A 72,089-nucleotide genomic window follows, 5' to 3' on the forward strand; every position below is an offset into this window, starting at 1 on the left:
CATGTAAATATATGGAGTTCCCGTCATGGCTCAGTGGTTAGCGAATCTGATTAGGACCCATGAAGTTGCGGGTTGGATCCCTGGCCTTGCTCAGTGGGTTAAGGATCCTGTGTTGCGGTGAGCTGTGGTGTAGGTTGCAGATGGGCCTTGGATCCCACGTTGCTGTGGCTCTGGCGTAGGCCAGTGGCTACGGCTCCGATTCGACCCATAGCCTGGGAACCTCCATATGCTGGGGGAGCGGTCCAAGAAATAGCAGAAAGACAAAAAAAAAAAAAAAGAATAAAAAAATAAAACATGTAAATAGTGCATGAACAGCAAAACATTCAAAAAAAGTACTGAAAGGGAGGTCCCATTGTGGTGCAGCAGAGACAAATGTGACTGGTATCCATGAAGATGAAAGGTTTATCCCTGCTACATTGGAAATCACATTGGGATTCCAATGTTGCTGTGAAGCTAAGATGTAGATTGCAGACATGGCTTGAGATCCTGCATGCTGTGGCTGTGAGATAGGCTGCAGCTTGCAATGATTTAACCCCTAGCCTGGAACTTTCCATATGTCATGGGTGGTGTGGCCCTAAAAAAAAACAAAAAAAAAAAAAAAAAAAAAAAAAAAAAAAAAGTTACCGAAAGATATAAAACTAAAAGTCTTCTTTTTTTCTTGCTCTTGCCTGATACTCTTCTCAAAAGACAACCCACTGTTAATAATGTCTTATTTATATTTCCATTTTAATGAAACCACAATGAGAAAAATTTTTTTTTTTGCAGCAGAACAAGATATACAGCTGCCTCTGCATTATTTTTTCACTTCAGAAAATATTTCCTTGTCAGCCTGTATTTTTTTTTATGGTTGCCATTTTTAATGGATATGCCATAAATTTAAATTTAATTAAGCATTCTTGTGTTGATGGACATTAAATTTTATTTGGATCTATTGCAAAAAATTGCAGTGAATCATATATTTGTTCACAAGCATATCTGGGAGCAGAAAACTCCTAGAATTATAATTTGCAGGTCAATTACAAGCTATGTATTCTTAAATATTGACTGTATAATTCCATATGGCCGTCTGCTGTTATGGGAGTGTTGGGAAACATTTATAGACTTAGAAAATCCTCTTCTGTAGAGGTGCTTTTAGTCTCACTAGGGGCAGAAAATACCAAACTATTGAATGTATTCAGCAACTTAGTGAAAAGACAAAAGCACAGCTTCTGGTTCTGTACTCAGGAGATCATACCCTGAATGTTGCCATCTCAAGACAGACACTGGAAAGTAGTTGACACTCAAAAAATTATTTGTTGAAAATGAAAAAGTCGTTGGCATTAGTAAGTAAACAAATAAAAAACACAATTTAAAATTTATTTGATTTTTTGCTAATAAGAAGATACTAGTTTAGATAAGTAAAAAAATGTTCGTTTCTCACTAGATATTCTAAATGGCCATTATTAATTTCTTTCCTTTTTTTTGGATGTATTTGCCTATTGTGATTTACCATATTTATTAATTATTTATTTCTTTACATGTTTAAATGCTTTTTATTTTATGACTTTCCTTGTTTACACTTTCTTTTTAGATTTTGGCAAAGATACTTCAGTATCCTCATCTGTGAAATGAAGTGTTCGGCTTAGAGGTTCATCAGGGTTCTTTCTGGTTCTAAGAGTCGGGGAAATCCATTAGTATCAGGTTCAAGGGAATAATCTGCACCTTTGGCATTATAGGGGTTTTGTATTTCAGTGCATATCTTCCAAATGAGGATGTCTGGTTGCCCTGAACATAACTAAAGGGCAAATATAAATAATTAGACTTTAGCAGAAGGGGTCTGTTCTTCAATCAGTTCTATTTCTCTGCATCCTCACAGCAAAGATTTTTTTTTTTTGCTCAAGTTTATATCTATTCAAATAGTTTTATTTGTAGCAAAAATTGCCAATCTGGAAAAGATATTACTCCTTCGGGAATTCATAAATTTCGTTTACTAATTAACTTACTCTGAAAGCATACTAGAATGTCCTTTAAATAAATATCAAGTTAATCAAATAACATTTATATAAACCTTGATTTTGTGTAAGGCTCAATCACTTATGTCATTTAATGAGGGGCTAGATAATGATTAGGAGTATAAACCAAAACAAAAGATAATTCTACAATTTACTTTCCCAAGTCCTATGTTATTTAGTCAAGTAAAAACCCCAAATTATAGATTAATTCTCAAGACCTTCAGCTTTCTAAGATGCCTCCTTGATTCTGGCACCCATAATAAATGTTTCCTTGGCACTAAGTTGTCCATTAATCAATATGAGGTATGTTCTGTATTTTATTTAATCTCAAGAGAGACTTTCTCAGTGAGATCAAAAACTGATTTATGTTTTTTCATACTAACTTGAAATGCATGCATAACCAACATGCAGAAATCAGAGATGGAAAAACTCTATTGGTCTAACCCTATTCCCAGACTAGTGCAAAGTGGGGTGTTCAAAGGGAGGGAAAAATGAGTCCAAATGGCCACCAAAGACACATGTATAAGAAATGAGTGTCAACTCCCAGCACCAGGTATAAGCTGATCCCGCACCTGACAACACCAAGATGAATACACTGTACCTTAAAGATGAATTTCCAGGTGAGGTGGTATCCTGCTGAGGTGCAAAGGAAGACAAGTCTCAGTCCCACTCCTGGATCCTCAGTTCTGATTTGTGAAGGCCAACAGGTGCTGCCCTGAAATTCATTATCACAGCCTTTTATATATGGAGTGAAGGAGTTACAGAAATCCCTCAACCTTTCAAGGTCATTTAAACCAAATTAGTAGCAGAATTAGACCATATCTTTCCAGGGACATTGTAGATTTCCTTTGTGGTGAGAGATGACTCTAAGCAAATTCCACCTATTGCTACCCCACCCACCCCAGGGGAGGAGAGCTTCTGTTTTGGCAGATCTCATGGGTGCCATGACTTGGCCTGAACCAAAAGAGGTGGATAATCCTGTACTGGATTATCCATGTCCCCTGTTCCTCTGAGACTTGTGAAAAGCCATCCTCTGCCCCTCAATGTGCAAAAGGGACTGGAATGGTGGAACGAGTCACTATTGGGTGTAACATTACAGGAAGACTTAAAGAGGCATCTTGTTCTTTGGAGCCATTAATCCTTGAATAGAATCTGGTGATGACATATCACGGTCTGCTTAGTTCTCTACCAGCTGAAGCAGGAATTGACCCCTGGTGAGTGTTTTCCAATAAAATGCATCCAAGTGAGATGACTTCTCATTTTAGAGTGGCTCTTATCCCATTTTAGAGGAGCACATTTTGTCCTTAGGAAAAACACTTAGAGAATACCCACTCATCTGATAACAAAAATAGCTCTGGTTTTCAACAAATCTTTCTGCTATGCTACTAATTGCATACTCATTACTTGGTTCAGTGAATTATAAATATACAACTTACATTACATGTGATGACCTTGTCTAATATTGATGTTCAAATTTTATCTGGTTGAAGTGGTAATATTTAATATTGAATCTATGAACGTACTTCAATGAGTCCACTTACTTTAAACTGGCTGAACAAAATTTTACAGAGGAAAGTGGTTTTCATAAGGAAAGAGAGGAGTTAATTCTGAAACCACTTGTAGAGTACCACCTATACAAAAGCAACAATTTAAAGAAAGAAAATCTCAATGAAAAATGTATCCAAGGAGGACATTGAAACCACAGATGTCTATCATTTATACTTCAGAAAATGCAGTGAAACTAAATACTAGCAGGTGACAGATTATTAAATGACAATTTCTGTCTTTAACTCCTGATGAAATAAAATTCATATTTTATGGGAAGAGGAGAAGAATTTAAATATAAAATTTTTCTTTGATCATTTGGGTCTCTTTCCTCCCCTTTAGTGTATGTTGTGTGTCTGCATTAACCAGACCTCCTTAGGAGAAGACATGGCTTCTTAATCTCATCCAGGGTCACAGCTCATAGGTAATAGAAGGAGACTGGGGTTCCCGTCATGGCTCAGTGGTTAACAAATCTGACTAGGAACCATGAGGTTGCAGGTTCTATCCCTGGCCTTGCTTAGTGGGTTAAGGATCTGGTGTTGCTGTGAGCTGTGGTGTGGGTCACAGATGCAGCTGAGATCCTGCATTGCTGTGGCTGTGGTGTAGGCCGGCAGCTATAGCTCCAATTGGACTCCTAGCCTGGGAGTCCAATTGGAGCAGGCCTACATAAGGCAAAAAGTCAAAAAAAAAAAAAAAAAAAAAAAAAAAAAAGAAGGAGATAACCTTCCTTCTTCATCTTGTAAGGGGCCATGGCACCCATTGATAGGGATAGAGTAGGATAATTACCAAGTAGTTGTAGGAGTCCCAATAAGGGACCACAGATAGAAAGGGACATCTGGGGAAATTTGGGAGATCACTATTAAGTTAATAATTGCTCAAGAGGGCCATCAGAAGGAACAAAGCAGACTTGCTTGACTAGTGGAGGCATGAGATATGCCTCAGGTCACTGGGTGGGGGATGGGGTGAGGGCTGCATTCAAGTTCATACCAAGGACAGGAGTTTAAGGACCACCATTCTACTGATATGAATAAGCACCATGACAGTCCTTATAGGGTCAAATACTCTCTTACTGGATACCAAGGAAGAGCTACTACTCTACTTGAAGAAAGAGGAAGAGGCAGTCCTTTCCCACCCCCACTCCCCTTGGATTATAAAAATGTAGCCCACCTAATCCTTGGGGCAGAGCATCCTTGTCTGCCTGCTTGCATCTCTTACAAGTGTCGTATCTAAATAAATCTATTTCTTGCTTGCCACTTTGTCTCTCACTGAATTCCTTCTATTCTGAGACAGAAAGAAGCTGAACCTCAGTAAGTCCAGACTCTGGGTGAGTGATTTTAATTTAAAATCCATGGGTTCAAACCCCACTCTGGGTTTAGGCTGGGTTTGAGTCCTGGCATATGGGTTCAAGTCCCAATCTGGGTTCTGGCTAGGTTCAAACCATAAGTGCTATCAGTTTCACCATGACCCTCTATATTTGTTTTGTATGCGTAGATATGGATTGTGTAAACCATCAATAATATATAATTTAATATACAGTCCTCTGTCTCAAAAATTTACATAACTGTGCTTTGAATTCTAACTGGCAGAACAGTTCTTGGAACTTTCTGAGAGGCTGTTTTCTGGTTATAATCCTCAGTTTGGCTCAAATAAAATTTTCCATTTCTTACATCAACTGATTAATTTTTTTTTTCAAATATGTATGGTGTAGCCAACAGGAAATCAGAGATAACCCACTGGGAGTTTATCCTGAACTGGTTCTTGGTATGAAGCATAGGCCCATTGAGCCCCACTGGTTCCTTAGAAGTTCTGGTGAGTTCCCCTGACATCCAGATCTCATTGTGAAACCAAGCAGGGCCCTGTGCGCTCCTGGGCACACAAGGCTTTCTTTCTGTGGCCCCCATTTCTTGCTTTTAGGGAATAAACTTCAGCCTCCATGACCTTCCCTGAGTTCCAAAGGGCAGGCTCAAACAGTTGCTCATCAGGGAAGGGAGTGGATTCAGAGACCCCAGGGAGGAGCAGTCAAGAAACAATAGTGCAGCCTTGGGGCAGGGTCCTGGTTCCTCCTCAAAGTATATAGATAACAATATCTTTGGGTTCTTCTACAGAACTAAACCCCTCAATGAATGGAATACAGTAATGAAGCATTCTTTATGCTGGAAAGAAGACCACCAGACCACTGAACACCAGCTTTGAAAACAACGCAAGCTTGCCTCTACCCTGATCCTTATCCATGGCCCTATTTTTCACTCCCCAGACTGTAAAACCACTTCCCAAACTCTCCTAAGTGGGGAACAGTCTTTGAGGCATAGGCCTGCTGTGACCCTCCTTTGCCTGGCAAAGCAATAAAGCTATTATTTCTCCTTCACCCAAAACTCTGTCTCCATGTTTCTTCTTGGCACCAGTGAGCAGAGGAAGAGTTCTGGCTATAATTGTGTGAGTGATGATCCTTAAAATTTTATTCAAACTATTCTTACTTAAAACTTGGAGTCTTTTTTTTTTTTCTTTCTTTTGTCTATTTAGGACAATCTCCTCAGTATACAGAGATTCCCAGGCTAGAGATCGAGTCAGAGCTGTAGCTGCCAGACTACGCCACAGACACAGTAATGCAGGATCTGAGCCGAGCCTGCAACCTACACCACAGCGCATGGCAATGCTGGATCCTTAACCCACTGAGCAAGGCCAGAGATTGAATTCTCATCCTCATGGATACTAGTCAGGTTTGTTAACCACGGAGCCATGATGGGAACTCCCCCATCTTAAAAAAAAAAGATTTCTATTTTTTCAATTATACTTGGTTTACAGTGTTCTGTCAATTTTCTAAAACTTGTCTTAAGGGGCACTGGTACGTAGACTACCTAGGCAGAATCCAATGAGGATCTGGGCAGGAGGCCTAAGAAAACATAGGTGGCTGGGTTTTGTTAAGTTTGGATTAAATTGAAAAAACAAACAAACAAAAAAAACAAATTGACATGTGGTCTTGAGAGAATTAACACATATCTTTTCTAACAAAGTAAGACTTGGTTGCTCCATTTTGTTCCTGCTTTGTCTGAGACACCTTCCTCTACCCCCCTCTTTCCCTCTTCTCCCAGTAACAATTTGTTTCAAATTAGCCAACTGAGAAGAATGTGTGCCCCAACCCAACAAATGCAAGGGAAGAGATACACTGCCTGTGTTAGAGATAAATAGGGGAGGGGGGGGGTCTTCCTTCTTCATGCACTTTTTGAGCGCTCATGCCCTTCTGCAGAAATAAAGAGCCTTGTCAAGATCTCCCTGTGTTCGTGTGTCTCACTTTCCAACACTGACGATCCCAGCCAAGGTCACCTTTCCCCAACACTCTGAACCGAGAAAAATTGTGCTGGTGAAATTTTGCTAGTGAATTAGAATTAATTCAAATGCCTGAATTATTCAGCTCTGAAGAATAAGGGAGACCCACTACAACTAGCAAGTAAATACTGCATGACCAGAGGCCGATAATCTAGTACTCCAAGCACCCATGGTAATTGTAAACTGTTGAAAGGAGAAATTAAGAAAAAAAAAAAAGAGTTGAACTGTTTCAAGGGTAACGCTTTGGTTAGCTAAACTCAGAAGCAAGGACACATTTGATCCACCATACTGTCCTCAGAAACTTGTTCAGATCATTTCATATCTGAATTAGACTACCAGATTAATAATGGAAAGCCTAAAGGCAAAAGAGCGCCCATGCAGGCAACCACCTATGGGTTTATGTATGCTCGCAAGTACTTAAACGGGAATTAAAGGAAACCCCACCCTGAACTGGCCAAGATTGGCTTCTTGTTTGGGGCACTCCCAAACTGATTTTTTTTATGGACTGTTTTCAAGCCAACGGTCTTCTGGGTCTCTAGCAGTAGGGTCTGCCAGAAACAACAGTGGTAAAAATTTTTCTCTTTCTAAATTAATTAGCAGGGAAAACTATGTTTAGGGCTACCTCCTTGGATCCTTTGAATTGGAAAAACTTCTAAATTGTTAAAATTGAGAGAGCTCTCATCTTAAACTATTGTACCGATTTTTGTTGGTATGCAGAAGCCCCCAAATGCTTTAAAACTCCAAAATAACCTCATTAAAAGATTTATTGCAGAAGGCTAATTAAAGATTAATGATAAAAATGTACCTATAACTTTAACTATTGCTCCCCTCTAAACCTTATTTAAATAGTCATTCTAAAATAATCTTTTGTCTGAATTGCCTTCCCCATCTGAAAACACTAGTACTTGTTACAATGGGACCATCTGAAGTTACAGGCTAGCCTCTTCAGATCAAATGAGAACCAAGGGCCATAGTTAAAAGTGAGGCAGTTATAGGGATGGAGTAGGATAATTACACAGGTAGTTATAGGAATCCCAATAAGTCCCATAGATAGAGAGGGAAACCTAGGAAATTTGAGAGCTTTTTGGAAAGCATCAAATGACTATGTGAAAGTGACCATCTCTTTAAAATATAAATTTCAGGAAGGTAAAACAGAGCAATAGGTAATTTGGAGCTTGACTTAGGTACAAATAGAGATCTTAAATGTCTTCTCCATAAATATTAGTAAAAAGGATTTAGTGATCTGGGCAGGTGATCTGGATTTGTCCCATCTACCAGAAACCCAATTTGAATCCAACCCTTTTTGTTATTGATGGGTTTTATATTATTGTACCTCATTCATGGCTGAAATTTGGGGATGGAAATGATAGGGTGTCTCAAGTCAGCAACTGCAGGACCTGGAGGCCATGTTCCAGAGGAACCACTACCCGGACATGAGTATGTGCATGCAGGAGGAGATCGCTGTGTTGACCAACCTCACTGAGCCACACGTGCAGGTCTGGTTCAAGAACTGGTGAGCCAAGTGGCACAAGTGCGAGGGTAACCAGCTGCTGGACCTGTGCAAGGGTGGCTATGTGCCCCGGTTCAGCGGCCTCTGAGGATGTGTATGCCGCTGGCTACTCCTACAACAACTGGGCCACCAAGAGTCTGGCGCCAGCGCCACTCTCCATCAAGAGCTCCACATTCTTCAACTCCATGAGCCCGCTGTCGTCACAGTCCATGTTCTCCGCCCCCAGCTCCATCTCCTCCATGACCATACCCTCGAGCATGGGCCCCGGTGCCATGCCCAGCATGCCCAACTCGGGCCTCAATATCAACAACCTCTCCGGTCCTCACTTAACACCACCATGTCACCGGGCGCCTGCCCTTATGGCACACCCGCCTTGCTGTACAGCGTCTACCCTGGACACATGCAACTCAAGCCTAGACAGCCTACAGCTCAAGTCCAAGCAGCACTCCTCGTGAGGCTACAGGCAGCCTGCAGGGACCGGCCTCAGGCCTCAAAGCATGCCACTACAACAGCTGACCTCCCAGTAGGGCCAAGAGGACCGGTGGTGGGCCCGGCACCCCTGGAGCGGGCGCTGAGGACCTGACGCCTCCACGGCCCCTTGCTCCCCACCTCCCCACCTCTGGCTTGGTTTTGTGTTTGCTTTCCTGGACCCCACTCAGCCCTCCAAAACAAGATAAAACGAAGCAAAAAGACGTCAGAGAAAAGTGCTGGAGAAAAACAAAAACGGATGAGCTGCAAGTTTCCTCGGGATGGATGGTGCCGGTGGTTCGTGTTCGCCCTCCCAGCAGGACGGGCTGCTCCGCGAAGGGGATGCGGCGCGGGAGGAGCAAGCCGGGACCGGTAGCTCGGAGGGAGCGCTCCCATAACCCGCGTTCCCGCCGAGCTGGACCCGGACTGAGCGGCCCCGCCTGAGAACTGGAGCGCCACGGAGCCGGGGCAAGCCTGGCCCCTGGCAGGGTGTGAACCTAAAGGCCCCCTCTGAGCTGGGCGCGGCCGAGCATACCTGAGCTCTATCCAGATCCAGGTTGGAGCTGGCGTTGGGCCGGGGATCAAGGTACCCATCCCAGGGTCCGGGACTCGCAGTAGACCAGCACTAACGGCCCGGCGCGTCTGGCCTATTTTAAGGCCACAGAGCTGCAGCTGGAGGTGTGGACAAGGATGGAGGGTGGGAAAGATTCGTCTCTGAGCCTCCAGCCCCCGAGCTTCGCCGCCGGCTCAGGTCCTCCACTTGGCTTCCTGGCTAGGAGGTGGCCTCCTGTCCCAGCGAAGAGCCCCTTCCTCACCGGCTGCTGTGCGAAAGTCCAGCCTGGAGAGCTTGGGGGCGCTGCCAGGGCCCCACGCCCGCCTACACTGCATACCCGCTCTCAGACATATACAGCCTCTCTGTGTATGTCGCACTGACTGTATAGAATCATAAATCCATAATTTATATCGACTAGTTCATGTACACCTATTAAAACCATAATACGAGCATGCTTAAAAAAAAAGAGAAATTAGAGGGTGTCTGTATCTGTTTGTGTTTGTATACCTCTGTGTTGTAATGTTTGTTATTCCCAAAGTTAATTTGTAAAAGCTTTATTTATTGAATTGGATTATAGGAAATTAAGCATTTATATTAATACTCAGAAATATAAAAGAAACTGGCCGGAATGAATTTTGGGGTCACATAATCTGGCAAATATGCAGTGTTGAATTAATATCAGGTATTAAAGATGTTATCTCTTTGGTTTAGTTATTATAGGCATGTTTTTAGAGTTATCAACATTAAATATAATACTTTTATAGTACCTAGGTTTATTAGAAAGCAAATAAGATCTTATTTGTTACAAGTTTGTTAGCAAGAAAAATAACTTGGTATGATGAAACTTTTAAGCAAATAAAGTAGAGGTAAATGAATTAAAAGCTTAGGTTAAACTCTATAATTATATTTTGGAAATAGTCTTTCCAGATGTTGGTAACTTGAGTTTTGCTAAATTATGTTAAATGATGAAAAATCATTAAAAATCTAAGTCATTTCCAAATAAGATACTGGAATATTAATTACTGAACATAGACTTTCCTTTTACAGAGAAGCTAAAAATATTTAGGATTATTAATATGTATGCTTGGCACCCATTAAGATATTTTTCATTTTTTTAAAAAAGCACATGTTTTCTAGAAACTATAAATAGTATTTATAAGTTTGCTAATCTATGGAATGCTAATATAAAAGATAGGTCATAATTTCTTACACCTTAGTTTTTGATAGAGACTCGGTTTTGAGGCCTCCTCCTGAATGAACTGCAATTCTTTTTTCTTATTCTAAAACCAACATCACCAGGCCAAGAAGAGAAAAAAAAAAATGACAGCTAAATAGACAGCTAACTCAAGATACTGGACCAGGACTGTATACGAATCACTTTGACAACTCACGCTTTTGCTCATGAGTCAAATTGTATTTCTTCCTTGGTCTCAATCATTTGAAAAAGTTTCTAAAAATCAGTCCAGTTGTTAGGTTTGTGGCAAACTACCTATGTCCAGCACTCTTAGGATCCCTTGGTGAATTTCTCTTTTCTAAGGGTCTAGATGGCCATCAGAATGGGTGAGGAAAGGTAGGTACACCAAGTAACCTAGATTGGCTAGTTCGAATAATTTGGTGTGATTTAGGCTATAAGGATGATCCCTAGTTGTCTAATATCCTTCCTTGGGGTGATTTAGGGAAGAGGGAATATTGTTGGCTTTGCATCTATTTTTTAAAGGAGACAGTTGGGAATGTTGTCTATGGATTTGTTAGTTTTTATATCAAAGGTACACTTGAAGGGTATTGTTTTCTATCTCTAGGAATTAGTTAGCCCCTTGTTGGGTATCTCTCCAGATCAAGGCCTTAAATGCCATAGAATCAAAAAAGAGAGAGAGAGAAATTATATAGCCAATACAGGAGTTCACATGGTGGCACAGCAGAAACAGTTCCGACTAGGAACCATGAGGTTGCAGGTTCGATCCCTGGCCTCGCTCAGTGGGTTAAGGATCCAGCATTGCCATGAGTTGTGGTGTAGGTCACAGATGTGGCTCAGATCCTGCATTGCTGTGGCTGTGGCACGGGCCAGCGGCTACAGCTTTGATTAGACCCCTAGCCTAGGAATTTCCATATGCCACAAGTGTGGCCCTAAGAAAGCGAAAAAAGAAAAAGAAAAAGGAAAATAAATTATAGCCAATACAGCACAAATAACAGCTAGTGGATCCTCCTGAATAACATTTCTATATTCTCTGTTGCCTGCATTGTCATGCCAGCTGTGCCCAAGTGATCAGATGTCTATCCTGCATGCCTATTTTGGCTGTGGCCTTGGCATTGTTGGTGACTGAACTCTCAGAGAACCCTGGCACTGGAGATTCTAGATAAATTGTTACTGGGCAGAGTGGCTCTGGGACCCTCCTGTTTTCTCATGAGAACATCACCCTTTTATTTCCAGTTCTTCCAGCCTTCTCTTGATAGCTGTATATTCCCAGGCTCAGAACCCTTGAGCTAACTTCCTATTCTTAGCCATTGAACTCTACTGAAGATGTCATCAGGAGGCAGCTGGGGGCAGAGGAGTCTAGCAACTCTAGTTAAGCCACTGCCTCTGTGCTTGTGATCTAAGGGAACTTTCATATGTGTTCATGTGAAAAGACAAGATTCATCTCTTTCCTCAAATCCTCAAATGTTCTAAAATTTACTGAGAACAATACTGATAATATTAACACCTAGCATTTATTGAATATTTAATGTATTCCAAGTGTTATCTTAAATGCTAAGTATTAACTCTTTTAACCTTCACACAACCTTCTGAGGAAGAGAGACACTAGACAACTTGCTTGTGATCACACAAATCACCAGGGCTCAGCAGCTCTGGCTTTCAGGTCAAATCTGGCTGACTGATTGCCTCTTTCAAATCTTATTTATGTATCCATTTATCTATTTATTTATTTTGTTGTAAATATAACTAACATGAAACATTATTTTATTAATTTAATTTAAAAAATTTTTGTGGCATTCCCATCGTGGCTCAGTGGTTAACAAATCTGACTAGGAACCATGAGGTCACGGGTTTGATCCCTGGCCTTGCTCCATGGGTTCAGGATCCGGCGTTGCCATGAGCTGTGGTGTAGGTCGCAGACGCAGCTCAGATCTGGTGTTGCTGTGGCTGTGGTGTAGGCCAGTGACTACAGCTCTGATTAGACCCCTAGCATGGGAACCTCCATATGCTGCGGGTGTGGCCCTAGAAAAGACAAAAAGACAAAATAAATAAATAAAAAATGAAAAACTTTTGCAACATTTTAACATTTGAGATATATTTGATTTATAATAGTATATGAGTTTCAGGTGTACAACATAGTGATTCAATTACTTTTATAGATTATATTCCATTTAAAGTTATAAAATACTAGCTATATTCCCTGTGCTATACAATATATACTTATAGCTTATTTATTTTATATGTTGCAGTTTGTACCTCTTGATACTCTACCCCATCTAGCTCCTCCTCTCTTCCCTCTCCCCAGTGGTAACCATTAGGATGTTCTTTATAACTGTGAATATGTTTCTGTTTTGTTATATTCATGACTGTTTTATTTTTTCACCTCCATGTATCAATGATATACAGCGTTTGTCTTTCTCTGCATAACTTATTTCACCAGGCATAATATGTTCCAAGTCCACCAGTATTTTTGCAAACGTCATTCTTTTTTGTGGATGACTAGTATTCTCTTGTATATACATATCATATCTTTATCCATTCATCTGTTGGACATTTAGGTTGCTTCCATATCTTGGCTATAGTACGTAATGTTCCTATGAACATTGGGGTGCATTTATCCTTCCTAATATGTGTTTTCATTTTCTTTGGATATATACCCAGCAATGAAGTTGCTGGATTATACATTATCTCCTTTTTTAATTTTTTTGAGGAATCTTCATACTGCTTTCCATAGTGGCTTTCCAAATTTACACTCCTACCAACAGTGTACAAAATGTTCCTTTTTCATTTTCACCAACATTTTTTTATTTGTGGTCTTTTTGGGGATAGCCATTTTGACAGATGTGAAGCGGTATCTTATATTGTGTTTTAGATTTGCATTTCTTTGGTAATTAGTGAAGTTGAGCTTCACTAGTCACAATTATTAAGAAATTAATCACAAATTTTTAAAGAATTTGGACTTTTTCCTAATGAGCTGGCTAAAAGCTTATTCATTTTTTTAAAGAAAATAGTTTTTTTTTTCCATTTTGGGGGGTCTGTATTTCATTAATTTCCTCTTTATTATTATTTGTTTCTTTCTTATCTGACTTTGGGTTTGTTTGAGTTTTTTTTTTTTTTCTAATTCCTTTATATGGTAGGTATGATTCAGATTTTTCTTGTTTCTTGGGTTAGGCCTGTATTGCTATAAACTTCCCTCTTAGAACTGCTTTTGCTGTGTCCCAAAGATTTTGGAATGTTGTGTTTTAATTTTTACTTTTCCTGAGGTATTTTCAGACCCCTCTCTGTGATTTTTTCATTGACACATTGGTTTTTTTAGCAGCATGTTGTTTACTTCTCATGTGTTTTTCCCATTTTTCTTCCTGTGATTGACCTCTATTTTCATGTTATTGGGGTCAGAAAAAAAAAACTTGATATAGTATCTATCCTCTTAAATTTGTTGAAATTTGTTTTGTGTCTTAGGATGTGATTCATCCTGGAGAATGGTCTGTGTGCACTCGAAAAGAATGTGCTTTCTTGTTTTTAGATGGAATATCCTGTAGGTATTTGTTAAGATCAACTGGTCTAAGGCATCATTTAAGACAAGTGTTTCCTTATTGGTTTTGTCTTGATAAATGAACACATTGATGTTAAGTGGAATGTTGAAATCCTCTGCTATTATTGTATTGTCAGATTTTCCCTTTCTGTCTGTTAATATTTGCTTTGAATATTTAGGTGCTCCTATATTAGGTGCATATATGTTAACGAATGTTATATATTCCCCTCTTGTATTAATGCTTTCATTATTAAATAATGCCCATTCTTTGTCTTTTGTTATGGAGTTGATTTAAAAGTCTAATTTGTCTGAAATGAGTTTTGTTACTCAGCTTTATTTTCATTTCCATTGGCATGAAGTATTTTTTTCATATCCTTTCAGTCTGTCTTTTGCTCTGAAGTGAGTCTCTTGAAAGCAGCATATAGATGGGTCACATTTTTATTCAACCATCCACCCTATGTCTTTTTATTGGAGCATTTAGTCCATTAACATTTAAAGTAATTATTGATAGGTGTGTACTTACTGCCATTTTATTACTTGTTACCTGGTTGTTTTTGTAGTTCTTCTCTATTCTTTTCTCATACTTTTAATTTCTTTGTTCTGACAATTTTCTTTAGTGGTATATTTGTGTTCCTTCCTCTCTTGTGGTTGCTATGGTATTCTTATATGTTGACCCATGACTGTATCTGCTTATTTGATACAGGTGGTCCTTTAAATCCAAGCACATTCTAAAAGATCAACATTTTTCACTCTTCCCCCATACTTTGTGTTTTTTGATGTCATATTTGACAACTTCATGTTCATCATGAAGTTATTTTAATTATTATTGATTTTACAATTTTTTTGACTTTTAATATTTGTAGCATCTTATTTAACTGGCTGATCCTTCAGCCTTTACTATATACTTGGCTACTAGTGGATCTTTTTCCTTCCTTATAGATAGTTGCTTCTTGTTGTACACTTTTATTTTTCATGAAGAGAAGACTCTTTAGCATTTCCTTAAATGTTGGTTTAGTATTGATGAACTGGATTAGTTTTTGCTTGTCTGAGACATTTTTTTATCTCTCTTTTTACTCTAAGTATCATCTTGCTGTATAGGGTACCTTACATTGCAGGTTTTTCCCTTTCAGCTCTTTGAACATATCATGCCACTCCTGACCTGCCAAATTTCTGTAGAAAAATCAGCTGACATCCTTATGGGGGTTCCCTTGTATGGGGTTGTTTTCTTATTGCTTTTACAATTCTCTCTTTATCTTTACTTGTGCCATTTTATTTTTTTATTATATTTTTTTGTCTTTTTTTGGGTCTTTTTCTAGGGCTGCACTGGCAGCATATGGAGGTTCCCAGACTAGGGGTCTAATCAGAGCTGTAGCTGCTGCTGGCCTACGCCAGAGCCACAGCAACACAGGATCTGAGCCACATCTGCGACCTACACCATACTCACAGCAACACTGGATCCTTAACCCACTGGGCAAGGCCAGGGATTGAACCTGCAACCTCATGTTCCTAGTCGGATTCATTAACCACTGAGCCATGACGGGAACTGCCCACTTTAATTATGGTATGTCTTGGTATGGATTTGTTTGGGTTCATATTGTTGGGATCCTCTGTGCTTCCTGTACCTGGATATCTGTTTCCTTCTTTACATTTGGGAAGTTTTCAGCCGTAATTTGATTAAATACATTTTTGACCTTGTTGTCTGTCTTCCCTTTCTGGGACCCCTATAAAGGGAATGTTGATAGGCTTGATGTTGTCTTTGAGATCCATTAAAATGTTCTCATTTCATTTTAAATTTTTTTTCTCTTTTGACTGGGTGTTTTCTGTTATTCTATCCTCCAGATCATTTATTAATTCTTCTCTATCATCTAGTCTGCTGTTAGTTTTTTCTAACATTTTTTATTTTGGTTATTGTATTCTTCAATTCTGACTGGTTCTTTTTTATATTTTCTAGTTTTACTAAAATTCTCCCCATGCTCATTTAATTTTTTCTCTAATTCAGTTAGCATTCTTACTACTAAAGCTTTAAACTCTTTGATAGGCTCCCAGGAGGATGGTGACAGATTCCCCCCCTCTGCCGAATGTGGCTGTTCACCTTGGAGACCTGCTGTGGACATGGGTATGGCCTGGTGCACCTTTTCCCCAGAAAGTGGATGCCCAAGTTGGGCAGCAAGAAACAATGGCCTGTGAAAAACAACTGTAGATTAACACTTACAGGGATTAAATGCCTTGGGACTCGACCCCCTCCCTCTCCCTGACCCTCCACTCCTCCTTCTTCTCTGTTCCCACCATAAACTCCTGCCACAGATCATTTATAAGCCTAGCATCTTCCCATAGTTACTGATGGTATCATATTGAGCTCAGCCCATCTGCTTTGGATGTATTAATAAGTCTTTCTTGCTTTATCAACTTGGCCTAACACATTCCTCCCTCAGCAAACCTAACACTCTTCATTTTGATAATTGTTTAATCTATTTAATTATTTATTTCTAATTATTTAATTAGATATTTAATGAAATATATTTAATTAATTGATTTTCAGGGGTTTACCCTTGCTCTTTTCATTGAAAGACATTCCTCTGCCTTATCAATTTCCTTAATTTTCTGTCTCTATGAAAGTAGGTGCAATTTACCTATTGTGAGCTTGAAGTGGTGTTCTTTTGTGGGAGTGTCCCTATACAATCTGTATGTGCCTAGTTTTTTTTTTTTTTTTTTTTTTTTGTCTTTTTAGGGTAACACCTGCAGCATATGGAGGTTCCCAGGCTAGGAGTCTAGTCAGAGCTGTAGCCACTGGCCTATGCCATAGCCACAGCAATGCTAGATCTGAGCCACGTCTGTGACCTACACCATGGCTCAGGGCAATGCTGATCCTTAACCCACTAAGCAAGGCCAGGGATTGAACCCACAACCTCATGGTTCCTAGTTGGATTTGTTAACCACTGAGCCATGACAGGAACTCCTATGCCTAGTAGTTTTGGTGGGATAGATGGATTTGTCTGTCTTGCACTTAATTCATGTCTTTCCCTAGTGAATGTAGCCAGCCATCAACTTGATAGGTAGTGTAGCTAAAAATGTAGGATCTAGGTCCAGAGCCCAAATGTGAGCCAGGGTGTTCCCTCTGCTTGGTGGCTGTCACAACCTTTTATGGGGTAGAGTTTGGGTCCTAATGTCAAGTTCAAGCTGGCTCCCTTCTAAGTGTATTCTCTCTTCCCACCTAACACTGGTACTCTCACTCCAGAGATGTGCAGTGTTGGAGCAGGAGGGGCTGGTTCAGGTGCTTGGCATGGGTCAAGGCTCTGGCTATGGTGGTCCAGCTGCACTCAGACACCAATATTATTTCTGATGTGGTACCTGTGTAAGCACTAATAATGGCTGCCCCTGCCCTACTCAGATGGTGCTGCAGTTCTGAGCCACATGTTTCCCTGACAGCTGAGCTCTCTCTTCAGCTGAGATAGCCCTTCCCCTGGAGTGGTGATAAATTGTGAAGCAAGGGGGACAGAGTGGTTGCTGGTTCAGGTGCATGTGTGCTGGAGTGGTCATGGACAACTGGACAGTGACTGGTACAGTTTCAATCCACATTTTTTGCCTTGTTTCAGGGGTAAGCAAGCATGTGTGCATTCCTCACAACTGAGTCCAAACTTCCCACAGTCCTTCTGTTAATCCAACCAGCTCTCCAACCAGGCAGACTTATCTTCCCAGTGTTTGATCCCCTGGATCACCCAATATGTAGCTCAAACCACTCACTCCCCAGGAAGGATCTCTGCCTGTGTAATCTCTCTTCGCTTCCTCCTCTCAGGGGCACAAGTCTCACCCTTATCACTTCCCTTCTATTCTTATCCAATTCCAAGTGGATTTTTTTTTTAATGCATTGATGGTACAGCAGTCTTTCTGATAGTTTCCAATTAGTTTTTAGTGAGAATTGTCCCATATGTAGATATATTTTGATGTGTTCATGATGGGAGGTTAAGTTCTATGTCCTCCTACTTTATCATCTTTATCTACCTTTTCTTCATTTTATTTTCTTTCTATCCCTCAGAATAAATAATTCCAATTGTCCTATCTTCAAGTTGGCCAATTCTTTAAACTTCTGCCTGCTGAAATCTGCTAGGCTTTTAAAAAAGATATTTATCTTGATTTTTTTTTGTCAGTTCAGTTACTGTACTTTTCAGAATTTCGTTCTTTTAAAAAACAATTTCTATCTTTTTTGTTGATATTCTCATTTATATTGTTTTCTTGATTTCCTTTTAGTTCTTTTTTCTTGTTGTCCTTTAGTCTTTTAAATATATGTAAAACAATGGTTTTAAAATAGTTGCCTTGGAGTTCCCATTCATGGCACAGTGGAAACAAATCCAACTAGGAACCATGAGGTTGTGGGTTTGATCCCTGGCCTCACTCAGTGGGTTAAAGATCTGGCATTGCCATGAGCTGTGGTTGCAGATGTGACTTGGATCCTGCATTGCTGGGGCTGTGGTGTAGGCTGGCAGTTGTAGCTCTGATTTGACACCTAGACTGGGAACCTCCATATGCCACAGGTGTGGTGCTAAAAAAAGCAATAAATAAATAACCTAAAATATCTGACTTGTAAATCTGATGTTTGGGCTTCGTCAAAGTTGGTTACTGTCAATTATTCACTTCCTCCTAAGAGCCATGTTTTTCTGTTAATTTGCATGCTTCCGATTCTTTTGCTTAAAATTGGGCATTTGGCTATTATAATGTCATAGCTAAGGAAATCAGATTCACCCCATTCCCCAAAGTTTGCTTTTTTTTTATTGTTGAAGGCTGTATTTGTCTGTTTTGAGAATTTTCAAAACTATTTTTTCAAAAGACATTACCTTTGTTTATTACTGAATTCTCTCTTCCTTTAGCTTGTGTTCAGGTAATATTAGAACAGATTTATTTGAATACTAAGGGCCTTCCTAATATTTACAGGTTGGCTCTGCTGAGCACTCCTTCATCACTTATCTAGCCTAGCTCTGAACCTAAAAATCAGCCCAAGGTGAAAGCTTAAATCCTTCTTGGGTCTTTTCTGAGTACGTATCTTGCCTGAGCTTGTGCATACTTTCTAAATTCTCCAGGACACACCACAAATTTTGAATGTCCTAATTTCCCAAATAGTCCCACCCTAGTTTCTCCTCCACTCCTTACATGGTATTTTGTATGTCTTCACCTTGAATCTCTTGCCATAGGCATCTTTGGGTCTGTTTGTAGTCATTGTGTAGCTTTTATAAGTAGTGCCCATCATTTTTGTACTTGAGTCATCAGTTAACCAAGACAGAGATAAACATCTTGCATCAGCAATTGGGTATCCCCTAGATAGGTCAGAATAGATACACACAATAATTTGCAAGTAAAATCTGCTTCCTTCAGTTCACAGGGAAGAATTGGGAACCATTTAGAGACAGGGACTGACACTACACTGGGAAGGTATTGTCATGAGGGTGTGTAAAAATGCCATATAATTTTCCTTCTATTTTGAAGATGATTTTTCTTGTTGGGCCTTTTGTTTTTTGCTGTAAAATCTTACCGTTTTCCAGAATTCTCACAAAGTTGTTTCAGTTTCTGATTTTAAAAAGAAGTTTCTGGAGTTCCCGTCGTGGTGCAGTGGTTAACGAATCCGACTAGGAACCATGAGGTTGCGGGTTCGGTCCCTGCCCTTGCTCAGTGGGTTAACGATCCGGCGTTGCCGTGAGCTGTGGTGTAGGTTGCAGACGCGGCTCGGATCCCGCGTTGCTGTGGCTCTGGCGTAGGCCGGTGGCTACAGCTCCGATTCAACTCCTAGCCTGGGAACCTCCATATGCCGCGGGAGCGGCCCAAGAAATAGCAACAACAACAACAAAAGACAAAAAAAAAAAAAAAAAAAAAAAAAAATAAAAAGAAGTTTCTGTGAAAAAAAATGAAAGCTTAGAGCTTTTGAGTCTGCCATTTTTCTGCCATCCTCTTTGATAATGAAGTTTTGAACAGAACTTATATTACAGGAGGGATCAGGGCAAGAATGTAGGGAAACAATGTGGAATCTGAATCTTACTAAAATGTGATTCGATACTTTTTTTTTTTTAGGTATTGGGGAAAATGGAGAATAAAATGGACATGTTGAGTTCTTTGTTTAAAAGACTGAAATAGAAACTGTTTGCTTTCACCTTTGAAATCGTAATTTTCTCTCAGCCATCTCACAAGTGTTTTTGAGTCATTACACTACTGAAGCCAATCAAATGTCCTTCTCTGAGAAAAGAAATTGATAAGACCCTCATCATCCTTACAGAAGCTGCTGACAGCCCTCATCAGTCTTGTTGGTATTCATCTTACAGTAATCAAAATTAAATACCTTGCTGCTGGCACAGCAAAAAAATTAAATAAGTTGACCTGACAGAGATAGGCTAGTTGCATATATGCTATAAATGGTAGGTAGATATAAACAATCTAGATTTTGGAAGAATAAAGACTAATTTAAATAAAGATGAGGTGGGAAAACACAGGTTTATTTTTATTTTATATTTTTTGCTTTTTTTTTTTTTAGGGCCACACCCATGGCATATGGAGGTTCCCAGGCTAGGGTTCCAATCAGAGCTGTAACTGCCTGCCTATGCCACAGCCACAGCAATACCAGATCCAAGCTGTGTCTTGGACATACACCACAGCTCATGGCGTGGCCAGATCCTTAACCCACTGAGCAAGGCCAGGGATCGAATCTGCAACCTCATGGTTTCTAGTTGGATTCATTTCCACTGCACCACAATGGGAACTTCAAGTTGTACTCTCTTTTTAGTAAACAGGAGCCTTACTGATGGGGTAGTAAGTTATAAGAGGGAAGGGAAGTGGTCTCTAGGCTTTTGCTTAAGTTTTTTAGTGATCCTGTGACCCTGGGCAGTGGACCTTCACAAGTTGATCTTAGCTTTTTCCACCTTTAGGTGGGACAGGTAGACTAGAGGGCCTGGAGTTGGGTATTTTCCTTCTTCCAGGTGGAAGACTCAATGAAGGTGGAGTTGGCTATTTTCTGTCCCCTGTTCAATTAGTCCCCATTGGTTATGGTTTGGCAAAATATTTTCTCTGGATGGAAGACCTTATTGAGAACAGAATGCTGTATGTGCTTTTCAGAATGGCTCCTTTCCCTCTCTTTCTGGAAGCATGAGGGGAATTTTCTCAGATATTCACTCTGAGAGCCTGGCAGGACTCCCAGAGATAAAAAAGTTTTGGGGTCTCCCTTGAGACTGATCTGCCCTGCTGTTTTTAACTCTCAAACTTGTCCACAGTGAGCCTCCAGCAAATTTGACAATTACATTTTAATTTTTTATACCCTGATACTGGTGTCCACAGAGGTTTCTGTTTCCTGGGCATCTATGGTTAGTTGTGTTTCTCTATTCTTCTCTCTATATCTCAATTTTGGGAGCAATGCTTTGTCTTGTGATGGATTTAAGAAGAGAAGTTTTTTTAAGTTTGTTCAGCTCTTTTTTTTTTTTTTTTTGGTTTGAGTATGGGAATTACAGTTTCCAAATTTTGTGCTGAAATGTCATTGATTGATTTTGGTATGCTAAGTCAACCTTGCATTTTTGGGCTAAATTCTTCCCATGATATATGTTGATGGATTGTTTGCTAATACCTTGTTGAGGATTTTATCTGTAGGTTCATGAAGGATATTCCTTTCTTGTGATTTTTTTGTCTGACTTTTATATCTAGATGATATTGATCTCATTGAGTGAATTGGTAGATTTGCTCTTCCTCTATATTCTGAAAGATTTTATGAAGAATGGGTATTATTCGTTCTTTAAATATTTGATAGGATTCAATAAGAAAGTCATCTGGACCTGAGCTTTTCATTATGAGAAAATTTTAAATTACTAATAAAATTTATTTACCTGTCATGGGATTACTCAGATTTTTAATATCTTCTTGTGTCATTTCTGATATTTTGGGTCTTTCTCAGAATTTGTCCACTTGATATAAGATATCTAATATATTGGCCTAAGGTTACTCATAGTATTCTTTTTAATACTTTTAATTTATGTATTGTTGGTAGTGGTGTTACCTCTTTTATATCTGATGCTAATAGGTTTTATCTTTTCTCTTTCTTTTCATAGTCAGTTTAGCTAAAGATTTGGCAATTTATTAATTAATTTATTTATTTTTGTCTTTTTGCCATTTCTTGGGCCGTTCCTGCGTTATATGGAGGTTCCCAGGCTAGGGGTTTAATCGGAGCCGTAGCTGCTAGCCTATGCCAGAGCCACAGCAACGCGGGATCCGAGTGGCATCTATGACCTAAACCACAGCTCACGGCAATGCCAGATCATTAACCCACTGAGCAAGGGCAGGGATCAAACCCGCAACCTCATGGTTTGTAGTCAGATTCGTTAACCACTGCACCACAACGGGAACTCCAGATTTAGCCATTTAATTTATCTCTTCAAACAGCCACCTTTTGGATTGATTGACTTTTGCACTGTTTCTCTGTTTTCTCATTTACTTATTTTCACTCTAATCTTCATTATTTCCTTATTTCTGCTGGCATTTGCTTTGTTTTTCTCTTCTAGGTTTGTGGGGGTATTGTTTGTTTGTTTTTTAGGGCTACATCTGCAGCATTTAGAAGTTTGCAGGCTAGAGGCCCAATCGGAGCTGTAGCTGCCAGCCTAAACCACATACACAGCAAAACCAGGTCTGAGCCACATCTGCTACATACATCACAGCTCATGGCAACACTGGACTCTTAACCCACTGAGTGAGGCCAGGGATCAAACCTGCATCCTCATGCTACTAGTCAGATTCACAACCCACTGAGCCACAACTGGAAATCCTCTCTTCTAGCTTTTTTTAAAACACAAATTTAAGTTATTCACTTGAAACTTTTCTTCCTTTTAAACATGAGCTTTAAAGATATAAATGTCTCTTCAAGCACTATTTTAGTACATCTTGTCAATTTTAATGCATTGTGACTTTATAATCTTTCATTTCAAAATATAGTCTAATATCCCTTGTGATTTGTTTTTGATGTATACTTTTAAAGTATGGACTTTAATATTTAAATATTTGGGTATGTATATGTTTGTGTTTATTTCTAGTTTAATGATTTTGTGGTCAGATGTCATACTAATATGATTTAAACTTTTTAAATTATTTAAGATTTAGTTTATGCACTAGAACTGTTATGTTTAGCATCGGCCTAGCTGTGCTTTTACTGATGTGTACTCTGAATGAGAAGAGTTCTATACATGCTATTTTAAGACAGGATTGTTAATAGTGTTACTAAAACTTAAATGATTTCTAACATTTTGTCTAGTTGTTCTATTAATTACTATGATTTCGGCTGCTCCCTCCCCAATGCCTAACTCCCCAACCCAACCCCTACTCCACCAGCCCTGCTGAGTGGGGGGAGACTGAGAAAATACTGTACCTAGGGCCACAGAGGTTGGCATGGGGCCTCTGGCCCAGCCCCAGATGCAAACCGTCCCCACCCCTCTGTTCTCAATCCCTTGCCTTGTTTGTGGGGGAAGGACATTGGAAAAAAAGCTCTCGGGAATATTCATAAATGTGCCTTTCTCTGGCGGTGGCCATTTTGGGAAAATCTGGCCCCATTCTTCAGTCAGTGCTGAGAAGCCCCAGGGCAAACAACAATCCAGGTGGGATCACAGCCCCACCCCTCAGTAAACAGGCTATGTAAAGACCCCCAGGCACACAGCCACCCCTAATCCCATCCAGAGACAAAGCCCCACCCATGAGAGGGATAAGAATCAGCTCCACCTACCAGTGGGCAGGCATCAGCCCCTCCCATCAGGAAGCCAACAGCAAGCCTCCATACCAACTTCAGCCACAAGAGGGGCAGACACCAGAAGTAAGAGAGGCTACAACTCTAATCTGTAAAAAGGTCACCACACCAAAAATCTATAAAACTGAAAAGACAGAGAACTATACCTCAGATGAGTGAGAAAGAAAAACTCCCAGAAAATCAGCTAAGTGATGAGGAGATTCTCAGCCTCCAGGAAAAAGACTTTAGACTGTTGATGATGAAGATGATGCATGACACTGGAAATAAACTAGAGGCAAAGATGGATAACTTACAGGAAACACTCACCAAAGAGATACAAGATATAAAACTTAAACAAGGAGATGCAAAATACAGTAACTAAAATAAAAAATTCATTAGAAGCAGCTAACAGCAGAATACCAGAGGCAGAAGAACGAGTAAGCGAGGTGGAGGACAGATTAGTAGAAATTACAGATGCAGAACAGAAAAGAGAAAAGAGATTGAAAACAAATGAAGAGAGTCTCAGAGAACTCTGGGACAATGTTAAATGCACCAATATCCACATTATAGTGGTGTCAGAGAGAGAAGAGGACAGAAAAAAAATTCCAAGAGATAATAGCCAAAAACTTCCCTGACATGGAAGAGGAACCACTCACTCAAATTCAGGAAGCACAATGAGTACCATATAAAATAAACTCAAGGAGGAATATGCCAAGACACATATTAATCAGGCTGACCAAAATTAAAGTAAAAAAAAAATCTTGAAAGCAGCTAGGGAAAAGACACAAATAACATACAAGGGAACCCTGATAAGGTTATCAGCAGATTTTTCAGCAGAAACTCTGCAGGCCAGAAGGGAGTGGCATGATATACTCAACGTGATGAAAGGAAAAAACCTCCAACCAAGATTACTCCACCCAGCAAGGCTCTCATTCAGATTTGAAGGAGAAATCAAAACCTTCACAGATAAGCAAAAGCTAAGAGAATTCAGCACCACTAAACCAGCTTTACAACAAATACTAAAGGAACTTCTCTAGGCAGAAAAGAAAAGACAGCAACAGGAAACAAAAATACCACAAATGACAAGGCTCACCAGTAAAGGTATATATACAGTAAAGATAAGAAATATACTGTATATATACAGTAAAGATAAGAAATCATCCATGCACAATTATGCCGCCAAAATCAGAAATCCTGAGAAGAGGTGGGTACAAATGCAGGACACTGGAGATGAACTTGCAATTAAGAGAATAACAACTTCAAACAATCTCAGATATATATATAGACTCATATAAAACTTCAGAATAACTGCAAACCAAAAATCTACAATTGATACACAAACAAATAAGAAAAATCAACTCAAATACGAAACTAAAGATAGTCATCAAACCAGAAGAGGAGAGAGCAAGAGAAGGAGGGAAGAAAAAAGAGCAACAAACACAAATCCAAAGCAATTAATAAAATGGCAATAAGAACATACATATCAATAATTACCTTAAATGTAAATAGACTAAATGCCCCAACCAAAAGACATAGACTGGCTGAATGGATACAAAAACAAGGTCCATATATATGCTGTCTCCAAGAGACCCACTTCACTTCTAGGGACCCATACAAATTGAAAGTGAGAGGATGGAAGAAAATATTTCATGCAAACAGGGATCAAAAGAAAGCTGGAGTAGCAATATTCATAACAGACAAAATACACTTTAAAGTGAAGAATATTTTAAGGGACAAAGAAGATCACTACATAGTGATCAAAGGATCAATCCAAGAAGAAGATACAACAATTTTAAATATCTATGCACCCAACATAAGTTCACCACAACATATAAGGCAACTGCTCACAACCTTAAAAGGACAAATAGACAATAACACAATCATAGTGGGGAACTTTATCACCCCACTTACAGCAATGGACAGATCATCCAGACAGAAAATCAATAAGGAAACACAGGCTCTGAATGAAACATTAAACCAGATGGACTTAATAGATATTTATAGGACATTCCATCCAAAAGCAACAGAATACACATTCTTCTCAAGCGCACATGGAACGTTCGCTAAGATTGATTACATCCTGGGCTACAAACCCAACCTCAGTAACTTCATGAAAATTGAAATCATATCAAGCATCTTTTCTGACCCCAATGCTATATGACTGGAAATCAACAACAAGAAGAAAAAACCTGCAAAAAACACAAATACGTGGAGACTCAACAACATGCTACTCAACAACCAATGGGTCACTTAAGAAATCAAAGAGGAAATTAGAAAATACCTAGAAGCAAATGACAACATAGATATAACAATCCAGAATCTATGGGATGCAGCAAAAGCTGTTCTGAGAGGAAAGTTTATAGCAATACAAGCCCACCTCAGGAAACAAGAAAAAGCTCAAATAAACAAGCTAACTTTACATCTGAAGATGCTCCAGAGAGAAGAAAAGACCTAAAGGTAGTAGAAGGAAAGAAATCATAAAGATCAGAGCAGAAATCAATGAAATAGAAACAAAGAAAACCATGGAAAAGATCAATGAAATGAAAAGCTGGCTCTTTGAAAAGATCACCAAAATTGATAAACCCCTAGGCAGACATATCAAGCAAAAAAGAGAGGACTCAAATCAATAAAAGCAGAAATGAAAAAGGAGAAGTAACAATGGACATCACAGAAATACAGAGGATCATAAGAGACTACTATATGCAACTATATGCCAGGAAAATGGAAAACCTAGAAGAAATGGACAAATGCTTAGAAAAGTACAATCTTCCAAGACTAAACCAAGATGAAATAGAAAAGATGAATGGACCCATCATAAGAACTGAAATTGAAACCGTGATTAAAAAACTTCCAACAAACAAAAGTTCAGGACCAGATGGCTTCATAGGCGAATTCTATCAAACATTTAGAGAAGAGCTAACACCTATCCTTCTGAAACTATTTCAAAAAGTTGCAGAGGAAGGGATACTCCCAAACTCATTCTATGAGGCCACCATCACCTTCATACCCAAACCAGACAGAGATACCACAAAAAAAAGAAAAGTACAGGCCAATTTCACTGATGAACATTGATGCAAAATCCTCAACAAAATACTAGCAAACCACATCCAACAATACATTAAAAGGATTGTACATCATGATCAAGTGGGATTTACCCCAGGGATGCAAGGGTTCTTCAATATCCGCAAATCAATCAGTGTGATACACCATATTAACAAACTGAAGAATAAAAACTATATGATCCTCTCAACAGACGTGGGAAAAGCCTTTGACAAAATTCAACACCCAATTCTGGTAAAAACCCTTCAGAAAGTGGGCATAATGGGAACCTACCTCAAAATAATACAGGCCATATATGACAAACCCACAGCAAACATCATTCTCAATGGTGAAAAGCTGGAAGAATTCCTGCTGAGATCAAGGACAAGACAAGGATGTCCACTCTCACCACTGCTATTCAACATAACTTTGGAAGTCCTAGCTACAGCAATCAGAGAAGGAAAAGAGATAAAAGGAATCCAAATTGGAAAGGAAGAAATAAAACTATCCCTATTTGCAGATGACATGATACTATACCTAGAGAGTCCTAAAGACTCTACCAGAAAACTGTTAGAACTCATCCATGAATTTGGCAAAGTCACGGGATACAAAATTAATCCACAGAAATCAACAGCATTTCTATACACTAACAATGAAAGAGAAGAAAGACAAATTAGGGAAGCAATCCCATTTACCACTGCATTCAAAAGAATAAAATACCTAGGAGTAAACCTACCTAAAGAGACAAAAGACCTGTACTCTGAAAACTATAAGACACTGATGAAAGAAATCAAAAATGACACAAATAGATGGAAAGACATACCATGCTCTTGGATTGGAAGAGTTAATATTATCAAAATGACTATACTACCTAAGGCAACCTACAGATTCAATGCAATCCCTATCAAATTACCAAGGACATTTTTCACAGAACTCAAACAAAATATTTTAAAGTTTGTTTGGAAGCACAAAAGACCCAGAATAGCCAAAGACATCCTGAAAAAGAAAAATGGAGCTGGAGGAATCCGGCTCCCAGACCTCAGACTATACTACAAAGCAACAATCATTAAAACCATATATGGTACTGGAACAAAGACAGAAATATAGATCAGTGGAACAGGATAGAAAGCCCAGAATTCAACGCATGCACCTTCAGCCAACTAATCTATGACAAAGGAGGCAAGAATATACAATGGAGAACAGACAGCCTGTTCAATGAATGGTGCTGGGAAAACTAGACAGCTCCATGGAAAAGAATGAACTTAGGACAGTCCCTAACACCATACATAAAAATAAACTCAAAATGGATTAGAGACCTAGATAGAAGACCAGACACTACAAAACTCTTAGAGGAAAACATAGGCCAAACCCTCTCTGACATAAACGACAGCAACATCTTCTCAGATCCACCTCTGAGTAATGACAGTAAAAACAAAAATAATCAAATGGGACCTAATCAAACTTCAACGTTTCTGCACAGCAAAGAAAACCCTAAAGAAAACACAAAGACAACCCACAGAATGGGAGAAAATCTTTGCAAGTGAATCAACTGATAAGGCATTAATCTCCAAAATTTATAAACACCTTCTGAAGCTCCATACCAAAAAAACCAAACCACCCCATCAAAAAATGGGCAGAAGTTCTAAACAGACAATTCTCCAAAGAAGACATACAGATGGCCAAAAAACACATGAAAAGATGTTCAACATCACTCATTATTAGAGCAATGCAAATCAAAACAATTGTGAGGTACCATCTTACACCAGCCAGAATGGCCATCATCAAAAAGTCTACAGACAATAAGTGCTGGAGAGGGTGTGGAGAAAAAGGAACACTAGTACACTGTTGGTGGGATTGTAAATTGGCGCAACCACTGTGGAAAGCAGTATGGAGATTCCTCAGAAAACTAAACATAGAACTACCATTTGATCCAGCAATCCCACTCCTGGGCATCTATCCAGAGAAAACCATGATTCGCAAAGACACATGTACTCTGATGTTCACTGCAGCACTATTTGCAACAGCCAAGACATGGAAACAACCTAAATGTCCATCAACGGAGGAGTGGATAAAGAAGACATGATACATATACATAAGGGAATATTACTCACCCATTAAAAGGAATGAAATACTGGCATTTTAGCAACATGGATGGACCTAGAAATTATCATGCTAAGTGAAGTCAGTCATACAATGAAACACCAACCTCAAATGCTTTCACTGACTATGGAATCTGAAAAAAGGAAACAATGAACTTCTTTGCAGAACAGATACTGACTCACAGACTTTGAAAAACTTATGGTTTCCAAAGGAGACATTTCGGGGTGTGGGGGGATGCACTGAGGTTGTGGGATAGAAATCCTTTATATTGGATTGTGATGATCATTGTACAACTATAAATGTAATAAATTCACTGAGTAATAAAAATTAAAAAACATTTAAACTATATATATCTCTATCATCTATCTATCCATCTATCTATATATCATCTATTTATCTATAAAACATGTAAAGAAAACAATTAAATGGCCAAGAAACATAATAGGATGCTGAAATTCAGGTGTGAACAACAACAGCAAAAAAGAATGGAAGTAACAGCCTCCTTACTACAGAATTAAAAAGTCACTCAGTTAAGTGCTATAGATGCCACATCACCTTCTGGAGTTTATCAGATTAACCAGCACTGCTTAGAGAACATCTCAATTGAACCTATCATGAGATTTAGAAATATCTGCCAAAAATATCCCCCCCAAATTTAGAAATATCTGCAAAAAATAATTTAAAAAAATCCCTAAATTGTTACACTTGAAATTAGTTTCTAAGTATACCTGATGTTAGAGAAGGTAAGTTTACTCCAGATCTTTAAATATGAAAGTATTCAAAAAGAGTATTACATCATAGAGTTGATCTCCACATATCTTGGCCATCACAAACTAACTTGGCTGATCATGAGAGTCAGATGGAGGAACATTTAGAAAACTAAATTCTCACACCACCAATTAACTCCTGCAAAATGAAAAGCCTAGTTCAGAATCTTATGTATAAATACAGTTCCTGGGTTACCTACATAAGGAGACAGTTATCCAAGCCATATTCTGGGTGGTGATGGCTTCTCCCTTGTCCTTCATGCACGGATGTCATCTCAGTCACAAAAGGGCCAGATACATGCGCCCTCATTGGACCATGAACTGTTTCCATACTCGCAGAAAATTTTATTTATGTCATTCTTTCAGAAAAATATGACTTTCCAATTTTTTGAGAATTTTCCAGTTGAGTATGGATGTCCTTTTATCTGAAGAAATTTGAATCTTGATTGTGAACAGAGATTAAGAATATTCATGGCAGGTAGAATTTCTCCTATGAACAAACAAATGTTTAATCAACATTTTGATTGAAGGGAAAGTTGTAAATTTTGGATGAATTGTTTAGATTAAAAAAATGCTATTTGAGTTTTACCAATCAAATTGAAATAGTGAAACAGCCTTTGCCACGTTTTGATTCTCAACTAGTTATAATATCTGGTTTTCATTCCATATTGTTGAACTTTGGGTTTCTTGGAGGACGAAGAATAATTTGGTATACATACTCTATTGTTTTGATTAAATCATTTTAATTTGTGAAAAAGCCAGTCAAGTCATTACTGGTACAGGCAAATACTCTCTGAGGTAAGGGCAAAGGTCTGGAAACACTTTATCTACGTTTAACTGCAGCACATATTATTGAGTCATTCATTTGGGGCATCTACAAGGGTGATCATTATCTAATTAAATTCTTAGGGACCTTAGTCATAATTTTGAAGGTAGACTCTTTATCTCCAGGTAATCACCTTATATAATAGGACTTACAAAAAATTATAAAAGAATAAATAGAGGTCAGATCACCAAAAGGGAAAAAGCCCAGCCTGGGTAGAAATGAAATATGTACAAATTTTCTTATTTAAATCATTACCCCCAAAATAGGCAAAACTGTTTAAAAATTGTCTTTGCAGATGACATCTGACCTCATTTCCAGAAGGTTATGAATGCAAACTTCAGAACAAATCATTTAAAACTTGTTTCTAATGCAGATAAAGTCTGTCACAAAATTTGCCCCAGATTTTCAAGCGGCATGTTGATAAAATTTGTGTTCATGTAAGAGTGGAGATAGAGAAACATTTGTGGGACTAATTGTATTTATCTCAATGTGCTTCTTATGAAGGATTCACCAAAAAAACCTATACACACACACACACACACACACACACACACACACACACACACACACACACACATATGCCACAAAATGTTGCAATACATTTCAAAGGACTTAAATCATACAGACTATCTATCTATAGAGATAGATGTATAGATATGTAATAAAGAAAATGTAATTCAACTAGAAATTGCTAACAAAAATATAATATTTTCCAAATATATGCAAATTAAGCAACACAAGTCTAATTTAACCATGAACATTTTGAAAAATAAAATTTCAAGAGAAATATAATGGTATACATATATAAAAGATATATTAAAGATATTGATGAATTATATGTATAAACTACATACAATTTGTGCTACATATGATGTATGTAATATTAACTAGGTGCAGCTAAAGGAGTGGCTAGAGAGACATTTACAGCTTTAAAATCAAGTATTAGAAAACAAGAAATATTACAAGAAATGACCTAAGCTTCTATGTCAAAAAGCTAGAAAAGGAAAATAAAATAAGTACAGAAAACATTATAGCATAGAAATAGGATATAGGAGAAATAAATCATTGAAATAAATATTGATTGAGGAGTTCCTGTGGTGCCTCAGCAGCAATGAACCCAACTAGTATCCATGAGGACATGGGTTCAATCCCTGGCCTCACTCAGTGGGTTAAGGATTCAGCATTGCTGTGGGCTGTAGTGTAGGTCACAGACGTGGCTCAGATCTGGCATTGCTATAGCTGTGGCAACTACAACTTCGATTTGTCCCCTAGGCCAGGAACTTCCATATGCCACAGGCATGGCCTTAAAAAGACTCTCTCTCTCTCTCTATATATATATATAAAACATATGAAGATATATGTAAAACATATGAATATGTTTATATCCCCATATAAACACACACACGCACACACATATATATAATATGTTTATATTTATAAAACATATGAATCCAGGAATTGGTTCAATGAAAGTTTGATAAAATTGATAAGCTTCTAGCAAAGTGGATTTAGAAGAATACAGAAAAAATAAATTATCAATCAAGAATCAAGAAAATGTCATCACTGCAGATCATACAGAACTTAAAAAGATACTAAAGCATATGATAAATGAATTTATGATAAAATACTTCTCAACTAAGTAAATTGTCACTGCTTTGAAACACACAACCTTCTAAATAAACACACTAATAAAATGATGTAAAGCTAAAATAATCTACTACCCAATACAATCAATTATTTGGAGTCCTTCCTTTCCCTAAACAGAATTCTATCCCCATAGAGCTTTACTAATGAATTCTATACAAAAATTAAACAAGAAATAGTACCAATCCTACCTAAACAATTTTAGAAATGGGAGGAAATTATTATATACCCCAACTCATCTTATGCACCCAGCATAACCTTTATACTAGAATGAAACAAGGGATCAAAACAAAAATAATCAAATTGATATCCCACATCAATATAAACACAAAATTCTAAACACAATACTTATGAGTTTTTTGGATGTTTTATTTTGGGATTTTTTTTTTCTTGTAATGGTTTATGAGGCAGGTCTGGAGCAGTGCTTGGTCAGGGGCTAATTATGTACCACTACTGATGCAAAATCTTTCTAATATTCAGCCCATTGCAATGGTCCTGTGAACCACACATTTTTCTAGCTGGTGAGAATAGGCACCATTCCTGGTCCAATGTGAGCATCAGGGACCCTTCTCTCTAATCCAGCTCAGTAAAACTTTCATCAGCCTCTAGCAGTTTCCTCAAATCCATGAATTGATGGGGATCCTCTCCAGATCTCCAACATCCCCTCCCTCAATCTCTCTTAATCTCTCTTTCAACCCTCCAAGTATAGCCTATGTAATATTCTATCATCAGAATTCTATCTGCCTTGGTTCATTGGTTTCCTCAGACACTCAACACCATCTCAACTCAGAAAGTCTACCAGGATCTTCTGAGGTATCTCTCACTGTATCAAAACTTAGAAACATTTTAAAGGTAATAAAGTGGAAAAATCCTAGAGCCCTACCTGTTTGTTTCCCATTGCTCAATGTTCACTGGAAATTGCTTCTGGCATCCAGTGTTTTGAAAATAATGATTTCATATTATTTGTTTCCTTGGTTTTATAAAAACCTATACATGAATATTTATAGCAGTTTTATTCACAATCTCAAATAGCTAGAAACTATCTCTTAATAGAGAAAAGTATAAACAGTGATACAGGGGATACAGTTTAGACTACTACTCAACAATGAAATTAACTACTGGTAATTATAATAATATGTATAAATTTCAAATGCAGGATACTAGGAACAAGAAGCCAGATTTAAAAGACAAAATACTGGGCATGACCTTACATACAGAAAATGCAAAAAAAAAAAAAAAAAAAAAAAGAAAAAAGAAAAAGAAAAAAGAAAAAAAACCTCACCAAAAATTGTTAGAACTAATAACCAAATTCAACAAAGCTACAAGATACAAAAATCAACAAAAAATAATTTCATTTATATACTTCTATATGAATCATTTGAAAAACAATTTCATTTTAATTTTGTAAATAGTCCCATTTACAATGGAAGCAAAAAAAATAAAATGATTAGGTATTCACATGAGTTGAGGGATATATAAGTTAATTTGACTGTGGTAATCATTTCACAGTATATATATATATATATATGTATGTATATATGTATATATATATGTATGTATATATGTATATATATATGTATGTGTATATATATATGTATATATATATATATATGTATGTATATATATATATATGTAAAGTCATGACATCATACACCTTAAATACATACAATTATTTTAATGGCCACAACCATGGCATATGGAGATTCCCTAGGCAGGTATTGAATCCAAGCCCTAGCTGAGAACTATGCCACAGCTATGGCAAGGCCAGTTTCTTTAACCCACTGTGCCAGGCCTGGAATGGAACCTGTGCCTCTACAGCAACCCAAGTCACTGCAGTTGATTTGTAACCAATCACAACACAGAAGGAACTCCAAATATATGCAATTTTAATTTCTCAATTATACTTCAATAAAGCTGGAAGACAAAAAGACAAAACTGTTAGAATGGAAATGAGTCAGTGTTTTCCAAGACAAGTGTTTTCCAAGGTACAGGCAGGAGGTGACACAAAGAGGCATGGGGAGATACTTGCGGTGATAAAATATTTTGCATATTGATTAATATGGTGAGTACACTACTATATGTATTTGTCAATACTTGCAGAACTTTCACTAAAAATGATGAATGGTATACTGTGATGATTGTGACTTAATACACATGTTACACAGCCACTGACACTGGCCCCAAGTTAATGATGGTCCCTAGTGTTGGTATAAGTGCAAAAGCTCTGCAGTGTCCTGGGGGCAGGAACAGAGCACGACTGTGATACACACCCTTCCAAGGGGTGCTGGACACCTGGGGAGGTGGGCCAAGGGACAGTGGGACAAGGCCAGGCCTCCTGGGGGAGATCAGTTTGGTCACAGGACCCTCCCCCGAAGGCAAGAGCTTCCAGGTAAGGGGCTCAGGGCTGATGCCGACCAATGAGATGGGCCCTCATGGATGGAATGGCAGTGACATCATAGTTCCGATGCTGCCTGGCACCCACTCTGCTTCGTGTCCGAAGGCAGTTGGGAGCCCTTGTGGTCTCTGACCTTCTCTGGAGATTGCCTGTCTATCCTGTTCTGACCCACCATCCCCCTCATCCACCTTGTCACTGTTTCTAGAGGAGAGGCGCACCTCCAACAGCGAGAGCTCAGAAAGGTGAGCAAGAGAGGCACCCTCATCCCTAATGGGCACCTTGGCAGGTGACCCCCTTCCCCATGAGCTGTGGCTGAGCTGACACCAACACTGGAGCACAGAAGGTGAGCCAGGGGGATGCAGCCCCTCAGGGAGCCAAGGGGTGCCAGCTGCAGCCACAGTGCCCAGGCTCATGAAGGTGGCCAAGGTCTGAGCTAAGATTTCTGGAGTGGGGAAGGGGGGTAGGTGAAAGGAAAATGAGGATGAAGAGAAATGGAAGTGGGGGGATGGGGGCAGGAGGAGGTGATGCAGGGGAGAAGGAGGAAAGATGAACAGTGAAGGAACAGGGCAAGAAGGATGAGCAGGAGGAGGACCAGCACAGAAAGGGGGAGCAGGAGGACAGGAGGCCAAGACCAGCCCAAGCCAGTTCCTTGAGAGTCATGTTGGGGTCCCTGTAGATATTTTACTTGAGTGATCCCTTGGTTTGATGCTCAGACGTGGGGAACCTCAAGGTACTGATTGAGGCCTGAGGGGAAATCACTGGCCTGATTCAAGACTAACCACAAGAGCTTACTCTTCACATCAGTATCCTCCTGACACTGCTAACAAGCAGTGGGAGAGGAGGAGTGAAGGAAGATCAGGCTTCAGGGACAGCTGCTTGTGAGAGTCCAGGTGCCCAGGTCCATCCCATCCCAGTCACCCTTGCCTGCATGGAGAGATGACCCTCCCCCTAAGGAAAGTCAAATTTCAGGCCAACGGTTCAGGGCTGCTCCTGGCCAATGGGTGGGCTCCACTGTGGGTGGAATGGCAGTGACCCCAGAGTTCTGTCTGTTGCCTGGCACCCACTCTGCTTCCTGTGCCCAGGCAGTTGGAGGCCCTTGTGGTTGCTGACCTGCTCTGACGCTCGCTCGCCTGCCCGCCCGGCTCTGACACACCTGATTCCCACACCTTCCTGGTTGACTTGTTATCATTTTGAGAGGAGAGGCCCATATCCAACAGCGAGAGTCAGAAAGGTGAGCATAAGCTGCACTCTTGACCCTACCAACACCTCAAGGAAGGAGAGACGACTGGTTGGTGTGTGGACCACTCAGGTCTGGGCCTGAGGTGACAGGGACCTCCAGCACCAAGCCCCTGAGTGTGTAGCCCACTCAGGGCTCTGTGGGGTGTGGGCTGCTGCCAGAGATGCCTGAGCCCCTGTGAAGAGCCTGAGGTGAGAGCTCAGAACCCAGGCCCAGTAAAGGAAGAGAGGGAGAAGGAAGGAGGAGAGATGATGCAGGAAGAGGAAGAGGAGGATGTGGAGGAAGAGAGGTCTAGCCAAGGAGAGATGAAAGTAGGAGGAAGGGTGGATACAGGAGGTGAATTAGGAGGAGTTAAAAAGACAGGAGTGAGAGCAAGAAGAGTAAGGATGAAGGAATTAGAGCAGGTAGATGGAAGAGGAGTAGATGAAGGAGGGGGAGAACTAAGCAGGAGAAGATGGGTGGATGGAAGTGATGGATAGAAGAGGAAGAAGGAGAGATGGAGGAGGGGGAGGAGGAGAAATAGGGGACCCAGGCCAGCCCAGAGCAGGTGGTACTGCAATCCAGATGGGGTTGCTTCAGTGGTGTAGTGAGCCCCAGGTTTGATGCTTGGACCCTGGGTACCACAGGGAGCTGTGTGAGGCCTGGGTGGAAAGTCTCTGGCCTAATTTAAGTCCATTGGCAAGGGATTAGTGTCCACATCACTACTGTCCTGGAACCCCTAATAGGGAGGGGGAGAGGAGGAGTGAAGAAAGGTCATGGTCGGGGGACCAAGTGTTTCTGAGGGGCCCTGTGCCTGGGTTCATTGCCTGCCACTACAGCTGGCCCAGTCACCTTCCACTGCCAGCTGACTGTCCTGTCCCTGGAGGAGATGACCTCCTTGGTTATGGATTCAGTGCTAACACTGACCTCTGACCTTGGTCCTATTTTGGGTGGATTGGCAGCAACCTCCAAGTTCAACCCTCTGCATAGCACCCTCTCTGCTTTGTGTCCCCAGGCAGTTGGAGGCCCTTGTGATCTCTGACCTGCTCTGACACTCGCCTGCCCTCCCTGTTCTGACCCACCGACCTGAACTTGGGTCCATTTATACAGCAGAGACCAGCTCTAACAGCAAGAGGCCAGAAAGGTAAGAAAAACCTGCACTGCATACTGACTCTTGGGGACAGGGGCAAGCGGGTCGGTGACTCAGTCCTCCCTGGTCTCGGCCAAGATGATGCCAAACCCAGCCCTGACCATGAGCCAGCTGCGTGCAGTCCCTTGTGTCTCCAAGGGGTGAAGGCTGCTGCCCACAGTGCCTGATTCCATGTGAGGGGCCCAAGGTCAGAGTTCAGAAAACTGACTCCAGGTGGGGGGCACAGTGGGAAGAAGATTAGACAGAGAGGTTTCAGGAGGAGACGAAGTGGAGAAAAGAGGGAGGGGAAAGGCAGGAAGGAACAAAGGAGCAGGAGGAAAAGTGTAGCAGGAGGAGGACAAAGGAGCATGAGGAGATGGATGGATGGAGGCGCAGCAGGGGGTCCAGGCCAGCCCGAGCCAGCTCTATGGGTTCCAGGAAGGGTCCCTGCAAAAGCCATGCCTGAATGAGCCCCTGGTTTGATGGTTGGACCTCAGGAACCTCAGGGAGCTGGGTGAGGATGAGGTGGGAAATCATTGGCCTGATGCCAGTCCAACTGCAAGGGCTTAGTGTCCACATCCATATCCACTTGGCACTTCTGACAAGCAGCGGGAGAGGAGGAGTTAAAGAAGGTCAGGGTTGGAGGACCAGCTGGTCATGAGAGTCCAGGTGCCTATGACCAGTTCAGCCAGGCTCCACCTGCTCCTGGTCCCACTCCCCTGTGTGGAGAGAGGATCTCATACCAAAGGAAAGTCATTTTATAGGTCAAGAGTTCAGTGCTGCTCCTGGCCAAGGGGATGGCCCATTTCCACTGTGGGTGGAAAGGCAGGGGTCCCAGAGTTCTGCACCCTGCCTTATACCCACTCTGCTTCATGTCACCAGGCTACTGGAGTCCCTCAGAGTTGCTGATCTGCTCTGACACTCACTCGCCTGCCCACCCTGCTCTGACCCACCTGATCCTCACACCCGCCTGGTTACCTTTTCACCATTTTGAGAGGAGAGGCCCAAGTCCAACAGTGAGAGTCAGAAAGGTGAGCTTGAACTTCTCCCTCACCCACTACCAACACCTCAAGGACAGAGGCCACTGGTGGGTGCCTGCACCACTCAGGTCTGGGGCTGAGGTGACAAGGACTGCCGGCACCAACCACTGAGCATGCAGCACCCCTCAGGGCCAGAATGCCCAAGTCCCTTTGAGGAGCCTGAGGTGACAGCTCAGACTCCTGGCCCAGAAGGGAAGAGGGGGAGGAGGAAGGAGGGGAGAGAATCCAGGTGCTGGAGGAGGAAGAGGGGAAGGATGGGGAGGAAGGAAGGTCTAGCTGGACCAGAATTGGATGGAGAAAGGAGGAAGGATGAGGTGATTGAAGAGGAGTATAAAATACAGGAGGGTGAGGTAGTAAAAGACAGATGGTTGGGGGGAGGGGAATAGCAGGAGGAAGGAAGCGGAGGAGAAGTGGGGAGATGGAGGTGGATGGAAGAGAATGAAGGTGAGATGGAGAGGGGAGTGAAAGAGAAGCAGGGTGTTCAGACCAGCCCAGGGTCTGCTGTATCGAGTTCTAAATTGTGTTTCTTAAAAGTTGTACCTGAGGGAGCACCTTGTTTGATGCTGTGACCCAGGGAACCTCAGGCAGCTGGGTGAGGCCTGGGTGGGAAATCTCTGTCCTGATTCAAATCCAAAGGCAAAAACTGAGGGTCCACATCACTATCCTCCCAGAAACCTCTAAGATGGAGGAGTGAAGGAAGGTCAGGGTTAGGAGACCAAGTGTTCCTGAGGGTTGATATGCCCAAGTCCATTGCCTGCCAGGCTACAGCTGCCCCAGTCACCTTCTCCTGAGAGCCTTGTACCTGGAGAGGAGGACTTCCCTGGTTATGTGCTCAATGTTGACCCTGATCTCTGCCATCAACTCTACTGTGGGGGGAATGACAGTGAACTCACAATTCTGCCTGCTGTCTGACAGCCACTCTGCTTTGTGTCCCCAGGCAGTTGGAGGCCCTCGTGGTCACTGACCTGCTCTGACGCCTGCTCATCTGTCTGCCCAACCTTCTTTGACCCACTTGATTCCCCCACCTGACTGGTTATCTTGTTACCGTTTTGTGAGGAGAGGCTGATATCCAACTGTGAGAGTGAGAAAGGTGAGCAGGAGCTGCACCCTCATCCCATACCAACACCTCAAGTACAGAGGTCACTGGTGGGTACCCAGACCACTCAGGGCTGGGGGGGGGGAGGTGACAATGACCTCCAGTACCAACCACTGAGCATGCAGCCCCCTCAGGGATCCCTGCAGTGCAGGCTGCTACCAGAGGTGCCTGAGTCCCTGTCAGGAGCCTGAGGTCAGAGCAAAAGACACCTGGCCCAGAAAAGCAAGGTTCAGAGTAGGAGGGAGGGAAGCAGATGCAGGAGAGGAGAAGGATGGGAGGAAGGAAGGTCCAGCTACACCAGAGTTGGATGTAGGTGAGGGAGGAGGTGGTGCGTGAGGACAAGTAATGAAGACAGGAGTGAGAGAAAGAAGAAAAAAGATGGATGAAGTGTTAGGCAATTGATGGAGGAGGAGTTAGAGGAAGGGGAGGACTGAGCAGGAGGAGATGGATGGTGCAAGAAGTGGATGGAAGAGGATGACTCAGAGATGGAAGAGGATGTGGAGGAGAAGCAGGGGGTCCAGGCCAGCCCTGAGAGTTGGTCTTGGGTTCCAAGTTGAGTTGCTAGAGATTATACTTGATTTACATCCTAATGCTGCAAACTCGCTAACCACAGGGAGCTGGGGGAGGCCTGGGTGGGAAATTGCTGGTCTAATTCTAGTCCAATGGCAATGACTTAGGGTTCACCATGGAACCCCTAGGATGGAGGGGAGAGGAGGAGTGAAGGAAGAGCAGGGTTAGGGACTGGGTGTTCCTGAGTTTTCATGTGCCCGAGTCTATCACCTGTCAGGCTACATCTGTCTGTGGTCATCCTCCCCTGCTGGGTTACAGCCCTGTCCCTGAAAAGGATGACCTCCTTCATTTTGGGCTCAGTACTGACCCTTACTTCTGACCTTAGCCCAATATTGTGTGGAATTAGAATGAACCTGCAGCTGCCTGGAACCCACTCTGCATCATGTCCCCAGGCAGGTGGAGGTTCTTGCGGTCACTGACCTGCTCTGAAGCTTGCTCATCTTCTGGCCCTGATCGAACCCACCTGATCTCCACACCCACCTGCTTACCTTCTTACCATCTTGAGAGGAGAGGCCCACATCCAACAGGGAGTGTCAGAAAGGTGGGCTTGAGCTGCACCCTCACCCTCTACCAATATCTCAAGGGAAGAGGACTGTGGTGGGTGCCTGGAGCACATGGGTCTGAGGTCAAGGTGACAAGGACCTCTAGCACCAATCCCTGAGCATGAAGCCCCTTTTGGGTTCCATGAACTACGGGCTGCTGCCAGAGGTGCCCGACGACCTGGAGGAGCCCAAGGTTAGAGGTCAGACTCTTGTCCAGAAAAGGAAGAGAGGGAGAAGGATGGACATGTGAGGCTGAAGGAGGTGCAGGAGGGGAGAGGATGCAGGAGGAGGAGGAGGATGGGAAGAAAGGAAGGAAGGTCTAGCAAGAGGAAAGATGGATTCAGGAGAAAAGGTGGATGCAGCAGGATGGAGGGAGGAGGTGAATGAGGATAAGAAATAGGGACAAGAGTGAGAAGAGGAGAAAACATGAACGGAGGTGAGGAGGAGGATGCAAGGAAGATGGATCAGGAAGAGCATGAAGAGCAGGAGGATGAAGAGGAATAGATAGAGGAGAGGGAGGAAAGGACTGAGGAGGAGGAGATGGATGGATGGAAGAGGTTGAAGGACAGATGGAAGAGGGGGGAGGGGAAGAAGGGGGTCCAGGCCATCCCAGAGCAGGTAGTATGGCGAGCTGTGTGGGGTCTCTTAAAGGGTGTACCTGAGTGAGCTCCTGGTTTGATGCTTGGACCTGGTGAAATCCGGCAGTGTGGTGAGGCCTGGGTGGCACATTGCTGGCCTGAGTCAAGTCAAACTTCAAGGGCTTAGAGTCCACATGAGTACTTTCTTGGAAACCCTAAGTGAGAGGGGAGAGGAGGAATGAATGAAGGTCAGAGTTGGGGTCCAAATGTTAGTGAAGACCTATTTGCCCAGGTCCCTCACCTGCCAGGTGACACCTGCTCCTGTCAACTTCTGCCATGTTACAGCCCTGTCCCTGGAGAGGATAACCTCCTTGGTTATGTGCTTAATACTGACCCGGACATCTGACCTTTGTCCTAGATGGATGAATGGAGCGGGGAGCAGGGGGTCCATGCCAGCCCAGAACCAGCTCTATTGGGATCTGGATGGGGTCCCTGCAATGCTTGTACCCTACTGAGACCCTGGGTTGATGCTAAGTCCCAGGCACCTCAGGAAGCTGGGTGAGGACAAGGTGGTATGAAATAGCTGGCCTGATTCAAGTCCAATGGCAAGGGCTTAGGGTCCACATCAGAATCCTCCTGGCACTACTATCAGGCAGGGGAGAGGAGGAGTGCAAGAAGGGTTGGTGGACCAGCTGGTTGCAAGTTTCCAGAACAGTCAGTCTCCATCTCCCCCTGCTGATGCTCCCCTGTGTGGACAGAGGACCCTCCCAGAAAAGAAAGTCACTTTTCAGGTCAAGGAGTCAGTGATGCTCCTGGCCAGTGGGATGGGCACCATATTGGTTGGAATGGCAGAGACCCCAGAGTTGTATCTGATGCTCTGAACCCATTCTGCTTCGTGTCCCCAGACAGTTGGAGGCCCTCGTGGTCACTGACCTGCTCTGACGCTCACTCACCTGCCTGCCCTGCTCTGACCCACCTGATCCCCACACCCGCCTGGTTACCTTGTTACCATCTTGAGGAGAGGCCCACATCTAACAGCGAGAGTCAGAAAGGTGAGCAAGAGCTGTACCCTCAGCCCCTACTGACACTTCAAGTAAAGAAGCCCATGGTGGGTGCCTGGACCACTCTGGTCTGAGGTTGAGGTGACAAGGACATCCAGCACCAACCACCATGTGTGTAGCCCCCTTAGGCCTCTGTGAAATGTGGGCTGCTGACAGAGGTGCCTCAGTCCCTGTCAGGAGCCTGAGGTCAGAGCTCAGAATCCTGGACCAGAAGTGGAAGAGGCGGAGTAGGAGGGAGGGGAGAGGCTGTCGGAGGAGGAGGAGGGGAGAGGATGCAGGCACAGGAGGAGAAGGAGGATGGGGAGGAAGGAAGGTCAAGTCAGAGGAGAGATGGATGTAGGAGAAAAGGTGGATGCAGGAGGATGGAGAAAGCAGGTGAGTGATGAGGAGCATTAAAGACAGGACTGTGAGGAAGAAAATAAAATTTTGATGGATGGGGAGGGGGATGATGGAGGAAATGTAGATGGAGGAGGGAGAGTGGGAGGACCATGCACGAGGAGATGGAGGAGTGGGAGGTGGATGGAAGAGAATGAAGGTGAGATGGAGAAGGGGCTGAAGTACACTTTCAGGTCCAGGCCAGCCAACAGCCTCATCTACTGGGATCCAGGTGGTGTCACTTAAAAGTGTACCCATGTGAGCCACTGGTTTGATGCTCAGACCCAGAGAAATCTGGGAGCTGCTTTTACCTGGGTGGTCCATAGCTGGCCTGAGTCATGTCAAAGCCAGGAGCTTAGAGTCCACATCATTATCTTCCCTGAATTCCTAAGAGGGATGGAGAAAGAGTGAGGAAGGTGAGGGTTGGGGGACCAAGCCTTCCTGAGTTTCCATGTGCCCGGGTCCATCACCTGACAGGTTAGAGCTTCCCCTGTCATCTTCCCCTGCCATCTTGTCCTGCTGGGTTACAGCCCTTCCCCTGGAGATGATGAGTCTTTAGTTATGGGCTCAGCATGAACTGTGACCTCTGCCCTCAGCCCTATTGTTGTTGGAATAACAGTGACCAAAAGTTCTGTCTTCTGCCTGGCACTCACTTTTATCTTGTCCCCAGGCAGTTGGAGGCCCTGTGGTCTCTGACCTGCTCTGACGCTCCTCCATTTCTCCACCTCTCCCACCCCGTCCCTGGGTGCATTTCCACCAAAGAGGCACAGAACCAGCAGCGAGAGGACACACAGGTAAGTGTGACTTGCTCCCTCACCACATACTGACACTAGGGGACAGGGGCCTCTGGTGGGAGCCTGGACCACTCTGGTCTGTAGCCAATGTGACAAGGATCTACAGCACCAACCACTGAGGATGCAGCCCGCTCAGGGATCTGTGGTGTGTGGGATGCTTCCAGAGGTACCTGAATACCTGTGAGGAACCTGAGGTCTGAGCTCAGACCCCTGGCCCAGAAAAGGAAGGTGGGGAGGAGTAGTGAGGAGAGAGGATGCAGGAGGAGGAGGAAGAGGTGGACTTACAAAGAAGCTGGATCAGGTGGAGAGATGGATGTAGGAGGTAGAAGGATGAATGGCTGGTGGAGGAGCCATGGATGGGGAGGAGGAACGTGGAGGACTGTTGCGGAGGTGGATGAAGGAGACACGGGCCCTGGGGAATGGGCAGAATGTAGCATTGAGACCACTGTGGATGAGTGTGGATGTTGGAGGAATGTGGAAAAGTGGTGGTGGGAGGCGGACATTAGGGAGACAGAAGAGGAAGAGGTCGAGAGGCATGAATGGAAGGACGAGGAGCAACATGGGGCAATTGCAGAGGAGGAGGTCTGAGTTCAGGCAACTCTCCAGGTCCCAATGGTCCCTCCAAGCCTCTTCTTTGGCCTGGATCCTGGAGGTTTCCCATCCAACCCACTGAGATCAGGGACACCAGCTGGGTGAGCATGTGTGGCCTGTGGGCTGGGGACATAAGAGCCTCACCCAGTTCAGCATCCTGTCCCCCATTGCTCCATGTGTCATCTGACCCACAGACTCCAGCTGTGTTCCTCATTGGCTAGACCCTCTTTGTGTTGTCCCAGAACAGATGTGTCCCACCATGTGAACAGGGAAAATGAGGCCCTTCCCCCTGTGACTTGTTCAGAACTGTGAACCTAGGGATGATCTCATAGCACAGAGGCTGCCTATGGTCAAATATATTATCCTTTTACCAATTCCACCCCCCCTCCAATGGGCTGGTGCTCTTCCCTGATTCACCAGAAGAATCAGCTGAGAGTTAAGAGGAATGGAGCAGGAGTTTCTGTCATGGCTCAGAGGTTAAGGAATCCAACTAGAAACCATGAGGTTGAGGGTTCGATCTCTGACCTTGTTCAGTGGGTTAAGGATCCAGCATTGCAGGGAGCTGTGTTGTAGGTCACAGACTTGTCTCAGATCTGGCATTGCTGTGGCTGTGGCATTGGCCGTAGCTACAGCTCCAGCTGGACCTCTGGCCTGGGAACCTCCATATGCCATAGGTGTGGCCCCAAAGACAAAATGACAAAAAAAAAAAAAAAAAAGGAATGGAACCGATGGGAGCCTCTTGTCCTAGAGATCTCTGGTGCCCACATCCCATCCTGCCTCCCTAGTGGACACATCTAGAGTGGGCACATGGTCAGGGAAGAGCTTAGTGGGCTGGAGCAAAGGGCTCTCCTTGGATGGGAGAATACTGGGCCTTATATTCACCTGTGCACCTTCCACTTCCAACTTCAGTGCCTCCTGGGGCCCAGAAGGCAGGGAATCTGGCTCAGAGCTTTTTTCTTAAAATTTACACATCAAATGTAGGTGCTAAATTATACCACTCAGTGGCATTTAGTGTATTAGCAGAGCCATGCCACCATCACCACTATTTCCACCTTCCTCTACCTCATGAAAAAAAATCTATCAGTTCATACCCCCACTGGACCCTGCCCCCAGCACTGGGGGCCACTGACCTTTTTCTGTCTGGGCTTGGCTCTGCTGGACACAGCACCTCCATGGAACTTCACAGCATGTGGTCTCCGTGTCTGCTTTCTTTCCTGAGCATCAAATCCATCCATGTTGCAGCACGTGGCAGTGTTTCCCTCTTTTTCTGGTTGAATGATGTACCACCACATCCTGGTCCTCCAGCCACCTGTCCAGGGCTACTTAGATGGGGCCCTCTTTTTGCTCTTGGGAGTAGCTCTGCTATGAATGTGCATGTACATCTATCTGTGTCCCTGTCTTCCTCTCTCTTGGGTGTATACCTGGGAAAGGACCTGCTGTATCATGTGGCAACTCTTCATTTAACTTTTGGAGAAAGGCCTGGTTTTCCAAAGAAATTGCCCCATTTTACAATCCTGCCAGCCAAACAGGAAGGTGCCAGCTTTTCCACATCCTCATTTGATCAGTAACAGCCACTCCAGTGGGTGAAAAGTTTGGTCCTCTGCTGGCTTTGATTTGCATCCCCCTGATGCTAATGTTGAGATTGGTCTCCTGTGCCCTTTGGCCTTGATTTTGCAGGAATGTCTATTCAGGCCCTCTGCCCAATGTCTACTTGGGCCATTTCTATAGTGGAATAAGGAGTTTGGCCATATTCTGTATACTGGGCTCTTATCTGTCAAGTCAGTCTCACATTTTTATTCATTGTGTGGGTTGTCATTTTCTTGACAGTGTCACTTGTCACTTGAGGCACCGCTGTTTTAAATTTAATCAAGTCCACTTTATCAATGTTTATCTTTTGTTCCCTGGGCTTTTGATGCCTAAGCAAAATATGAGTCCTATGAGCCTGTGAGGCCCTCCACAGCTGGCAGCTTCCCTTCCCTCAGCTCCCCTGGCCCAGGGAGCTCACACCCCGGTGCTGCAGGACAGCTGCTGGCCTTGGCCTCCTGGCCGCCTTCTTTTTCCTCCTCATCTCATTGTGACAAGATCTCCAGGCTGCTGGCAAGGGTCTGTAAGTGGAAGTGTTAGGATGTTTGGGATGTCACCCACCCAGGCAGCACGGTTTTCTCCTGTCTGATCAGATAGAAGGGGAGCTGCCAACAGGGGGCCCGCTTCAACCTGTTGGTTCTCTGAAGCTCTTTCATGCACTGGAATATTTGGATTTTTTCTTTCAGCATCAGACATGGTAAAGCTGGAGACCCTGCTGGCCCTGGAACGAGCAGATATCATTGCCAGCTATGAACAGGTGAGGCACCAGAGGGAGCTTAGCCATTAGGAGCAGCTGCAGCCCTGGAAGGGGTCAGAGCCAAGGGCAGGCAGGGAGGCCTGGTGGGGACAAGACCCAAGTAGAACAAGTGAGGCCCAAAGGTCATTGTCATCAGCAGGAGCAGGTACATCCCCCAATGGGAATCAAAATATTCCAGGTGTGGACCACTCCTTGAGGGGGAAGGTGAGGCCCAAGGTGGGGAATCACAGCCCAAGGGGGCAAGTGTGTCCCTGGGGGATCAGAGCAAAGGCTGACCATGTGAAGCTCAGAGGCAGCAGGAGCAGGTGTGTCCCATGCAGGATCAGAGAAGGTAGGAGCAGATGAGGTGCAGGTGCAGGTGGCTCTCCTTGGGGTAGGTTCTCATGCTGGGCCACCATCAGAGGTTCCTGGGCTCCTGAGGACACTCTGCTTGTAACCCCTCACCTTGGTGCCCCATCTGGGTTTCAGGGGCGCCGGTCAGGGCCTCCAGCGGACCCATGGGATGATGCTGACCTGTTGCTCTACAAGGCCACAGACAGGCTAGGCTTTTTGCCGTGAGTCATCTTGATACCCCCTCCCCCCTCCCCAGGGAGGGTTACCATTTGCAGAAACACCTCTGGAGGCAGAACCCTTCTGTCTAGCTCAGGGCCTCAAATCCTGGTGGCCACTGGGGACCAGGGTCCACACTAGGCTTGGGGTGAGAGAGCTTAAAGAATATACAGGAAAAACTGGAGGCTGAGCCAGCCTGGGCCTTAGCCCTGTGGCCTCTACACCCACACTGGGGACAGCCCAGGGCAGCCATCCAGCAGGGTCAGGGTCAGGGCTCAGCCTGATCTGCAGTGGCTCTACAGAGCCTGGCCACAGGGGGAGGGGCACCTGGCCCACAGGTCTCCAAGGGCAGTGGGCCCAGCCAGGGGGCCATGTGGGGACACTGTGAAGGGCAGTGAGATGCTGCTTCAGATATTGGACAGATGGTTAGGAGATGGTAATGTAGGACCTAAAAGCTCACAGGAAGGTGACAGAGGCAGGGGGAGTTTGACTCCTTGTGTGGTGCCAGGAGGAGATTCAGGGTAGGATGGCTGGCCTGGCCATGATGGGGGAGGGGAGATTGGGATGAAGTTTCTGGGTCTGCTCTGGGAGGGGCCACACACCTGTCAGGTCAGGAGTGGGGGTGCACAGTGCAGAGGGGGTGGCCAGCCTCAGTGGAAGTAGGGGCACTGCCTGGGGTGCTGCAGTCTGCTCCAGAGCTGGCACCCACCTTGGGTCCTCCTCCGTCAGGGTATCCCTGGTTAAGATGGGGGGTGGCAGGGGTTGGGGGCCTCCAGACACCCGGTCCTCACAGCTCTACTTCTCTTGCCTTGTAGTCAGGAGCAGCCTAGCCTCAGCACCCAGGGCCTCAGCATCCACAGCCTCAGCACCCACGAGGCAAGGGTGAGAGCCAGTCCATGCTATACTGGTGGGAGGTGGGAGGTTGCCACGCAGTGGCTGTGGTTCCTTGCTGCCTGACCCCAGAGTTGTTGGGGGTCCTTGGGCTGTGAGGGGTCTGTGCCTTCATGCCTCCTCTAAGATCAGAGCCCTGAGTCAGGGCTACTTTAGGGAAGCAGGAAGCTTGGCTAACACCACCATGTCCCCTTTTCCAGCAAAGAGCCAAGGACATCAGGCGAGCCCCTAAGTGGGTGAAGATGCTGAGGAACTGGGGCAAATACGGGGACAGTCAAAAGGTAGAAACCTGAGCATTCTGACCCTGAAGGAGGCTGGTCTGGGTCTCCTGGGGCTTTCCTGGCCACCCTAGCCCAGGACCCCACAGAGTGGACCAGCCATGCCCACACCACAGCCTATCCTTAGCTGGGGGAGACTGGGCCAGGCCCGGGCAAAGCCAGCCTCTCCTGAGCAACTTCTGCATGAGTCTTGCTTCATGTCACTGGGTGTCACTTGCACCAGTCTTAGGGCCCCTTCTTACCTGCAGATGCGCCGGCGGGTCTACAAGGGGATCCCCCCACAGGTGAGAGGACAGGCATGGTCTCTGCTGTTGGACCTGGAGAAGGTGAAGGCAGAGAACCAAGGGAAATACCAGGTATGGCCCCTCCACCTGTGCCTCAGGGACCCTCACCTGTCCCCAGATTTCCTGGCACCTCCCAGGCTTATAGGCCCAGGGCCCACCTGCCAGGAAAGCCATGCCAACCATGCAGACACTGAGTCCAGGGTTGCACAGGTGCCACCTAGCATGACACTAAGGCCTCCCATACCCCTGAGGGGGACAGAGTCACAGGGCAAGGGACAGAAGCCAAGAGGAAAGAGCAAGGTGACCCCACAGAAACCATGGATAGAGACCACCCGGCCAGATGAACACAGCCCTGACTGACCTGGGTCAAGAAACAGGTCTCAATCCATTAACCAAGAGAGGTCCCTACCCATGGCCAGTTCCTGCCACTCAGCCCCCATCTGCACCGTGGGCACCCTAAGTCCCACAGCCCAGGGTGGGTGCTCTATGCACCCGGCTGAGCGGCATCATCAGGAGAAGTGCAAGGGAGCGGGTGTGATAGTGGCCACAGGTGTCCAAGTTGCTCAATGATGGGTGATCTGAGAGGCCCCCGAGCATGGTGAACACCCACTGACACTGTGGGAAAAGAGCCAGCATCACACTTAGTCCTCAGGCTCTCAAAAGGCCCTGAAAATAAGGCATGGGCTCCCCTTCTGGCCCTCTGCCTCACCCAGCCTGTGTGTGGTGGGACTCAGAGGGGTCAAGGGACAGAGGCCCAGTTGCCCTCTCAGCATCCCACTGCCCTGGGACACACACACCTGGGAGCAGCCTCCCAGGGGACAAGCCCATCGCCAGGGCAGAGGCACTGTCATCCTAGACTGCCTTGTGTGGGGTGGGGGAGGAGGGGATCTGGTGGCCTGGCCAGTGTGTCACCATTGGGTGGGGGTCTGGGACTGGAGAAGCCACAGGCTGATTATCCACAGGGCTTCTGGGCACAGGCTGTGACCTGGTCACCCTTGTGATCCTGCCTGGCTTCCGAAACAAGCAAAAGAAAGGTTTCTCTAGAAACACTCATGTTGAGCTGGCAGTGCCTGCTCTGCTGGTTAGGGTTCCAGGCCTCTGACTTTGCCACCCCCCCACCCCCGGCTCTACCCACAGAGAATGAAAGAGCAGGCCAGGCTCTACTCTCTGGACATCAAATTTATCGACATGGATGTGAGCTACACCTTCCAAAACAATATTATGTTCAGGGAGCGTTACGGCATCAAGTGAGGATGTTGGGCCACTGGTCCTGGGGCAGGAGAGCAGGGGAGCAGGGGTGTGGTGGCCCGGGGATCCTGGGGGAGAGGAGGCATGATGGCGAGGGCTGGACCTGAGGTGGTGAGAGTGGGGCCCGTGCAGAGCACCTGCAGGAGTGGGAGCACACAGGGCTGGGGTGGCCCTGAGGGAGGATGGCTGTGCCCTCAGAAGTCAACAGGCCCCTGCAGGGATGGGAGGGGCACTGGGCAGCAGAGAGCAGGCTGGACCAGGACACAGAAGGATGGAGTGAGAGTCAGATGAGTCAAAATGACACCTCATTTTGATGTCTGTCTACTTTTTTAAACAATTCATATCATTTATAAAAGAAAAGTGGGATGGAACCCGCAATTTTGTCGCTCTGTCCTACATTAGCAATCCTTGCTCCATCCAGTGTCCCACACGCACCACACACTTGACCAGTGGAAGGTGTTTATAGTGAGCCTCATTGTCCCCTTTCCAGGCAGCAAGCCCTCTTCAACGTGCTTGCAGCTTACTCTGTCTACAACACGGTGAGTACCCGCCCCTGGTCAGCCATCCCACAGTGGCCCTGCTTCTTTAGTGGCCTATTGCACCAGTCAGGATGTCAGCTCCCATGGCCACAGAGATGATGCAGGGGGACCTCTGCTCTGAAACTGACATGGATGGCTGGGGTGCAGACCCCAGTTTTAAGGACAGAAATGGCACATGATACCTGGGCTGCATCAGCCCACGAGCTGATAGCAAGTTCACATGGCCCTAAAAAGCATTGCTGTGGTCACAACGCTTAAGTTTGAATCCTGAAATGCCATTTTATGAATCAGAATCCTAGCAGGGATGAGAGGTCCCAGCAAACCAACTCCTGTGTGGCCCATGGGAGGCAGCTCCCGGCCCCATCTGCTCTTTCTGAAACAATCCCTCAAAGAACACAACCTGAGAGGACCCCATAGGCTGCCCACAATAGGGCCTGGGGCCACCCACACACCACCGCCACACAAAAGCCAGGCCCACACAGGCCACAGTCAGCAACCCTCCACCTCCCCTCATAGCAGGACATCCAGACCTTGCTGGTTCCCAGCACCCAGCATGCCTCATCTGGGAAAGGGGGTCTGGGATGGTGCCCAGGCATGAGTGGGAGCCCGTCCAGAAGCTGAGGTGAAAGTGCCAGGGAGGGGATGGTGGAGGCCTCTGAAGTGGTCCTAGCAGCCATGTCTGACTCTTGCAGGAGGTGGGCTACTGCCATGGCATGAACCAGATTGTCGCTGTCCTGCTTATGTTTCTTAATGAAGAGGATGCTTTCTGGGCACTGGCCCAACTGATGGAAAACAAAAGACATGCCATGCATGGTAGGTGACTGCCACAGAGCACTGGATGTTACTCAGAGTCGGGAGTCTCCCTGCAGAGTTCTCCCAGTTGTGGGGCTGCCAGGGACTGACCTGGTCCATCTCCCCATCAGCAAAGGTCACCAGCTCCCCCCTAGCAGTCTGCGTCCTGTAACCACAGCCCTCAGCGCTGGCCTCATCCAGACCACTCCATCCCTTCTGGTCCCTCTGCCTCTCTTCTGCTGCTACCGGGCCACCTCCAACCCCACCCCAAGCCCCTGATCAGAGGAGGCCCAGGTGGCAGCATCTCCCTGCTGTGCCCCCCACCTGACTCCCAGGCCCAGGAAATGTTCATGCACACCCCACCCCCATCCCTTGGGCCACTCCCAGCCACTCAGTACTGGGACCCTTGTCCCCTGCTGTAGCCACAGTTGAGAGAGCCTGTGCCAGAGACAGATGCCTGCCTGATGCTCAGCACTGGGCACCTGCCAAGCTGGGCCTCAGTGAGCAGGTTCTCAACCCTGGGCCACCCCAAGCCTCAAAAGCAACCAGTCCTATCTGGGAAGAGCCATCCAGCCAGGCTGGAGTGGGCCCTGCACACCGGGGACACTGTGCAGGGAGGAGGCCCTGGGTTCCAAGGGCACATAAGCCCCTGCCAGGTACACCTTTGACTTTTTTGGGGTGATTCTTGCGGATTCTCAGGCTTCTTCACTCCGGGGTTCCCGAAACTGCAGAGACTGCAGGCCCATCATGGTAAGATTCTGGAAAGGACACTCCCCAAGCTGAAGCAGCACCTGGTGAGTAGAAGCAGCCCTCACAGGGCCTAGCCTGCCTGCACTTTCATGTTCTTGGCCTTGGTGAGGCCAGGTCTGAGCTGGGGTCCACTGGCCAGGGGGGTGGCTGCATGGGGCCTCTGGGGGGGAGGTTTGAGGCCAAGCAGGCCATCCCCAATCACTTGTGCCTCTGTCAGGACAAGGAATACATGTCCACAGCAATTTATACTACGCCATGGTTTCAGCGCTGCTTTATTGACCATGTAAGTGTGCCCAGGGAGACCAGTTCCCTGAGGGGCATCCCAGGGGAAGCCCAGAACCCTGGGGAGGGGGGAACTGGGGTCCTTGGGCAAACTGTCTTTCCCTGGGCTCCTGGAGGGAAGGCTGGGTCAGCCCAGGAGGAGGGCAAGCCCGTGCCCACCCTGCAGTCAGCCCCAGGCTTCTTGGAGGTGCTCCTGTGGAGCCTGGGGCAGTCTTTTATCTCTAGGTCAGCAGATGTGCAGGCCAGGCCCTTAGGACCCCAGGTGGCCTGGTGGGGACCTCTTCAGTCCACTCAGCTAAGAGCTGTAGGGCCTGTTTGGAGGCAGCCTGTGGGACCACAGGACGCAGAGGCAGTGGGGGGCTCCTACCCTGTTCTAGGACACTCCCTCAACACACACCTTGTGCCCTGCTCAATCTGCCCCTCCTGGGCCTGCTGTCCCCACAGACACCATTCTCACTCACACTGAGACTACTGGACGCATACATCCTGGAGGGTGAGCGAATGCTCACAGCCATGGCCTATACAATCGTCAAGATTCACCAAAGTGAGTAAGCCTGAGCCTGGGATGCTCAGGCCACAGAGGTGGGCCAGCTGACACACAGGCTGGGTAGGGGCCCTGGGAGAGGTGGCAAGAATGGGGCCAGCTGCTGGATGTGACACTGCCTTGGTTCTCCTGGGGCCAGCAGAGCGTGTCTGCTGCCCCCAGGGAAAGGCCCCAGGGTGGGGGCTGAACCTTCCCAGTGGGGCCCCTGTTGGCCTGATGGCATCCTTATCCTCAGAACGCCTCCTGAAGCTGCCCCTGGAGGGATTGCATGAGTTTTTCCAGTACTCGATCTCCAAGCCATGGACCCTGGATGATGACACAGTGATCAAAAGGTTACAAGCCACAATGACTGAGCTGCAAAAGAAGAAATATGGCCTACTCCCTCCAGGTGGGCTCAGCAGGGGTCCCCTCCTGATACCCCTTCCAGGGCAGTGACCCATGGATCATCCAGGGCCTTCCTGCTCCCCCCGTCCACCTGCTCATCTGCTCTAAGGCTCAGCCTGCATGGGTTGGGCCCCAGGGCAGCCTCCACAGATACTGACCATAACCTTCCCAGGCACAAAGGATGTTCTCAGGGTGGGGCCAGGGTGGCCATTTGGGCCACCAGCAGCCCCACCCTGCACAGATCACAGAGCCTGGGGGAGACACTGACCTGGTGTGCTCACTTCCAGCAGAACCTGAGGAGTTCCCCACGAGGCCCCTGGGTCTGGAGCGACCATCCCTGGAACCCAGGCCTTGCCCTATCACTACAAGCACCAGGGAACTCCCTGGAGAGGACGGGCCAGCTCTCCATGGCCCACCTGCCCAGCACCAGCAGCAAAGACCCTCACCCAGCCAGGCCTGCTTACAGGCTGAAGAGCACCATCAAGAGGGGGCCGTGGCATCAGGATGCCCCCTGAGGGCCCAAGAGTCTCTGAGTCTGTCCTGCCTATTCCCATCCCTCTGCATACCTCAGGACCGAATGTGGCCCTGGAGATGGACCTCCCTTCCCAACATCCCCAAGAACTATGAGTGTCCAGTGAAGTGGCAGGTTGACATCGGGTTTGAGCCCGAGTGTTGGGACCTTTGCCCCTCAGCACGGGCCAAGGTCCCCTCAGGGCAACACTGCAGGCCTAGCCCTGCAGCCCCACCAAGGCCCCAGACACAAGTCCTTCCTGGGCCCATTGAACATGCAGCCACAGGGCCCAGGACAACCCTCCTGACCCATGACAAGTGCAGCCAATGCCCTTCCTGGGGCAGTGACCACCATGGCCAAAACAGGATATGCTATTTCAACTTCATTAAGATTTGTAATGCTACTCCATCATTTTGCAAATGACCCTTTGACATTATCCATGACACAACAGGCATTTGTGATGAAGTTAAATTTTCCTCAAAAATCCAATGATTTCTAAGATTTGTCTTTCAAATGAGATGCATCTTGCCACTTGCAGCACTAAAGCATTGAATCCCAAATCCCGGTGTTCACCACAGGGTGGCAGAATTCATCTTCTGCCTCAGTCATCCAGCTGCAAGTATTCATAGAGCAGACACTTTGAAAAACATGTAAGCTTTTGTATTAAGGAGCTCCAATGGCAAAGCGTGAATAATTTCCCACTATAAATCTCCTAGAGCTCCTTTCATTTCTTTCTTGTTACTATGAGGCAAGAATGGTAGTGGTGAATCTGGTAGGGTTTGTAACATGTCTCTAATGATCTTGGACCATGGTATTCCCAGAAACTTGCCTGACTGCTCTCAGCCCTTTTGTTTGGCTAAACTGAACAGTTCTACTTGGCTAATTCTATTTACCATAGCTTGCATAGTCTCTCAAGCTTCTCCCATTGAGACAGAAACTATTATGAAGTTGTCAATATAATAAAATAACTTACTTTAGGTATGGTCATATATACATTTCTAGTCTAAAAAACATGGCAGTACATTAAATCTATATCTTTGGGGGAAAATGGTACAACTATACTCTATTCCTTTCCATACAAAATGAACTATGCCTGATAGTTCTTTGTTTCTAAAAGTTCACCTAAAAGCATAAATGTATGCAAATTGCATTTAACTTTTAAAAGAGTAATGAGTCATTCCAGAAGACAACACAAATTATAATGTTACAATTAAAATCATATAGTGGCTCAGAAATAGATATAGAATGCAAAGGCTTAACAAGATGTAAATTAGCCCAATTTCACATATATATTATATAAGGCTATTTCAATATAAAATATGGAATCCCTACTGTTGAACAATAGGATTGGAAGAACCAAAGACACAGGTTTGATACCTGGCCTGGCACAGTAGATTAAAAGTATTGTTGCAGCTGTGGAGTAGGTTACAACTATATCTCAGATATAATCCCAGGCCTGGACACTCCATATGCCACAAAAAAAATATGTTTCAATTAGGATAATTTTAGTTGTAAATGAAAAAAATATGAAATTGTTTTTAAATGTAAGGATATTTGTTGGTTGGCTTACCTAACTGCAAACTCCAAAATCCTGGAAAGCCTCAGAATGAGTTGACAAAAATGATCAATTATACTATAATAAAATCCTTTACTTTCTTCTTCTTGTCCCATTTGTCAGTGTTGAATTTAGCTTAAATCTTACACCCTGAGCACTAGAAGGAGTGCAATCTGTAGTAATTCAGAGAAGAGGCTCTTCGTACGACACTAGCAGAGCTAACTGCCCTGAATATTAGGTGGAAAAGGAGATGCTCTAACACAGTGGTGTCAGGAAGAGTATTTTTGAAGAAGTGACTAGACCTCCAGCTAAAGTATGGTGGAGATCAGTTGAGCTGTGGGTGAAAAGTGAAGCCAGAATAGAATTGACAGTGAAGGAAGAAGATGAGAAGTAGAAGATGCTGCTCTAAGATCAACTGCAGTTCATTCCCCTAACGATCTCTGATAAGTTACCCTCAGAAACAGGACCCTAGGGGTGCCATGCTCACAGTGCATAAAGGAAATTGATTCAAAGGGCATAAGAGGTGGACTATGGTGACTATGGTAATGTATTATGACTCTCCCCTTTAGAAAAGAATCATTTATTGCTCTTATTTCTGGGAAAGCTGTGAGCAGACCACCTCTTAAAGATTTGCATATGGAAATCTTTAAGGTGGAAGTTCCTGAGCCAGCAATCAAACCCACACCACATCTGTGACCTGAGCCACAGCAGTGAAAACACAGGATCCTTCGCCCAATTTTCCACAAGAGTACTCCCAGGTTGAGGAGTTTTAGTGACCTAAGATGCCACAAATTTCTGGTTGTTTTCTCTAGAGAATTGTGCCCTATGAGGGAGTTAGTGATAGAATTTACTGATGGAATTTTGGACACTCAGCAGTGACAGAGCCAGACAACAGTTGGTAACAGGTAGATCCTGCTGCTCATTGAGTCTATACAGAGCATTTTCTCTGACATAGTGCACAGTGACCATAAAAGTGGATGAAAAAAAATGACCGATATCACATTCTGATCCAAAGCAGCTCTCCTTTCTACAACTTTTGCAAGAATTGATTTTTTTAAGAGGCAAGCAGCTGAATATTATTCCATAACAATGATCTGTGCCACCTGACCCAGCAATACAACTGATTACATATACAAAGTATCTATTTCTCTATTTTTTCCCACTGTCCATCTAGTTCAATTAGTTTATCTAATAATAGAGTGTCTAAATTACTGCAGTATTTCAGACACCATTGCCTTATAAAAGAAATCACCCCCAAACTTAGTGGTTTAAAACATCAACATTTATTACTATTTCAGATGGTTCCAGTGGGTTTGGAATTTGATCAGTTCATTTGGGTACTTCAGGCTCAGCATGTCTGATGAGGCTGAAGTTAGAAATTTGTTAAGGTCTGAGTTCTCATCATGGAACAGTGGAAATGAGTCCAATCCATAAGGATGTGGGTTAGATCCCTGGCCTTGCTCAGGTGTTTCTGTAAGCTGTGGTGTAGGTCTCAGATGTGGCTCAAATCCCAAGTTGCTGTGGCTGTAGCATGGATCATCAGCTGCAGCTCCAATTGACCCCTAGTGTGGGAACTTCCATAGGCTGCAGGTGTGGCCCAAATAAATAAATAAATAAATAAATGGGGTGAGGCTGAAGTAATCTAAAAAATTATTTATTCATATACCAGATATATAGGCTGGAAAGCTTTGAATAGTGGAGACTGAAAAAGCTGTTGCTTCTTAATATAAAGGGTGGGGGCACTAATAGAATGGAGCTACCATTTCCATGTTTGCTTAAAGGAAAGGCCATGTGAGGGCAAAGTGAGAAGGCAGCCATCTACAAGCAGGGAAGACAGGACCCACTAGAGGCCAACCCTGTTATCGCCACCTTGATCTTGGAGGTCCAGCCTCCAGAAATGTGAGAAAATAAATGTCTGTTGCTTAAGTTTCCCAGTCAGTAGTATTTTGTTGTGGAAACCCTAGTTAATAATCTGACAATGATGATGACAATGATGATGGTGATGATGAAATGTAATCTGAGTTGGTGACAACAGAAGGATGAATGACTCACCAGATGTGATTCAGAACAATCATGGCTCTTCATCCAGTCATCAAAGGTGGATCATTTCCATATCCATAGATTTTGAAATAATAACAGATATTTTTTAATAAGAAATCTGGAATATCATCCAAAATAAGTGATGTAGTATTTCAACCTACCCTTCCTCTGAGAAATCTCAGAGCATTTACCAAAGGAACTGTGCTCTGTGCAAATGCAAATACTCAAATCATTCAGGAGATTCCATGAAGTATGTTCTAAGTTAACACTCACTCATAGGTGGCAGAATCCTCACTGGTTGTTGACCTGAAACAAAAAGAATGCTAGATATTTTTTTTTTTTTTTTGCACAAAGATGAGTGTATTTGGCATCAGCAAGAATTTCAATTTGAGGCCTGAAACCATGACCAACTATATGCAATCTCCATCAAGGCAAGAAAAGGAGAATGGTTTACAAAGGATAAAAGAGAGTTTGGAGAGTTAAGTAAATAAATAAAGAGCCCATGGCTCTTCACTGGCTGAACAACTTGCAAGGAAAGAAGTGTTTCTTATTCCTACTGGGCTCTGGTATGTTACAGGGCATAAAAGTTCTTCCTTCTGGTCTCCCAATTCCACTTAACTGAGTTTATGTTAATTAATTTTTTAATAAAGGGAGAGAACATTGATACAGCACTCTCATAGTGGACCAGTTCTTCACATCTAGTAGACTATGTGTTTTCTTCAGAGGGCATCAATTTCCATCTTGGGTCCCAGATGCTTGAGTAAATTTATTGTTGTAAAGGACTGAGTAGAAACATTTGGAACAAACCTCCTTTTCCAAAATAGGAAAAAGCAGCACCATATACTTGTGCTACCAAAGAGTAAGTCCTGTCATATCCCCGCACAATTTACTCTTATGATTTAGGAATAAAATGGAGAGACAGGCTAAATCCATGTGGAAACTGGAAGCTTAAAATCCTGTATCATTCATCTTTTCTTTGTGTGATTTTTCTTTATATGAGAAAAAGCTGGAACACAGAGTCAAAGGATGTGTTTGATTACCATCTTTTAACATCTTTTCCCTATGGGGCAGGTCTCACTTGGAAAATGAGACTCAAAAAGTAATTATATAGACCAATTGGGTGAAGAAAACGATGCTTTTGCTGGAATTACTCTGTAACAAGTGAGTACACCAGCAATTCCAGGTAGGGGAAAATAAAAGAGGTTGGGATTTAGGAAATAGTTAACTTTATTCTATCAGCATCAGAATGTGCAGTTATGGAAATGTTCCTTTCCTTTCCTGTGTCTCAGTTTCTTTTGACGCAAAATAAAGGGAATGAAATACTCTCATAACCCACTCAATTCCCAATACCAAAAATTTTATTGCTATTTGTAGATCATATACTGAGCTCCATGTAGGTGAATTCTCAGAAAGTTCATTTATAATATGTTATAAAATAAAGGATTGATATCCTTCTTGTGGTGAATTGTGGCCAGCACTTTGCAGAGATTTCTGATTTTGAAGAACTTTTAAATTAGGAGGCTAAGAGCTTGGAACTGAAACAGCCTTTACTTCCACAACTTACTGGTTACAGCATCCTGGACAAGTGAAATAAATTATTCTAAGCCTCAGCTTTCATCTCTATGTATTGGAAATAATGTATTCATGTCATAAAATTATGTTGAGATGAAATTTGAAAAGGATTGCAAATAATAAGAGATCAGTGCATGATATTTCTTTGTACTAGCAAATTTAGGGCAGATTAGAAATGGACAGGGTGAGTAACAAGTAATTAACTGAACTAACAAAGTAAAGAAAATAACCATCTTATTCCAAATTCTCCTGAGAGAAGGGATAGGGAATTCTCAGAAGGAAAAGTTCACAGCTTTCAAATTCCCAAGTGTTTGTGTTTGTGTGTGTGTGGTTTTTTTTTTTTTTAGGGCTGCACTAGTGGCATATGGAAATTCCCAGGCTTAGGTTCCAATTGGAGATATAGATGCCAGCCTACACCACAACCACAGCAACACAGGATCCAAGCTTCATCTGGGACCTACACCACAGCTCATGGGAACACCATATCCTTGACCCACTGATCAAGGCCAGGGATTGAAACTGCATCTTCATGTTACTAGTCAGATTCCTTTCTGCTCTGTCACAATGGGAACTCCCCCAAGTGTTGGAAGATAGGGGAGAGAGAGATCTCGGTAATCCAGGAGGCCCATCCAAAAAATGTAGCCTCAGTTAAAGGCACTCAAAGACAAACCACAACAGAGAACCAGGACAATAAACACCATGGCGATCCTTTTTCTTTCCTCCTCACCTTCCCTCTGATATTCAGCTAGTATATTCGGCCAGAAAGTAAGAGACCTTGTTGAAGAAGATCAACAAAGACAGCTGCTCAGTGTCTTGTGCAAAAAGTGAGAGATCTCAGTGGGTGAGAGGAGTATGTCTAATTAACATTCCAATGATGTATTCAATTTTCTGAAGTAAGAGAGTAAATGTACTTTTTGAAGATAGCAAGAAAACAGAAAATGCAGGGGAAATGAGAGTCTTCCAATTGATTTGTTCATTAAATTTCATTGAACACCCACATGCATCAGACACTGAAACAAATGCTGGCTATAAAGTAGTGAAGAAGATACAGACCTATGTCTCTTAGACGTATTAAAGTGGGTTTTAGATGGAGGAGGGGGGTGAATTCTTCTGTGTATCAACAGTGTGCTGAAGCAGAGCCAAAAGTTGTATGATTTTTTTTTAAATATTTGTGGAGGAGTTTTCAATATTTCTTATTGTCTAAGTAGCACCCAGGTTTATTACATGATGAGTTCCCATGCCTGGTTTCCCTCCCAAAGGCACCAGAAGGTGCTGAAGAAGGATTTGAGCATTTCTTGTAAGCGCAAAACCAGACAGCTTCAAAATTCACTCTTTTTATGAAATAGAAAAAAAAAGTTGCCTACTTCTTCTCTTCTTGTACACAGTGGATGAAAATAGCTTCTATGATTAACATGCTTTAATTTAACCATAAAACTAAATATGTACTACACATCACCTTGCTTTTGAAAACACTGTCTTTACAGGTTAATTCCCCACTTCTGAAGTCATCATAGGCATTGAAATGAAAGAAGACAGGATGAATGTGACTGAATTCATTCTAATAGGACTCAGGGCTCTCAGTTGCAGAAAACTCTAATTAGTTATATTGTCACTGTTATGGGCAACCTGCTTACTGGGGTTACTGTCATCGGCACCCAGACTTTGGACTTTGTGGTGTATTTCCTCTTGGCCTTTTGTCTGTGATAGATGCCTGTGATTCCTCTTCCATGATCCAAAAGAAGCTAGTTGATTGGTTCTATTATTCAAAAGCTGTCTCCTTCAGTGAAACTTTTCTTTTTACCTAGCTGTATACTATGCCTGAGTATAAAATCACTTTGTTCTCAGAAAGCTTTATCCCTACTAGTTCTAGGATAATGTGGAATATGATATAGAAAGAATATACTTGCCAGCATGCTATTGGCACATAACTGATATACTTATCCAAATGTTATGAGAATTCTTATTTTGTAGGAACAAGTTCTCAGGATTATAAAAATTAATTATAGGCATTCCCATGATGGCTCAGTAGTAATGAACCCAACTAGTATCCTGGCCCAGAATTTAGTGACCTGGCTTCTTTTTTCCCTTTGGCAAATTTGCAGTCCCTGTCTTATATTCCTTTGTTATAAATTATGAATGTAATTACCCATTTTTCTCTTCCATTTGGATATTGTATGATTAAAATTAAATGACTGAAATTAATGCATTTTATAATCTCTAAGCATAATTGAAGAATAGAACTATTTTCATCATTATCATGTTAAGAACACAATTGGCACAATGAAGAACTACTTTGACAAGTACTATAGAGGGGCAGAGCAAGATGGTGGAGGAGTGAAAGGTGCACTCACCCTCTCCCACAAACACATCAAAAAAAAAAAAAAAACACATCTGCTTGCACAGACTTCAGCTGAATGCTGGCAGAAGAGCTTAAACCTCCAAAAGAGCAAGAAACTCTTGACATAACTGGGAGAAGAAAAGAAAAAAAAAGGAAAGAAGGAATCAGGATGGCATTAGCATTCAGAGAGGCAGCCTTGAAGGAGAAAAGGAAACCACACCCTGGGAAGCTACCTCACTGATGGAAAGATCGGCCAAGCCAGAGGGACCTCAAAGTCACCAAGAAAAGTTCAGCAGCAGGACTGAGAATAGCAACACAGAGCAAAAGCCACACAGATCATCTGAACCACCAGCCCAGACACTACAGTCTGATATGCTCATGGTGGGGGCTGGATGTTAAGCCTTAGACTCCAGAGGTCAGTCCCCAGGAGAGGACTGGGGTTGGTGGTGTGGGGACAGCCTGAGGGGCTAAGGAGCAGTGCACCAAGGGCAGGAGAGCAGTTCACCACAGGCTTGGGAGTGGAAAGCCACAGCAGAGGGAACTGGGGAGAAGGTCAGGACATGTAGGAGAGGCAAGGCACCATTGTTGGGGAGGCAGAGAGGAAGAGGACCAGACCCCCATAGGAAATTCCTTGAGCCAGAGCCTGTGTGTGTGCCTGTGGGCTCACAGAGGGTGGGGCAGTTCTGGCACAGGCTGCAGGGGTCGAGGAGCTGCTTGCTAGTCTGCAGCAGACCAGACAGCTCTGGTTCAGGCCACCCATGGCACAAAGCCACTTGCTACTTGTGGCAGACCAGATGGCTCTGGTGTAGGAAGCCTGCATGTTGGGGCCACTTGCTAGTCTGTGGCCTACTGGGCACCTCTGGCACAGGCAGCCTTCAGCGTGAAGCCCTTCACTAGTCTTCAGGAGACCAGACAGCTCTGGCTCAGACTGTGCATGGCAAGAAGCCTCTTGCTCCTATATGAGGGATTGGGCATTTGTTCAAGCTACTGGTGGCCAGCACCTCTAGTGTGGGTTAAGGGCATCAGGGGGCAAAGTGTGACACAGTGCCCACCAAGCACCCTACACTGTTCCTCTCACTCCCCTGGGAATACATCTGCCCTGCAGCTGCCACTGTCAATCACTCTGAGTGGAACCCAGACACTTGGTCACTGTCCCTTCCCTAGACCATACAACTAGGAGCAGTGGGTGCAGCACCTCCTGTGTGGTCTAAGTGGAACAGGGGGCTCCTTGCATGGCCTGCGGGAGGTGGGGGCAAACCACCACAGTTATCCCTGACTCTAGAGGTGGGTGTGGCCCACTGCCATTGAGGATACCTGAATAAAAATCACTTGCAGCCCCAACCACCTCAGAGGGCACCACAGAGAAGGACATTACGATGGAACACCACTTGTTATTGCTCTCGCTCCCCTGGAAGCAAACCCGCCTTGGTGCTGCCACTGCCAAAGGCTCTTGGCAGTGCCCAGATGCTTGATCACTCTACCTTCCCAGCAATATGCAACTAATAGCAGATTGTGCAGCACCTCCTGTGGGGGCTAAACAGGATGAGGTGCTCCTTGCATGGTCTATAGGAGGTAGGGGCAAACCACCACAGTTATCTCTGGCTCCAGAGGTGGGAGTGGCCTGGCACCACTAGGGGTCTGAGAACAGCACACTTGCAGCCCCAATCACATCAAAGGCACCCAGAGGAGGGCACTGTGACCAAACACCATCTGTTGGTGCTCTCACACCCCTGGGAACACACTGGCCCTGCTGCTGCCACTGTTGAATGCTCCAAGAAGTACCCATATGCCTGATCTCTGTCACTTCCCAGGATCCTGCAACTAGGAACCAGTCTGTGCAGCACCTCCTATGTGGGCTGAGTTGGGTTGCTTCTTGCATGGTCTACAGGTGGTGGGGGCAAACCACCACAGTTATCACTGATTCTAGAGATGTCATGGCCCACTCCAACTAGGAGTCCCTAAATAAGCACCACCTGTGGTTCCAATCACCTCAGAGGAGGGCACTGCAATTCAACACTAGCTGTTGTGGCTCTCACTCCCCTGGGAACTCATGCACCTGCTGCTGCGACTGCCAAATGCTCTGGTCACCTTGTAGATCAGCCTAGAGCTCATTATCACTTCCCAGGGCCCTGCAACTAGGAGTAGCCAGTGCCACCTTCCTGCAGGTCCTTGCTGCTGATGAGAGACCAGCAAGCAGGCACAGACTACTGGCCCTACCCATTGCCTCCTCTCCCTGAAAACACACTGAGCATCCTGGGGAGAGCAGCCTGCTCACACTGAAGAGAGAGACAGCAAATAATCAAACTCCTACACCAAAAATAAATAGTAACCCCCCCAAATACAAAGGGGTGCACTTGCAGAAAAGTAGCCTTATGAGACTACAGTTTGGCATCCCCAAACTCACAGAAAAAGAAAAACACAAGGAAGATGAAGAAGCTCAGTAACCACTGCCCTTAGAGAGGAACTAAAAAATATAAGGATCCAAGAATAGCTAGAAAATTCATTTGCAGAGATGGAAACTGAGCTAAAGGCAATAAAAAGAAGACTGAATAATGCAGAGGAATGAATTGGAAACTTGGAAGATAGAATAATGGAAACCACCCAATCAGGACAGCACACAGAAAACCAAATGATTAAATATGAGAGCCATATAAGAGATCTGTCAGATAATATAAAGCAGGACAATCTATGTATAATAGGAATTCCAGAAGGAGAAGAAAAAGAAAAGGGGATTGAAAATATATTTGAAGAAATTATGTCTGAAAACTTTCCAAATCTAAAGGAAAATGATATCAAGATACAGCAAGCACAGAGGGCCCCAAACAAGTTGAACCCAAACAGGCCCACACCAAGACATACTATAATAAAAATGTCAACAGTTAAAGAGAGGATTCTAAAGGCAGCAAGAGAAAAGCAAAGCATTAATTATAAGGGAACCCCCATAAGGCTATCAGCTGATTTCTCTAGAGAATCACTACAACCCAGAAGGGAGTGGCAAGATATATTTAAAGTGCTGAAAGGGAAAAATTTGCAACCTAGAACACTCTACCCAACAAGAATATCATTTAAAATAGAAGGGGAAATAAAGAATTTCTCCAACAAACAAAAGCCAAAAGAGTACAGCAATACTAAACCTTTCTAAAAGAAATTCTGATAGGGCTTCTCTAAATAAAAACAAAAAAAGTAAGAAATAGAATGGAGGAAACCACAAGTGGAATGCAATCACTTAAATAAGCCAGCATACAGATCTAAATATGAAGATGGTCAATAAATAGGTAAATAAATAAAAAAGACATGAAAATTTTACAATGGGGGAGGGAAAATAAGAAAATAAAATTCTTTTTTATTTTTATTAAAAAAAATTTTTTTTTGTCTTTTTGCCTTTTCTAGGGCCACTCCCATGTCATATGGAGGTTCCAGGCTAGGGTTCTAATCGGAGCTGTACCCACCAGCCTAGACCAGAGCCACAGCAATGCCAGATGCAAGCCATGTCTGCAACCTACACCACAGCCAGATCCTTAACCCACTGAGTGAGTCCAGGGATCAAACCTGCAACCTCATTGTTCCTATTTGGATTCATTTCCACTGAGCCATGATGGGAACTCCTCTTTTTTTTTTAATTAAAAAAAATTATGTGTTTGAGACCATATAGCTATCAGGCAAAAGCAAACATATACAGGAAGGGGTAAACATACCTAAGAAACAGGGCAACCACAAATCAAAACTGAACATCATATTCAAAAAAACTGAAAAGAGAAGTACTCAATCATAAAATAAATGGAAACCATCCAACCAAAAAAAGAAAGGAAGGAAAGAGAAAACACAGAGTCAACTGGAAACATGGTCTAAAATGGCAATAAATACATATCTATCAATAATCACCTTAAATGTCAATGGATTGAATACTCCAATCAAAAGAAACAGAGTGGCAAATTGGATAAAAAAGCAAAAACCTTCAATCTGCTGCCTTCAAGAGACTCATCTTAGGGCAAAGGACACATATAGATTGAAAGTGAGTGGATGGGAAAAGATAGTTCATGCCAATGGACATGACAGGAAAGCAAGAATTATAATACTCATATCAGACAAAATGGACTTTAAAATGAAGGTCATAAAGAAAGACAAAGAAGGACACTCTTTAATGGTCAAGGGATCCATTCAAGAAGAGATATTACAATCATCAATAGATATGCCCCTTATGTAGAAGCACCCAGATACCTACAACAAATACTAACAGACATAAAATGAGAAATAGATGAGAATACAATCATAGGAGACTTCAACACCCCGACTCACATCAATGGATAGATCTTCTGGACAGAAAATCTTAATAAGGCAACAGAGATCCTAAATAATGCAATAGAAAAGTTAGACCTAATCAAAATTTTCAGGACACTACATCCAAAAAAATCAGAATATACATTCTTTTTCAAGTGCACAGGGAACATTCTCAAGGATAGATCACATACTGGGGCACGAAGCTAACCTCAACAAATTTAAGTGTATGAAATTATTTCAAGTATCTTCTATGACCACAATGGCATGAAACTAGAAAGCAACCACAGGAAAAGAATGGAAAAAAAAAAAAAAACCAAACACAGGTCATGGAGACTAAAAAACTGCTACTAAAAAAAAATGGGTCAATGAGGAAGTCAAGAAGGAAATTAAAAAATACTTCAAGACAAATGATAATGATGATGCAACCATTCAAAATCTGTTGGGTGCCACAAAAGCAGTGCTTAGAGGGAAATTCATAGTGATACAGGCCTTCCTCAGAAAAGAAGAAAGATCTCAAATTGACAGCTTAACCCATGTCTATGTCTAATCACTTCTGATGAATCTATACATGTATGTGCAACCAGGTCAACACACTGTACAGTTAGAAAATTGACAGAACACCATAAACCAGCTATAATAAAATATATACACACATATTAAAAAATAGAGAAGTACTATAAACTTTACCTGATGTGAAGTGCCAATATTTCAATAGGGTTTATAATTATCACTTAATTTATATTTGAAAACAATATTTAAAATATTGATGCATGCATGTTTGACCAAATAAAAATTAATTATTATAAATAACATTTAAAAATCAGGGCATTTCCCTCCTAAATGTTTAATTTCTACAACACTAGATATTCAGACTCATAATAAGCTCATGTGTATCAAAAACCTAAATTCATAAGTGGTTAACTGGTTTTTTTCCTTGTCATATTGTTTTTGTATTTATGAAAACTCAAGGAGACATTCAAAATTACATTTGAATGTTATAAAAGTTTCATGTACTGTTCATTTTCTCTTATATGGAATGATTGTGTTGTTGGCAAGGTCTGCTAATGCTGAAAAATACCCCTGAGGTCCAATTAGCCTCAGTTAAAAAACTATAGCATTTTCCCTGCAAGCAGGGTATGTGGTAGAAAAATTTTTTGTCTTTTGTCTTTTTAGGGCTGCATCCACAGCATATGGAGGTTCCTACGCCAGGGGTCTAATCTGGGCAGTTTGCTGCCAGCCTACACCAGAGCCACAGCAATGCCAGATTCGAGCCACCTCTGCAACCTACACCACAGCTCATGGCAATGCTGGATCCTTAACTTTTTGTGTGTGTGTGTGGTAGCACTTTTAAGACTTATCCAGTGATACCATTTATAAATCAACAAAGAAACATGGAAGCTGAGTTGTAGTTGGCATTTGTAATCTTACAACCTCTTTCTTGGGGAACTAGCAGCTGCCTGGGGTCCTGGCCAAGGAGTTATGTCAGACAAGTTTGTAGGTGAGATTTTTTTCCAGAACTTGTATAATTATAGACTCTCATCTTTAAATAAATCTTACACATCAGGAAATCACCCTTCATCCTCACCCATCTACAGTTAAATCCCTTCTTCAGTACACAAAGTATCACAAGCTATAGACGCACGTACCATACTATCAACTTAGAGGCAAAAATATTTTGGGATTATTTTTCCTTATTGACATAAATTTAAATAGACTTAATAAAATTATGTATAATTAAATTAGTCAGAATAATGCTATAAAATTTGCATCCAAAATTTTCCTCATTTAAGAATACTACATAAGAATGTTCTTACATTGCACAACTTTTAAAACATCTGTTAAAAACTGTACATTAATCAAAGGAAACACTGTTTTAATTATCCATTTCTCTATTCTTGAAGAGTCAATGTTTCTAAATTTTCACCAGCTCTTAATGATTGTGTTGACATATATGTGAGTAGTAATTTTTCTCTTTAATAATTATTTCTTTAGGGTTTATTCCTAGATGTTATATTATAGATACAAAGAAAAACAAAAGGTAACTTATATTTCTTAGTGGTTACTTCTAAAACACTTTTCTTAATTATGTCTAACACTTACTTAAAGTTAAGTGGTAGTAAAATTACTTACTTTATGTACACAATACTCTTTCTCATCTGTTAGGCAAGCCCACCTCAGAATAAGGGAATGCAACAGAGCCGCAGCCTTCATTCCCATACATGTAGAATTTTCATTTTGGATAATTAAAAACAAAGCTCTTGGCCATCATGCACAGCAGAAATGAATCCAAATAGGAACCATGAGGTTGCAGGTTTGATCCCTGGCCTCGCTCAGTGGGTTAGGGATCTGGTGTTGCTGTGAGCTGTGGTGTAGGTCACAGGAATGGCTTGGATCTGGTGTTGCTATGGCTCTGGCATAGGCCAGAAGCAACAGCTCTGAGTAGACCCCTATCCTGGGAACCTCCATTTGCTGCAGGTGGGGCCCTAAAAAGACAAAGAAAAAAAATTAAAATAAAAAATAATAATAAATAAAAATAAAGCTCTTTACCCATATATCTTTGATGGTAAATACATATTTTTGTAGAATGCATTTTTTTTATTTATGTCTCCTTTTCTCCTTTTTAGAAAATTAACATCCACAAATTTCTCATTCTATTAATAATGCATTAGCTGTAAGCAGAAATGATGGAGGATGGATGTTATGGGAAGATGAGAGAGAAGGCATGAATGCATGTAGCAGAACTATAAAAGAGTTGGACTATCATTCATATGGGTGGATGTCTTGCTGATGTTTAGTAATGAAATTTAGACATTCAGGGCATTTAATAGGCAGACTCTTCAGGACTTTGTATGAACATACACATAGTAAGCTTCCAATAATTATTTGTAGAATGAGTGAATTTAATAGGTATTTAGAGTAGGTAATATTTTATACATGTTTGTGTTAGTCTTGTATTTGTATAGTACTTATCTCTATTTACATAGAAGACTAAATCTATCTCCATTAATTTATATTTTCTAAAACTTTGAAATAGGGTTCATTGTGGTCGCTAAATGAATCCAAGTAGAACCATGGGTTGCGGTTCAATCCCATGGCCTTCCTCAGTTGGTTGCCATCAGCTCTGGTGTAGGTCGCAGATGTGGCTTGGATCTGGCATGGCTGTGGCATGGGCAGCAGCTGTAGCTCTGATTAGACCCCTAGCCTTGGAACCTCCACATGCCATGGGTACAGTGCTAAAAAGCAAAAAATAAATACATACATACATACATATATACATACATAGTAAACTCTGAATGAAGATTTATTTTGCTTGATTTTCCAGTAGTGAACGCCTATGTAAGAAGTTCTTTCTTTTTTCTTTTCTTTAATTTGTATGGCTTGTGCCCGCAGCATGTGCAAGTTCCTAGGCCAGGGACTGATCTGAGAAAACAGCTACGATGTACACCAAACTGCAACAAGTTTGATTTTTAACTCACTTCCCTAAGCCAGGGATGAACCCCACAATCCAGAGCATCTTAGCTGCTGCAGTAAGATCTTAACCTAGTTTGACACAGCTGGAACTACAAAAGAGTTTTTTAAAAGTTTATTTATTTATTTTTTTAACAAGTCCACAGGAGTTCCTGCTGTGGGCACAGTGGAAAGCATCCAACTAGTACCATGAGGATGCTATTTGATCCCTGACCTCTCTCAGTGGGTAGGGGATCTAGCATGGCCATGAGCTGTAGTGGTGGGTCACAGATGAGGCTCTGTCCTGCATTGCGGTGGCTGTAGCATAGGCCAGCAGCTACAGCTCCAATTTGACCCTACCCTGGGAACTTCCATGTGCCACAGGTCCGGCCCTAAAAAGCAAACAACAACAACAAAACAAACAAAAAAGCAATCTACAGAATCTATATATTTACTGACTAGGACTATTCTGAATTGTATGTGGAACATAGTTTTGAAGAATAAAATATCAATTAACAAAACACTAATTATCTAGAGTAAATGAGCAAGTACTTAGGTTTTCCATGTGGCAATTAAATATTTTCATAAAGAATGTCAGAAAGTATTAAAGGGTGGAGAGTTTTCCTCTCAGTGTTCATTTATGCTTCTCATAATGTGGAGAGAAATGATAAACAGAACAGAAAACTAGGGATTTGAATTTCCCCCCAGGTTTATGGTTGGAAAGAGTCTATTCTTACCCATGGAGATGCAGTCCTAAGCTTTTCTCATCACTAATTAGGTCAGACACTGCAGACATCATGCAGGCACTAGAGTAAGTGAGGAAGATATCTGAATATTTTGTTGTTTTGGTACATGGAGCGTGTGTCGCCAAGACTTATATAGATTTCTGGAAACTCTCTGCTTGTAATAGTAGGTATTGTGGAAAGAAATAATTTCTTTCCACATTTAGAGTGAGACTCAAAGGTCAATCTCATGAAGAGAGAATAATTCTTAAGTCTGTGGGAACTCTCAGTTATAAAATTATTTGAGGATTACAATGTATAAGCCACAACACAGGGGAGGTTCAGAACATGGGACACTGAGATGGCTTGGCAAAAGTCACTTGGACTTAGAAGAAGGAGGATAAACCTCATCTCCTGTAGTTAGCACAGTGTTTTCTCATTAAATCACACATAAAATAATTCCCCATAGAAATTTCTCTGGTGACAGGTACTAGGTACTCACACAAATCACATTGTGGCTTGGCTTTCACATGGATTGCTCTCATCGGACACCTCAGATGCAGACAGACATGCCCTCTCACAACCTCACCAATAGGAATGCCCAGGGCACAAGGGTCTGTGCCCCCTATGCCTGACTGGGTACCTAACAGCTGTAAAAACACTGACACCAGCCCTCCCCAACCATAAAGAAAAGCGATTATGAAAAATGCTCTGATTCTTAAATCCTATCAGTTGCCATGAAATTTCTGAAAAAGTTACACAGCAGAGATGGCATCTGCAAACAAAGCACAAACACTTTTCAAAGACATGGCAGCACTGCTAAGAACCAGAGTGACACTATTTAGTCACATTCCCATGTCCCTTCTGTGAGACCCACCAGTCACCCAGGCAGACAAACAAGAAGTGAAATCCACTTTTGACAATAACTTCTAATTCTTATCAAATTAAAACTCTATTCAACTGCAGAGCCATCAACAAGAGCTGGGTCACGGTAGAAGCATTCAGAAACTTTGAGATCTCTCTGGCTCTGAGGCCGAAATCAATTCTCTGCAGGGGGATTCTTCTTGCCCAAGGATGCCAAAGGCTCTACTCTCTTGCTGAGCCTCCACCTTGGGTGGGTGAGCTCCTCCTTGCTGGGTAAGATGATCCAGCTATTCCAAGCAATGAGCTTAGTTCAGCAGGCATCCTGGATCCCACTGCTGGGAAAGCTGACCCCAAGTGCCTGAATCTGAGTCTGTTCCTCTCCAATGGCAAAGGCTGAATTCTCGAGGAAGACTGAGAACACCTCTCAGGACATGGGGTGGGATTGGGGGCTGTCCGTGCGCTTCAGTGACTGCAGCCACACCCCCACCCACCTTGACTGAGTGAGAAGACCATCTGGAAACTCCAAACACTGCAAACAAGCTCCGTATGTGTGACCAAGTGGGACAGTGAGTAGCTCACCAATTCATGCTCAGGGAATCACTGCGACCTCTGGTTCCAATGACATGGACACCCAAAGTCAAGGTCCCTTACATATCAGCATCCAAAGAGGGCCGGAGGCTCCCCCTATCCCCCACCATGGCAACAGAAAGAATCCTGCCAGCAGGTGAGTCCTGAGAAGAGCACAGTCTGGGAATCACCTCCCAGGGGATCTGTGTGGCATTTGTGGATAAGCCAGAAACCAGTATTCAATGTCACATAGTGGACAGGGCTGTGGATGCTGAGTCTCTGTGGTGTATATGCCAGCCATGCACAAAGAAATATCCTGCTCCAAAAAATGCCAAGAGGCCCCTACTGAGAAACTTCTAGAAGGAGCAGAAGCTTGGAGGTCAGAAAGGCTTGGGTTTATAACCCAAATGCATGACTCCAGCCTTGTTATCCTGGGCAAACGTCCCAACCCAGCAGTCCTGTTAATGTGACAGAAACTATGGCAACTACATAACTTGTAGAGACATTTTATAAATAAGGTAAAACATAGATAATAATACAGTTATGGATTGAACTGGGTTCCTCCAGAAGAAAAGAATTCTTGCCCCTTAAGGAGCTCTGATCTTAGTGGACTGGGATGGTCAGTTAAGGATCAGGAATTGCTATGAGCTGTGCTGTAAGTTGCAGATGTGGCTTGGATCCCTTGTTGCTATGGCTGTGGCCTAGGCCTGCCACTGTAGCTCCCTTTCAACCCCTAACCTGGGAACTTCCATATGTCAATAAATAAATAAATAAATAAATAAATAAATAAATAAATAAAAAGAATTAAGGAACCCCCCTTGACATCTCAAATCCCTGTACCCTAGCCCACCTTGAGACTTGCAGACTGCTTGACCTCCTCCATCTCTCACAGGTCCAACTCCCTCTCACCTTGCCCATCACAAGAGTCTGGTCTAGGACTGCCTGCACCACCTCCTGCCATCCTGCCCACTTCCACAAAGTCACCAACAAAGGTCTGACAACTCAATCTTTCAACTCCACAGGTAAATACACTGACAACTAAGGTCCAGGTCCTTTGTTCTGTATTCCCAGTAGATGCATTTCTCCCCATTTGAGTAGTGGGTGCCAGTAACTGTCAACACCAGTCAAAGGCCATGTGCTTCACATGGGTCCTCTTTGATGCAGACAAGAACTGGTGGGGCAGGTACTACTGTGCCATCTTGTGTAATCCAATGGAAGGAAAGGCATAGCAAGACCAAATTGCTTCCAAGGGCACACAGCTGTTGGCCACTGAGGACAGGAATCAAACCCACACTGGCTGACTTCAGAGATGATGAAGTTACATGGCAACCCTACAGCAGCCTCTCACTTACCAGGTTGTATTAAACAGACATTAGGCTTGATATAGTATAGTGGACTCACAGTGGCCACAAACTCTGCAAAGTCACTCCATCAAGACATGGAGCCTTATTTCCATCTACTTGAATCTTGGCTGGGTGAGCAGCTAGTTTTGTCCAATAGGATGTGGCAGAAATGAAGCCAGGCAACTTCTGAGGCTGAGCCTTTGGAGAGCTGTGGTTCCCATCCCCCTCTCAGAACAGCCCACTTCTTGGAAGCCAGGTCCCACATAAGGGGTCTTTCACTCCAGGCCCTAGAGGGCCATGCACAGAATCAGCAGGGACAGCCAGGACTTCTAGAGGGGGCTGAATACCACAGTTCAGCCCACAGA

At 43.5% G+C, this 72,089-nt stretch overlaps 2 long non-coding RNA genes and 1 pseudogene across 4 annotated transcripts; 2 read left to right on the plus strand and 1 right to left on the minus strand.

Moving 5' to 3' along the window:
* The first annotated feature begins 8,230 nt into the window (after window positions 1-8,230).
* Window positions 8,231-9,343, plus strand: LOC110258682 (annotated as a pseudogene).
* Window positions 9,344-29,300: 19,957 nt separating this feature from the next.
* On the minus strand, window positions 29,301-49,783 carry LOC110258681. Of its 3 annotated transcripts, none has more exons than XR_002341218.1 (5): window positions 47,907-49,783; window positions 44,736-45,710; window positions 42,532-42,607; window positions 40,865-40,999; window positions 29,301-30,238 (listed from the first exon to the last, which is right to left on the minus strand). It is a non-coding gene; the product is annotated as an uncharacterized LOC110258681 (long non-coding RNA). The 3 variants fall into 3 exon arrangements; XR_002341219.1 differs by lacking the exon at window positions 29,301-30,238 and adding an exon at window positions 33,961-34,132; XR_002341220.1 differs by lacking the exon at window positions 29,301-30,238 and adding an exon at window positions 36,968-37,677.
* Window positions 36,865-39,021, plus strand: LOC110258680. Its single transcript, XR_002341217.1, has 3 exons — window positions 36,865-36,973; window positions 37,841-37,989; window positions 38,936-39,021. It is a non-coding gene; the product is annotated as an uncharacterized LOC110258680 (long non-coding RNA).
* Window positions 49,784-72,089: the final 22,306 nt, after the last annotated feature.

Source organism: Sus scrofa, unplaced genomic scaffold (assembly GCF_000003025.6).
Source record: "Sus scrofa isolate TJ Tabasco breed Duroc unplaced genomic scaffold, Sscrofa11.1 Contig2724, whole genome shotgun sequence".
NCBI classification, from domain to species: domain Eukaryota; kingdom Metazoa; phylum Chordata; class Mammalia; order Artiodactyla; family Suidae; genus Sus; species Sus scrofa.